The following is a 72,089-nucleotide window of genomic DNA, read 5'->3' as shown; positions in this document are numbered from 1 at the left end:
TGTAATTATATTAGATTTATATTTATATATATCTGAAGTATATACAATTATTCTTAAGTAATTATTAATTTGATTCATTTTTATATATATCTGAAAAAGTAGTCTTTTAATGTTTGTTTTGTTGTTGTTGTAAAAGATAGAGTACAGGAACTCTTGGATGTATGGTTCGTTAAGGTTCAAAGCAGATTTCCGTGAAGAGGTGGATAAATTTATTGAAGCCACAAAGAAGCATGCAACGACATTAAAAGAGGATAAGGATACAATTATTTGTCTCTATAAAGATTGCAAGAACCGTATGGCATGGACAGATGTGACTATCATCAGATCACATTTGATTATACGAGGATTTGTTGAGGACTACACAGTGTGGATTCATCATAGTGAAACGGTTATTGTTAACGACAAGGATGAGAAGGAATACGACGACGAAACCATAGAATTCTTGTCCCAATATTCAGCAGAGCTTGATGCACGAATGAATTTCGAGTTTGGCAATGAATAAGGTGGTGATATTGGTGGTTGGGATGGTAATGACGAAGGTGATGCCAATAATGATGGTGGAGCACGTGTCGGGGATGAAGATAATTTAGAGGACATGATTCGAGCCCTTAGACCAGAGATTTTACTAAATAGCCCGAAAAATCTAGAAAATTTGAAAAGGGTGACAAAAACATCAAAGGAGACTATATATGGTGTTGAAAATGGTTGTCCGACACATTAGACATTGCTATGTTTTGTGCTTGAGCTGCTCATCCTAAAGGCTAAGTACGGCTGGTCAGACTGCAGTTTTAATGATCTATTGCATCTCCTATCATGGGTGCTGCCACAACCAAACTCAATTCCCGTCAACACATACCAAGCGAAGAAGGTCATAAATCCATTGACAATGGGGGTTAAAAAAATCCATGCATGCCCCAACCATTATATACTTTTTCGTGGCGAAACGTTCAAGTCACTGGATAAATGTCCATGGTGTGGGGCCAGCCGGTATAAGAATAATGACCTTTATGGTGGGGACGAAGCCTCCACAGGAAAAAAGGAATAAAAAAGGTACAAAAAAGGTGGTACAAGAATCTTAGCCCCCAAAGGACCCCCTCCGGAGAGATGTCATAACGCAGAACACATATACAGAATGGTGAAAAACATACGTGTCGTCTATGGAAAGAAGAATCCGGATGGGACGAACAGAGATAGAAGCACACCTATCGAAGGCGTACCTTTCAAGAAACAATCGATCTTCTTTCAGTATCTGCCTTATTGGCCAGACTTAGAGGTCTTCCATGCCATTGATGCTATGCATGTGCAGAAGAATGTCTTTGAGAGTCTCATTGCTACCTTGATGGACACAGGTAAGTCAAAGGATGGTCTGAAAGCACGGAAAGACATGGTGCAGCTAAATGTGAAGCCACAGCTTCACCTGGTACCTGAGGTTAATAGAAAATACACTCTACCCGCGGCGTGCTTCAACCTAACACCAGACGAGAAGAGAGCTATATGCACTTTCCTGAGGGGGATCAAAGTCTCGACTGGGTTTTCAGCAAATGTGAAGAAGCTAGTGTCGATGAAGAACTTATCAATAACACACTACAAGGCTCACGATTACCATGTGATGCTGACAGTGTTTTCTACCTATTGCAATCAGGGCTATAAAGCCAGAGTTCTTAAAAATGACCATCACCCGCATGTGCTACTTCCTTTTGAAGATCTCACAGAAGACGATTGACAAGCAAGAGCTGAGTGACCTACATGAATTTGTGGTGGAGACACAAAATCAACTGGAGATATGTTTACCTCCTACTTTTTTTGATATAATGCCACATCTCATGATTCACATGGTTCATCAGATACAGGCGCCGGACCCTTGCTACTTACATGAAATGTGGTCCTACGAGCGGTTCATGTCGGTTCTAAGTCGATACATGCATAATCGAGCATACCCAGTGGGCTCCATGATAGAGGGTTACAGTACTGAAGAAGTCATTGAGTGTTGTCAAGAGTACCTAAAAGTACAGAAAGGGATTGATAAACCTAATTCTCGTCACAAGGGTAGGCTGGCTAGGAAGGGCACTAGTGGTAGAATAGTGTTCATCGACCATGATTATAAAGAGGTGAGTCGGGCGCATTACAGTGTCTTGCAGAGTACACAACTGATGCAACCGTACATTGATGAACACTTGGCTATCATTATGGCGGAGAGAAATAACCGTTCGGATGATTGGGTCATGAAACAACATAAGCAATGACTAACTACATAGTTGAAGGACCAAAACATACCGCCTGGAGAAACCATAGACTCTATTACCATCAGTAGGTTAGCGGAGGGGCCATCGAGACAAGTGACATCTTAGAATGCTTATGACATCAATGGGTATATGTACTATACCCACACAAAGGATAGTAAATATGTAAACCAAAACAATGGCATTTGAATAGAGGCTCTCGATGGATTGGGGCGAAAGATCTAATACTTTGGCATCATTGAACAGATATGAGAACTTGACTATGGAAGGGATATAACGATGGCCCTATTTCGATGCCACTAGATCAAACAACACCAACTGAACGAGATCGGATTAAGAGTCCTGGACCTCGAGAATCTAGGCTACCAAGATGACCCTTGGGTGCTCACTTCACGTGTCGCACAAGTTTTCTATATGTCTGACCCACAAAGTAACCTCCCCCCAAAGAAGAAGACAAAGCACGTGGTTGCCTCCGGGAAACAGCACATTATTGGAGTTGATGGTGTGGACGATGTTGAAGCATACAATAACTATGATGAGATGCCGCTATTCATAGACTTTCCTAAGAAGATCAGTGTTGTGGAAAAGAACCTCCCCAAAGACATATTGCCATGGAAACGAAAAGGTGTCAAGGGGAAAGTCATTACAACGGGCTAGCTAGTTGTTGAACGTGGAGTGTTTATGTAAATGTGTGTTTGTAAGACTTCATTTATAGATGCATGTGAGACTATATATTTATGTATGTGTGTAAGACTATATATTTTTGTATGTGTGTGAGACTACATTTATGCATATGTGTGAGACTACCCTTTGCAACATCCAGATTACTCTATTTGAACATCCACTATATTACTACTAAAACTTTATGAAATCACTTAACACTCTATGAAATGAAGAAATGACCAAAATAAAAATAGGAGATCTTGACGAGTTATAGATAGTGACGAGTTCAACAACTTTTATGTTCATGACTTTTATTGTTGAAATCATTTACTCTTTCAAAATATTGTTTCAAGTTGAAATTGTTTGAATTTCAAAATTTGAATCGTTCAAACAAAGTCACATGACAAGATGACCAAAATAAAAGTTGTACATGTTGATGAGTTATATAACTTTTATGTTTACAACATTTTCATTTTATTTCATTTAATGTCATAAAATTGTAGTCGAAGTTTTAAAATTCAAATTTTTAATTTTTGTTTTTTTTTTGTTTTCTATATTGTTTTAAGTATAATTGTTTATATATATATATATATATTTCTTCATATATAGAATAATACAAAATATTATATTTGTGCATATACACAATTGTTTTTATAATACAGAATTAACAATTTAAAAAAATAAAAATATATTTCTAGGGGCGGTTGGATCAGGAACTGCCCCTACAAATGCATTTGTAGAGGCGGCTGGATCAGGAACCACCCCTACAAATCATCCCGTCTATAAAACTAAGGGCGTACGGGTGTTGTCTTCATTTGGGCGCTCTCTTCTCCTCCGACACTGTCAGGCTACCCCGCCGACGCCGGCCTGCGCCCCTTCCCCGTACCCACGCGCCCTATCTTTGTGCCACCTCCCCGCACCTACGCCCCCTCCCGCGCACCCGCCCTAGGGTTTCTAGAGGAGCGACGACGCCGTCGGTGAGCGAGGAGCCTTCAGCCTCCAGCGGTCCCACACCCGGCCCCCGGCGCCCACCCTCGCGCGCCGACGACGCAGGCTCCCGACGCCCCACGCCCGGCCCCTGGCGTCCTGCCCCCGCACGCCGACGACGCATCGGTGGTTGACGGCCGTCTTCAACCTGTGCGCGTCGCCTGCACCTCGTCTCCAGCCTCCACTAGTCCCCGCCACATCTCGATCTACTATAAGTGTTTCATGAGAAACTAGATATGATAATCATTTCTTGCATACTTGTATACATAGTACGAATGGTAACACACATGATGCATACCTTGAGTTATTTTTTTCATATTAACAGTGGCTGAAAGAAAAACTCTTAGTGTCTGCCTATCAAAATTGCTAGATGTTTCGCTCCTGCCATAATCCACATCCTGCTTTCATCTTTTATTTTCTGAAGTATCTGATTATGAGGTAACTCTTAGTGATTGAATATTCGTGCATTTCTTTCATTCCAAATTTCCCATGAAACTAAGATGATCATAGAACGCATTCCTTTCCTAGAGTGGCAAGGTACGGCTGAGTTTGCAGATTATAAGGACAGTTTCTGGCTCTCTATGACAGAGGGGGTAAACAACGTTGTTGGGCCAACCTCTCGCCTAGAGCTTATCTACCGTCCAAACTCTATTTTGGATGGTGAGCCATCCAAATAATTTGCATTTAGGTGGTGCCCAAACCTTCCAAATGAGTGTGCCAAAATTGGTTGTTGTTGACCCTAAGAATTGGGCTCTATAAGCTGAGTTTGCAGAATATTCACCATCAGTAGTGCTGCAATATTGCCACATGTCATATTGCCACGTACTCGATAAAGTGTTGTGCATTGAAGCCACGGTGCTGCAAGTTAAGATCCTTGATCCAGTTTTGATTTTGTGTGGCAACATAAAGGGATCTATTTTTTCTTTTAGAAATTTTGAAGAGGTTTGGCGCAATATCTTTTAGCCTTTGTACTTGACTCCAGGCCCCATACCAAAAGGAAGTTTTCTTGCCATCCCCAATGGTAATCTTTGTTGCAGCTGCAAACAAGAGGCAGTCAGTTCTGTTGTAGGGGATTTCTGACCCCCACCCAGGGCTTATCGCTTGACTTCCATTCATGCCACAGCCATCGAAGCCTAAGCACCATAGTGAACCTTCCGAAGTGTAGGATCCCCAGGCCTCCAGAACACATTGGCCTTCTTGCACGACTCCAATTAACTTTGCATTTAGAGCCGGCCCACATAAATTGTTTCCTCTTAATGTCAATTTCATCTAGCACCTCCTTGGGTGCCTGCAGGGCTATGAGCAAATGGTAGGTAGTTTAGATGTATATTTAGGTTGTTACTTTAGGTTATTTTCCATAACAGTGGAGGTGTGTAATTTATATGCAATTTTTGGGGTATAAGTGGAGATTACTTTGAGTTATTTTAAATAATGGTGCAGATGATGCAAAAATAATGATGGGATGACTAATTTAGAAGCAAATGGTTGTTAACTTAGATTATTTTATAATAACATAGGTGGGGTCTGAGCCCTCTCCAGGCCATCTATCTCTTTCTCTTTCGGCAAATTAAAGCCACACACCGTGCATGCATGCATGAGCCTGAGCCCTCTCCAGGCCCTTTCTTTTTCCCTCTCTTTTTGTTAATATATGTATATATGCACTTGCTGCTAAAATGCTATGGCTGTGGGCTTGTGATCGCCAGCCTTTTAAGTTTAAAGGGCATACACATACACATATGGAGAGCTAGCGTGACCTTTCCCCCCTGTTCATGACCGTTGCTGTTCCAACTCCAACCGGGTTCATATATAAGTATATAGCAGACTGCTCAAAGTTCAAAGTACCTACTATAGTTCAAAGTATATAGCAGGCTGCTCAAAGTTCAAAGTATATAGCAGGCCTGTCTGTGCCTAGTAGATATCACCTTTCGCTTTGTGTCATCTCCTTCCATTCTCTTGGGGGAAGAGAAGACATCCTAGAACAAAGGAAAGCACAAAGTGTGGCCATGGACTATTTCCTTGTTCTTTTCTGATATAATCAATCATACTTCTTCACATACTGTATGTGGTATAATATAGTACATCTAAAGAAGCTTTCTTTCAGCTCCAACCTCCTAGCCTTCTATATATGATGAAATAATCTTTGATTAGTTTCTACTATTACTATATCTCTCTTCTCTCTTCTCCCTTCTACTCACCTCTCTTCTCTATTCTCCTCACCTCTCTTACTACTCCGACTCCTCCTCCTCTTACTACTCCTACTACTACTCCTCTTACCACTCTACTGCTACACTTCCTCTACTCTGCTACTTTCTACTTACTACTACTACTTGCTACTTCTAGCTACTAATTGTTGGGTGTTGTTGCTTTTTTTGCCAAATCTCCTAGGACTCGCCCAGGACTTGTTGTCCTGTCTTTTGCCATCAGCTGCTGCACTATATTTGTTAAGCAACTGTTGCTTTTTTACCAAATCTCCCCTCTCCTCTCCTCTCCTCTCCTTTGTTTTGCCGATGATGAAATTGTCCAAGTCCATACATTATATGGAATATGAGCTAATGATCAAGAACTTATGAGGAACTTGGCATCATTAGCAGCCGCCCCTACATTACCTTCTCCTCTCTTCTCTATTATGATGCATTGATGCTCCAAGTTCAAGATCAGATGATGATTGACATGTTTCTAAGGCCTCTACTACTGCTACTTCTCATTTTTTAACATATTGTTGTTTTATAGGACTACTTTGTTTTATAGACCTTTTTTATTTCTTATACCTTCTCGCATACCTGAAGCACACTTTCTTGCATCTATTAGAATAAAGCGCAAAATAATGTCGCGGACACCAGACAGTGCAGTCCGATGCCCCGAGCATGATGAGCAGCCAACCCTTGAGGAGCAAGCACTAGAGGACCATCTTACTCAGGAATAGTTTGATAACGAGGTAGAAAAGAATCTAGAAGTGATGCTTACTCAGGAGCAGTGTGATGAGGAGGAAGGCCCCGAAGGAGAGGCTGCTGAAGGCGAAGAAGAAGAGGATGATGATGATGACGACTCAGAAGAGGGATATAAAAGTCCCAAGAATCCTTTCCCACGTGAAGCCAGAAGGAGGCCAACGGAGGAAGATTTGGACAAGGATTTTCACCTGAACGAGGAGGTAGGGAAAAAGCCTTAGCTTGTAAATTTTGCTAATGCTTTGGCTGTGTTACCTCTGCTAACACTTTGACCTATTGTATATATAGGTCCCTCCTAAAACTCAGAAAAGACAACGTCGACGTCCACGACATCTCGCTGGACAAGACGGAGTAGAGGAAAGGAGAGCAGAGGCAACAGCCACAGGGACGGATCACGATGCCTCTGCTCCACAACCTCAAGACACAACCTTGACTACCAAGCCTAAGAGGAAACAGGGGGATAGAAAAAGAAATCTATATCTAGATAAGGTATGCTATATGATAATGGAGGTCGGGCCAGCAGGGGAGATCCTTGAGCCAAAGGAATTAAGAGGATGATTCCGTAATGCGATCGGGGCCCTAGTAAGAGATAAATTGAACCCAGCAATCCCTAACTGGAAAGAGGTATCAGAGAACAAAAAAATGAACTATGGGATAGGTAGCTGAAGCTCAATTTTAGATTTCCAGAGGATAAGCATGAATTGGTAAAAAAATGCTATCAGGATGATGGGAGAGTCATTCCGACATTGGAGGTCGAAGCTCAACATGAAGTATATCCAAAAGAGGTTAACTCCCTTCAACGAGTTCAGCAAAATAACTCCTAGTTAATAGGAGGAGCTCGTGGCTCAGAAGACTTCACCGGAGGCATTAGAGCTCAGTGCTCGTAACACCGAGCTGGCGAAGAGGAACAAACACCACCATCATCTAGGCCCCGGTGGCTACTATGCCAAGGAAGAACAGTTTAGAAAGATGGATGAAGAGGCCGCAGCTACTAGGAATATCGATGTGACGAATTTAAAGGTACACTCAAGGAACTGGATATATGCGAGGAGTATAGAATCATCTGGCAGTAATCTTATGTTTGATAAGCCGGAGACCCAAGAGGCGGTATCAAGGATACTGAAATATGCTGAAGACAAGGAGAAGGGCTCATTCAATCCTTCCAGAGAGAGGGACGAGCTTAGCCTTGGCTTGGGAAACAAGGAGCACACAGGCCGCACCAGGGGGCTAGGGAAAAGGACGACCTAGAAGTAAGGATTCAAAGAGGATAGGCACATGTACAAGAAACATGGCTGAGACCGAGAGACTAGTCTTGAGCTCTAAGTGAAGGCTCTAGTTGCGAAGGCGCTGGAGGAGCAAGGACTGTCTATGGAGCCACGGATATTAGTGATGCCGCCAGGAGAACTGGCATTAGTTGGCAGCCCTCCAAAAGTTCCTAGCAGCCAAGGTTCCACTACAATCACAACCCTAGTTGATCGCATACAGAAACCAACTAGTTGCACCTTGGTGTTTCTCAGTAGCCAGTAGAACACTGTGATGGAGGTAGCAACGGGTGTGGCACATCCTCCCGATGGCTTACACCACAATAATAAGATACCACCGGACTACACTAGGGTCGAGGTGCATACAGTGAAGCCCGAGTTCATGTAGTGGAGGATAGACTATGCAACTCCCGAGGGGCTAGTGTTACTCGGAGATGTTATGGGGCAGTTCATCCTCTAGCACAAATGGGACATTATATTGACTACTTCTTCGTCGCCTCCCCCTCTCTCAAATTTGGAATGAGTTGTTGAGGTCGGGGAGACATTTTCACTGTCTCATGACCCCCACATTCCTGAGATGCCACATTCTTCCCCACCTCCTAGCGAGCATGTGCCTGATGAGATGCCACAACCTTCTCTAGCTCATACCGAGCAAGTACATCATGAGATACAACAGTCTTCTCAACAAGCATAGCTGATACATGAACAACGAGTGCCTCCTTAAGAAGCTACAGCACAAGAAGATGAGGACATGCCTGAATGAGAACTTCAAAAGAAGCATCCAAGCACCATAAGGCCAGTTTATATTTCGATCAAAGACGTCTCATCGGTGTCCAAGTGGTATTCCCATGACCAGTTGAAGCCTGAGAACCAAGTTAAAAAAGTCCCATCATGGGGTTCTGAGGAGGCCGTCACTAGCAAACTCCACCAAATTGCAAAGCAGTATCCAAATATTGATGCCATCAAATGGTCAAAGGATTACCCAAAAACATATGAAAGAGGCAAGCCCTTCCTACCAAACTGGGACATCCAGCGCCTACCACTTGGAATGAGAAGGTTCCATGATTGGTACTTGCATGTTCTCCCAACGAGCATAGATATCATACAAGCATGCTTCCCCACTGGCATATTTGGAAGCCCAGTCAGGAAAATTGTCTTTGACTTCAATGACATGCAAACATGCTTTCACCTAGGAGAAATGGAGATGAATCTAATTCACACATGGTGCTTGTAAGTCCTTGTCCTCCCAATATGATATGAATGTAATCTTTGAATTTTGTTGTAACTAACCCACGCCGTGATTTGTAGAATGCAAGTGCACATTGTCAAACAAATGCCAAGTGTGAAAGCCAGGTATGTAGACCCTCAAGCTATAGCCCAAACAAATTTTAATTACCCTAAATGGTGGACACTGGATGCCAAAGAGCTAGCTGCTGCAAAGACTTTTTGGGAGAAAGAGCACATCCGTACGGCAAAACTAAGGGAAGAGTCCCTTAAAGTTGCGGCATACATTGCCCTGGCTTTCAAAAATCTCCAACAACACTCTACTATATGGCTACCATACAACTTTGAGTAAGTTCAAGCTTTGTTTGATATATTTTATTTGATGCAAAAGAGCTTATCTAGTTCTATGATTAAATCCATGCAGCAACCACTAGATTTGTATAGCCATCGATGTTGGGAGGAGCATGGCATGGGTCTTTGATTCATTAGATAAGGACATGGTGACATACAAAGACTTCATATCGATTCTCAAGACGTATACATATCAACAATCCTCATTAGCTTATATATTTGTATACATACTTGTAACTTTCACTTTTGGATACTAACAAGTTGTATTTGCTAAAATAATTTGAATAGAGCATTTAGGTTCTATGTCACTAATCATCATGGAAGGCATGATCCAGCAAGGAAGGAAAAGTTGGCTATAAAAACACTATGTGCGGTAAGTGTAACTTACTTCTTCGGTACTCCGTTACATGGCTGTCAAAAGCATTACTTAACATTTTCATATGCAAAACACACAGTGCCCTAAGCAGAAGCCTAGGAGTGTACATTGTGGATACTATATATGTTCTATGATGAGTAACACTGGTGCCTACAGGAGACACCCCTTAAGGGTAAGTTTGAACCTCTTCACCTGTAGTATAAAAACTTCGTACATGGTATGAAATACTAAATCAAAACTTGTTCTCTTGTAGTGGAGAGAAGAGAAAGGAATGAAAAGAGACCCATACAAGGATGACCAACTCTTAGAGCTCATCAGCGACCTTTGTAACTTCATATTAGACCAGATTGTACACGTCAGAGGCGCCTACCATGATCGAGAGTCTGAGTTAGGTACAAATCCTCAGTACCAACACCTTCGGGAGACTAAAAGGCTAGTTCTAGGACGTTGATAATAATGTGTATAGAATTTGTATATTTAATGATGGATTGTATATATTCTTGTGAATTGGACTTGTAATTGTAGTTTATAGAATACTCTTGTGCTTGTAGTCGCGGTCGCGGTCGCGGGGCGTTCGGCAACATGAACGTGGTTCGAAACATTGGTCGCGGGGCATTCGGCAACGCAAACATGGTTCGGAATGTTGGTCGCGGGCCGTTCGGTAACGCGAACGCGGTTCGGAACGTTGGTCACCAAGCATTCGGCAACGCGATTTTGAATTGTAAATTTGAACTTTTTTTGTGGGAAAATGTACTGTAGGGGCGGTTCTAGATTGAACCGCCCCTACAAATACCTGTTTGTAGGGGCAGCTAGAAACACCAGCTGCCCCTACAAATCAATTTATAGGGGTGGCTTGGGAACCACCCCTACAAATGCATGATTTGTAGAGACCCTTGCGTAGGGGTGGCTAGGCAAACCGCCCCTACAAATGGTTACGAGCTGCCCCTAAAAATCGATTCTATAGTAGTGTTCTCATTGAGCAACTCATAAGGTGTCTTGCCAAGGAACTTTTGAAAGAATAGGCGGTTTGATGCATAGCATGCGGTGTTGATAGCTTCCGCCTATAGAGCTTCGGGGGTGTTGTACTCATCTAGCATTATTCTTGTAAGAGTGATCAATGTTTAGTTCTTTCTCTCAACTACACCATTTTATTGAGCAGTATATGTTGCGGAGACCTTATGCTTGATCCCAACTTCATCACAATAGACTTCTATGTTTGTGTTGTCAAATTTTTTCCCATTGTCTCTTCTAATCTTCTTGAGCTTCACTTCAAATTCATTTTGTGCTCTCTTGACAAACTTCTTGAAGCAAGATGCAACTTCAGATTTGTCATGAAGAAAGAATACCCATGCGTATCTTGAATAGTCATCAACCATCACAAGATAATAAAGATTTTCTTTCAAACTCTTGTATGTTGTTGGTCCAAATAAGTCCATGTGAAGGAGTTCTAGCACTCTTGTGGTTGACATGAAAGCTTTTGTTGGATGAGTATTTGTAACTTGCTTGCCGACTTGACATGCACTACAAAGCTTGTCCTTCTCAAACTTCACATCCTTCAACCCTCTCACCAAATAATTCTTCATTAGCTTCTTGAGTGAGCTCATCCCAACATGAGTAAGTCTTCTATGCCATAGCCACCCAAGTGTTGTTTTGGTGAATAAACATATTTTCAAGTTAGCATCTTCGGAGGTGAAATGCACTAAGTATAGGTTGTTGTATCTAAATTCTTTGAATATCACTTGATCATCATCCTTCTTAGATACAACAACTTCCTTCTCGGTGAACAAGCATTAGAAGCCAAGATCACACAATTATGCAACGGATAGCAAGTTGAAGCTCAATGAAGCAATATAGAGCACATTTGAGATAGAATGATCATTTGATATTGCCACTTTGCCTAATCCTTTAACCTTGCCCTTAGAATTGTCTCCAAATGTGATTCTTTCTTGTTCATCTACTTCTTCATCTAGTGAGGTGAACATACGAGGATCACCAGTCATATATTGTGTGCAACCACTATCAATAACCCAATGACTTCCACCGGTCTTATAGTTCACCTACACACAAGAGATCAAGCTTTAGGAACCCAAACTTGTTGAGGGCCCTTCACCTTCTCAACAAGTGACTTTGCAACCAAAATTTTCTTAGGCCTATTCTTGTTTGGAGGTCCTAAGAACATGACATTCATCTTTCCACTAGAATCCTTTCTAAGCATGTAATAAGCATTAAAGGCAAAAGGTCTAGCATGCTTGGGCAAGGGTTGTGGTGATGGAGTCTGGCACTCATGGGCAAAATGATCTTCTTGTCCACACTCAAAACACTTTTTTGGCTTTGGCTTTTGTTGTTGTTGAGGTTGAGCCTTCTTCTCTTTGTTTGCCATGTACCCAATGCCACTTCTATCCATCTTCATGACAGTGTTCATTAGTAGCTCACTTTGAAGATGCTTGCCTCTTGTGAACTTGCTCAATTCAATCTTGAGGTGCTCTTTCTCCAACTTGAGCTTCTTGTTCTCTTCCTTAAGAGCATCATTATTTTTCTCTTGCTTGAGCTTCTTGTTCTCTTCTTTGAGCTTTTCATTCTCAAGAATCAAGTCACCATCGTGATCACTAGTCTCAAATACTATGGTATTGGTGGTCTTGAGCTCTTCAAGATCTTTCTTGAGCTTTTTATTGTCATTCTTGAGCTTGACAAACTCATCATAATCATTGGCCTCAACCACTTGCTTGCCCTTGCTACTAGAACTTTGCTCAATGCTCTCAATGATCAAATCATCACATGATGTAGCTATATTAATTTTAACAACATTGTTAGTAGCATCATGTGGCTCATTGGATAGAAATTCTTGAGCAATGACAAAATTATCATGATTAATCTTAAGAGTAGTATATTCTTCTTTTAGCTTGTTATGGCTAGTGAGGAGCTCTTTGTGCATCCCCTCAAGTTTATTATGTTTATCTTTAAGCTCTTTCTTAGAAGATTTGAGCTTCTTGAGTTTGGATGATATAGCATCATTTGCTTCTCTAAGCTCAACACTAGCCTTTTCGGCTATATCACATTTTGCTAAAAGTGAATCATTCTTAGCCTCTAGTTTTTCATTCTTAGCTCTACTCTTTCTAATAATCTTAGTGTATTGATTTAGCAATTTAACAAGATCATCATAAGAAGGTGATTCATATTCATCATTATCACTATCGCTATCATCATTGCTAGCATGTTTATCACCACTACTATCATCATTTGATACCTTGCGATCACCCTTGGCCATAAGGCATAGGTGTGTAGGGGATGATGGCGGTGATGGTGGTGAAGATGATGAAGAGTCAATAACAATGGCGGCCACCTTCTTACTGTCACTATCATCATCGGATGAGCCACTAGATGAATTAATGTCCGTGAGCCAATCACCGATGATGTATGCCTTTCCACTTTTCTTCTTCTTGTGGAAGTCCTTCTTGCCATCTCTCTTCTTGTATGACTTGTTTTTCTTCTTCTCATCTTCTTCTTTATTGCTTGAGTCATCTTTCTTGCCCTTGTACTTGTTCTTGTACTTATCTTTCTTAGGCTTTGTGCATTGATGTGCTAGATGACTAAGTTCTCCACAATTGTAGCAATCCATCTTAGAGATTGACTTCCTTCTAGAGCTTGTGAAGAACTTTTACTTCTTGCCATCAAACTTGATGCCACTGTTGTTGAGCTTCTTTAGCATCTTGGCGGTTCTTTTCACCATGAGAGCAAGACTTGCATCATCAATTTCATCATCACTTGAGCTCTCATACTTAAGTCTTGCTTTGCCCTTCTCTTGGCTAGCCTTGAATGCCAAGTCTTTGTCTTTTTTCTTGTTAGAGGATGAGCCATCTTGAGATGTGATGTGTATGTACATCTCATGAGCATTGATCTTTCCCAAGATTTGTGTCAGTGTAGTGGTGGAAAGATTACCTTGATGAAGCACGGTCACAATATACCCATATTTGTCAATGGGGAGGACACTCAAGATCTTTCTTACAACATCGGATGGTTGTATTTGAGTGAGTCCAAGCACATTGACGTCCTCTACAAGAACATTCAAGCGTGAATACATTTCATTAGCTCATTCTTTAGGAAGCATCTCAAAATAGTTAAGCTTTTCATGACAAGATGATAGCGTTCCTCACGCTCATTCTTTGTTCCCTCATGGAGTGCACAAACGTCCAACCATAGTGCATGGGCGTCTTTGTGGTTCCCCACCCGGTTGAACACATCTTTGCAAAGGCCTCTAAAGAAGATGTTTTGAGCCTTTGCATTTCATTTTTTGTAATTCACCTCATCGCCTTGTAGGTGTGTAGCATCCCGAGGTTTTGGGAAGCCTTGTGAGGTGGCTCTAAGTATTCCAGCATCTAGAGCTTCTAGATACGCCTCCATGCAGATTTTCCAATATGGAAAATCACCCCCTCAAAGATAGGAGGAGGTACATCCCCATGAGACATCTTTCTCTAGGCGGTTAAGCCTAAATACATGAGCATGAGGCTTTGATACCAATTGAAAGGATCAAGATGCCCAAGAGTAGGGTGAATTAGGCTAATTCTAAATTTCTTTGTAATAATTAAGTCCTATGGTTAGCCCAATTAACCCCTTGTGCCTAGAAAGTGTATCTATTGATCTACCGCACAAAAGTTTAGCAATCTATGTTTCAATCCTACTCTAGCATGGCAATTCTATGAATGTAAATGACAAGAATTGAATTGCTCAAAGTAAATAGAGAAGGAGAAATGCGGCGATATTTTGCCGAGGTATCAAAGAGTCGCCACTCCCCACTAGTCCTCGTTGGAGCACCCACGCAAGGGTGTAGCTCCCTCTTGATCCGCGCAAGGATCAAGTGCTCTCTACGGGTTAATTCTTCGACACTCCATCACGGTGAATCACCCACAACCGCTCACAACTTGAGTTGGGTCATCCACAAGCTCCGCCGGATGATCATCAAACTCCCAATCACCACCAAACCGTCTAGGTGATGGCGATCACCAAGAGTAACAAGCACGAACTCTCACTTGACCACGACAAGCCTAATGAGAAGGGTGGATGCACACTTTGCTACTCTTGATCTCACTAATGAGGGCTCTCTTTGGATTCTCAAATCTCAATGACCTCACTAGGACCTTGCTCTTCTTGGCACTCTCAATGGTGTTTCTCAGCTGTTGAAATGAGCAAAAGTACCTCCACACACGAATGGAGGAAGTATTTATAAGCATGGCTAAAAAATGAACCGTTATGTGCCTCTGCGGGGTGACCGGACGCTCTGGTTAGTTAACCCCGAACTCCAGTGTTTAAGTGGTGACCGGATGCTGGACATCGTCCGATCATGATTTTCCCTCTCTGGAACCTTACTATAGTCGACCGGACACGTCCGGTCATGATTTTCCCTCTCTGGAACCTTACTGTAGTTGACCGGACGCTGGGACTCAGCGTCTGGTCACTTCACCTTTCAGCGTCCGGTCACTTCCAGATGACTTCACCATGATCAAATGAACTGACCGGACTCTGCGCCAGCGTATAATCAAACCGAAGCCAGCGTCCGGTCAGCATTTGACCCTCCATTCACTTCCAACTTTCGATCATATGTGAATGAAGTTTGCTCCAATGGATCTAAGAGCTTTTTAGGACCTACCTAGTGCTAGATTTAGCAAGTGTGCACCACACCTAACCCACTAGACTTACCTAGGTCAAGCTACCCGTCCATACCTCCCTTAATAGTACGGCCAAAGGAAAAACAAAGTCCTAAACTACTCTAAGTGTCTCTTCAACTCCAATCGATACTTAGAACTAGTACATCCTTAACCTTGTCGTCCATCCTTTGAAAACCGAAATGATTTCCATCGTAGGGGTATGACCACCATGATAGCCCAATCGATCTCCATTACCATGACCTAACTTAATTGCCTCTGCAAAATACACGTTAGTCATAGTAATCACGTATTGTCATTAATCACCGAAACCCAACTAGGGGCCTAGATGCTTTTAGACATTTGTCAACAACATGGTCTGCCTGGCTACAGATGAAGCAACACTTTGCCTTCTTGCAAGCTGTACTGTAACGACCTACTTCTCCATAGTTGTAGCATACAACATCAAATGATTTATCCTTTGGAGCAAAGATTACCTCATCTTTCTCCTCAACCTCCATGGCCACCTTTTGTGTGTCTTCAAAGATTTGCTGAGACTTTCCCTTTCTCTGCTCCTGATCAGGCCTAATATGTTGCCTGCCTGCTGGTGCATGACCCCTCCCTGCTCCCTGTCTGCCACCCCCCGAGGTCTAGGCCCATTGAACTGCTGACCGAAGAACTGGGGCGGTGGGTGTTGCAGATGGGGCTGCTGTACCTGATTTGGGTAGAACCCATACAACTGTGGTGGTGGAGGGTTGAAGAACGGCGGTGGCGGCGCCTGGTGAGGAGGGTACGGGTGGATGGGGAATTGGTTCCACCCCCCTCCACCCCAATCTGCCCAGTCCTCCTCCGGGTTCCTAGGGCGTGGTCCGTTCCCCCTGCCTCTGTTTGCCATCTCTCCTTCACTGCTTGCACAAAGCTTTTCCTTCTCCCCTCGCCCCAAATTGATTCCGCGAACTTCAGCTTCTGAGGTTGAACATCTCATACATCTCTGATTCCCACCTTGTAGCAGTCCCCGACTCTGAATTGCTTCTGCTCCCAGAGGTCCTTCCTCACCCACACCAGGCTGGCTCACGCCTCCTCTGAAACCCTAGGTGGTTGGATACGGGACTCTGATTGGGGAATGAACCAGAGCTGCCCCCAAAATTCTTCGATCCCATCTTCAACCTCTGGGTATTGGATTTTGGGTAAGGGAGGATCCGACACCTGCCCGCTCCAGAAAATCCTTGGCCGAGAAGAAGCCACTTGTCCTCTTACCAGCGCACCGCGTCGCTCACGGAAGCAGCCGCTGACATCGCGACCCTTCTCTAGGAAAATGACTCCTCTATTGGTCCCCTTCGTCGCGGCGGAGTCCCTCTCCCCCTCACCGGACTAGAGGCCTGCCTTCGTCGCAGACTCACCGGCGAACCTCGGTTGTGGGCTCTGACAACTCCTCTTCCCCGAGGAGCCTCGCCTCCTTGCGCACCAAATCTCTAAGCAGGGGAAGCCTCCCTTTGCCCGTTGATCGGCGAAGGGACCAGGTCGCTGGCCGGAACCGGGATCGACGGTGGTCTCTCCACGCGCTCACTGCCCGTCGTTGGCAGGGCACGATGCCGCGTTTTCGCGAAACTATAGTTTTTTTTTTTTTTGCTACGTTTGAAAAGTCACCGGGAAAAAAACACCCTATCCTGACACGTTACACGTAAGAAGGATGACCTCCAGCTGGCTACATGCATATAAACAGTTCCATTATCCATGAGCTCTTACAATTAAATGAATTAATCTACACGTATCATCGACCAGCAGTTGCCCATTAATATTTCCTGCCAGAGCAGTCAGAGAAGCGGGGAAATAGCAGTTGATCAGTTACTGGCCTGATGGACTGTGGCACTTTGATCACCGGAGCCGCCAGGGTTGGGAGCTGCGGCCACCTCCTCTGCCTCGCCGGGGCCAGCCAGCTCGATCTCACCTGCAGCTGCAGGCGCCGGGCTCGGCGCACCTGACGACCAGTCACTCATGTCGTACGTGTGGTTGGACACGCTGAGCGGGCTGCCGGCTGCAATGTGCGCGACGGCCGGGGGAGGGGAGGCGCCCGCGTCGTTAGCGCTCCGATCGGCCACCGACCCGCCGCCATCCTTGTTGGTCCTGAACGTGTGCGACGAGAGGTCCCTGTCGTCGAGGAGCTTGAGGAAGATCCGGAGCCTGTTCCTCCAGGGCACGCGCGACGCCCAGATCCGCCGGCGGTTGGCCACGACGAAGATGAGCAGGTGCAGCACGCAGCAGAGGAAGGAGGTGGCGCCGGTGATGAGGAACAGGCCCCAGAAGCTGTCGAAGCTGAGCCTCTCCGATGTGAACTGGCTGCCCTGCACCGCGCAGCCGTCCGCGTCGCCGAACCACTTGCGCTCGATCGAGCTCATCTCGTCGCTCTCCGTGAGGTTCAAGATCGCCCGCGACAGGTCCGCCACGTACGGCGACCCCTTGGGGAACGCCTGCTCGATCGATCGTCCATGCACGACACGAGTCATTAGTTGCCGATCCAAATGCTGCACAGCATGTACATACCAAGTGATGACGATGTCTAGTGGCAGCAGGCAGGGGGCGCTTACGAAGCCGAAGCGCCGGTCTTGTTGCTCTGGGCGATCCTGGTGAAGTTGTCGCAGTAGGACTTGAGGAAGAGCCTGAGGTAGGGCGTCTCGTCGACGATGGCGCCGATGGTGCCGTTGAGCAGCGCCTCGTGGAAGCCCTGCGTGGCCTGGTACGGCTCGAGCCTGGACTGAGGGAAGCCCGACTTGTTCATGGCCGCCCTCATGAAGGAGTTGTTCAAGATACCGACCTTGTCCGTTCCCCGCCACAGCGAGGCGAAGTCCCCGATCGCCGGCTCAAGCTGCGGCACCGTCAGCATGGACGTCAGGCTCGCCGTGTAGCTGGACTGCAGGATGAGCACCACGAACGACCACACCACCACCACCAACCGCGACAGGTTGCTCTTCAGGTTCTCCCCTGCATCCACCACCGATCCAAGCACGTCGTTACCAATGGGCAATGGCGGAACACCGCATGCAGCCAAGCAACCGGGGGAGCATTACTATGTGCAAAGACGAGGGTCGAAAAGCCGAAGTAGAGGAGGGTGCCGATCTGGTAGGACGGGGGGCCACGGAACTCCTCGTTGCTGCGGTGCTCCACGGCCCAGACGACGAAGCCGGTGAAGATGAAGAAGGCGAAGCTGACGAGCCAGAGGTCCCAGCGGAGCGGCTTGTGGAAGACCCAGGCGGCGCGCTTGCTACGCTGGTCGCGCATCGGCACCACCATGGAGATCCCCGACGACATGTACGGCAGCGTGAAGTCCACGTGCTGCGACCGGTCCGCCGTGATGGTGATGTCCGCCACCGCCGCGTCGAACTCCTGTGGACACGATGCAGCTAAGGCCCCTTTAGTTGAAGCCAAAACTAAAATTTTTTGCATAGTATCCGTCACATCAAATCTTGCGGCACATGTATGGAGTACTAAATATAGACGAAAAAAAACTAATTGCACAGTTAGCCGAGAAATCGTGAGACGAATCTTTTAAGCCAAATTAGTCCATAATTGGACAATTTTTGCCAAATAAAAACAAAAGTGCTACAGTAGCCACAAGCTAAAAAATTTTGGAACTAAACGGGGCTAACTTAAGCTCAAAATGTTTCAAATCCTTGGCTCGGATACTTTGGACCTAGTACTATTTTGTATGCTCAAGCCCAACTTTTGAGTCTCTCGGTTCGTGATTCCATTCCAACTAGCCAGGTGAAAATTTAGTCTGTTCTGAAACATCAGCAAATTCGAATTAAGAAGAATGTAAATAGTGTTTGTTGGCTGGTAACAAAAACGAATCTATGCCGGTTGGAGTCAGGTGAACATTTTTTCCCGGTTGCCTTTTTGCCCAAAAATACTGTACCGAAGTTTTGGTTGGTCACAATTTTATTGGTGGCGTGACCACGGGCCTGTTCGGCACGACTGAAAAATACTGTTCCGGCTGATTGTTATGAGAGAAAAATACTGTTCTGGCAGAACGTGAACAGTGCTTTTGTGAATGTCAGAATAAGCCAGCCGGCCGGCTTAAAGCCAGCCGAACAAGCTGCACATTTGAGGTTGACCAAGTGAAATTGCAAACAAAACAAAAAAAGGATTTTTTCTTGCGCCAAGTGCTCAAGTAGACGTGTGTTGTTTTTCTTTACGTTTGACCCTTTTACAATTCTTAAGAAAGAATCTTTTGCCATGGTTCGGTAGTTCTACTGTTGACAACCCACGTATACTGGAGTTGTTCGATAAATACCCCCTCCGTCCCAAAATAAGTGTCACTAAGGTCATTATAGTTTTTTTGCCTTAAGTTGCATTTCTTACTTTTAAGTCTTTGACCAAGTTTATATAAAAATATATTAATGTTTAATTAGGTTTATGAAATTAATTTGATGTTATAGATGTTGTTACTTTTTTTCTACAAATTTGATCAAAGTTAAATAATTAAGCTTAATATAGGACAAAACCAAAATGATTTTTGAAACAAAGGGTAACATAAGTTGAAACAAAAGGGTACTACCTCAGTTCAGAAAAGTGTGCAACCCTACTTCTGCCCTTAGCCAATATCTAAAGTTTGACCAGATTTATAGAAAAAAAAATCAATATTTCATGATAACATATTTCATGATAAATCTAATGATACTTATTTTATATCATAAATAGCAATATTTTTAGAAACTTGGTCAAATATAAAATGGTTTAATTCGATACTATAGTAAAATTGTATTCTTTTTTGACAGAGTGAGTAATTATTATATTAACCATACGCCAATTACCAAGCGAAGCAGTCCTAGCTAAACTCCAAAATAAAATATTGTAAGAGAAACCCTAAAATAATTGCACTTGTGTGGTAATAAAGTATGCTCACTTATACATCAGTGATAAGTACTCATATACTATAAGCTGAAACAAGTAAAGTGTCTGCATCTCATTAGGTGTCACTAAGCAGTACAGTTAACTGAACTATTATTATTATTAGGTGTCACTAAGCAGTACAGTGTCTGCATCTCATTGACCACACAGGACCCGGTAACGATTTGATTCCCACCAGCGTCTATTTTACGACAAAATTAGGCAAATGCCATCTGGGCATGGATTCACACTTCAGCCAACCGGCGTCACAGAAACTACTTACGCCGGTGCGTCATATACAGGCGTAGGTGCTGCACGAATTTACTTCAATTCGTCTCTGCACACTACAAACATTTAAATTTAAATACATGTAACCCTGATTGTTTACTTTCTACACAGTACTTTAATTTCCAAACATTTTCAATATATAGTACTTTCTTTGTTTCAAACTGTAAGTCCTTTTTGGTCTTTTTAGATATACTCCCTCTGTTCCAATTTATAATATTTTTTGGCTTGACATTCAGATAAAAAATAGCATTGCATGAAGTTTGATTGTGCATGGTACTTGCATTTGAAGCTAATGATCCCTTTAGTGCTAGATGATGTGTTTGTATCTACAACGATATGACTTGATTAATCTCAAATGTTTTTTAAACAAAACTTATAATGGAATCGGTCAACTTCTTATATATGCAAGATGGTTTGGTCCATGGACCATGGATTACCACAGGAGCCAACTTTGTGTTACAAGTATGTCTTGGAAACGGTCAACTGGTCAATGCATTCCGAGTCAAAATATACGGTCGGCGACAGAGAAGTTTTAACTGACAGCACCGTATAAAGAGAAGTTCAGAAATATGTCCTGGTGTCCAATTAGTACGTTGTACATCAAGCACTCTTTACTAGTATGGTGTTTATTTGTGACTTATGCTCGACTTTTGTAAATGCAATCCATTTTGAGTATACTGATGAAAGCACCCCAGAAAGCATAAGGAAACTCTATGCATGGCCTAGTGTTGTATAAAAATAGCTAATTACGTATGTCATGTGACAAGACTTGACTAGAAGACAAATGACAAGAACGTGTTTGGACAAAGCCTATGCTAACGAATAGTCTGAAGTCAACGAACCCTCGTGCTCTTTACAGAAGACCAAAAAAAAAGAAGAATCTCTCTCTGTGGACGTAAATTGCAGGTTAGATTCCTTTCGAGAATACTAACACAGACCATGAGAATGCCCCGTGTAAGTCATTAAATCCATACACTAGTTCAACTCGCGACCGGTTAAAGCCGACCAATCATTGTGTAAATTAAGCTTATGTTCTACGCTATAGCTGTCCGGCCAAAATGTTTGTAGTTAATATGAATAATGTTACTACCTCTAGGCTCCAATACTTGGGAGTTGGGAAGCATGTAATTGGGTATTACTACAATCATATATGCTTTGTTTGTTGTGTTGATCTCATTTTCCAATTGACAAAACTAATGGTGGTTATTTTATCCTTAGTAAAGGTTGAAATTTAATGTATGATGGAGTATATCTGAGCCAAAATTTCGAATTGTACCATATTCCACTTCTCAGATTGATCCTTACGTTCCAACATATAACCACATGCTGTCCTCACATTTAGAAGAACCAAAAAAGAAAAGAAAAGAAAGTTATGCCTGTGCAAATAGGCAATTAGCTAGCTTGTGCAATACTACTCCCTCTGTTTTAAATTGTAAGTGGTTTTAGCTTTCCTAAGATTCATAGATTTTACTATCCATCTAGATATAACGTACATTTAGATGTATAACAAAAGTTATGCACCTAAAGAACCTAAAACGACTTACCATTTGGAATGGAGGGAATAGTCGTCAATCAATGGCGCTGCTAGATCTGACATATATATAATCAAATCTAAAACCTTTGTTGTGAAGGAAACGAACTCCTATGTCATTTAATGTAGATTTTTCAACACGAATGTTTGGTTGACGTTGTTATAGAAACCATAAAATGCCAATCTTGCAATAAAACATGTACCAACAGAATGAGAGTGCACTTACCCCTTTGCCGACCCTCTCGACTAGAGTGTCGTAGCGCATGGAGCCCACTAGCACGTACTCGAACGGCAGCGCGTAGGGCAGCAGACGCACCGCCGCCTCGAACACCTCGATCACGAACCCGCCGGCTACCGTCCGGTTCGTTGCTGGGTCGACGTCGAGGTGCATGATCGGGCGGTAGCCAGGGTCGACGGGCCCCGGCATCGCCACCTGCAGCTTCCGGCCGCTCGTCGCCTGGACCCAACCAATGGGCACGACGGTCGAGTCCGCCGGCCAGATCACCGGCGCGAGCCGGCTGTTCGACGCGATCCCGCCGCGGCCTCGCCCAAGCTGCCTATGCAGTCCGTCCTTCTGCGTCCAGAACCCGATGCCCCGCTCCTTGGCGTTGTCCACGATGTTGACGATCCGGAACGCCGGCACTGCCAACTCGCCGTTGATGAGCTCGAACCTGCCGCCGAGGCCCTCGAATGTAGTGTTTGTGATTGCCGCGAGGAACTTCTCACCGGACATTGACTTCCCGAGCCCGGAGAAGTCGGTGGAGCCTCTCCTGCCGCCGACAAGCCCCGGTTGCGATGACAGGTCACCGGGGCTAAGTCGCTCGGCCGCGGAGGCGATGGCCCATGCGGCGTCGTACGCCCACAGCGCGTAGCATCCCATCTCGGCTTGAGCCAGATCGGCGTCCCGGTGTTGGCGCATGAACCTGTGCGCCCACCGCTTCCGGACGTCGCGCAGGCGCGCGGTGGGCGGCACGTGGGGCGCGAGCCCGATGACGCCCTGCGGCGGGTGGATGGAGCCAAGGAGGCCCGTGAGCCCGTCGGTGATGACCCACGCGTAGCCCTCCGCCATCATCCCGGCCTCCACGGCGGCGGCGAAGACGAGCTCCGCGAGCGCCCGGCGCGCGTGCACCACGAAGACGCGCGTCTGCTCGGACTCGAGGCGGTACATCGCGGCGGCGACGGCGTCCCTGGTCGCCCCGGCGGGCAACGCGCAGCGGTAGGGGACCTCCGCGCGCGCCGCCGTGACCGCGTCCACGAGGAACGGCACGAAGGCGGCGCCGTAGTCGTCGTCCTGGTAGATGGGCACGACGCGGCGCCAGCCGAAGTAGGTGGCGAGCGCGGCGATGGCCTCCGCCTGCCCGGCGTCGCTGAGCGCGGCGCGCACGAAGAAGCGCGCCTCGGAGTGGGACACCGAGGGGCTGGTCGCCGAGAAGGACACGACGGGGACCTCGGCGCGCGTGGCGAGGTCCGCGACGAAGGCGGACTCGACGGAGGACTGCGGCCCCAGGATGGCGCGCGCGCCCTGGGCCGTCATCAGCTGCAGCGCTACACGCACGCACGCGCAAGCGACGAGCGAGACGACGTCAGGGAACGGAGGCGACGGAGTGGTGGGGGCGGTTGGGGGGACACGTGTCCATACCGGCGGACGCGGCGGCGACGACGTCCCCGCCGGAGTCGTGCTGCAGAAGGCGGACCCGCGCGGAGGCGTTGGGGAAGGCGGCGTAGAAGTCATCGAGCGCCATCGGGACGGTGGTGCTGGCGATCCTGCCGACGGGCGAGTCGGCGTCGATGATGAGCCCCACCGTGACCGTCTCCGGTGGCTGCGCCCGCGACGTGGCCGGGATGAGCGAGGCCAGGAGGCCGATGAGGAAGAACACACGGCGGAAGGGAGGGTGCCGGGCGCGGCCGGCCATGGGTGGAGACAGCTCGGTCGAGATGAGACGAGACAAGCGCACAAGGCACAAGGTGGAGCACCGAAGCAGCTTGGCGAGCCTTTGACGACGAGACGGGAATTACCGCGCAGGCGCAGTCGTGGGCGACATGAATGAAGGTATCTCTGGGTTGTGGGTTCCGTTCCGTACACGCGGCGATGAGGTATCTCTGGGTTGTGGGCCACACCACGACGGACATCCAAACCAGGCCTTACCCGTCAGTACTACCGGCCTACAGACGGACACGAGGCTCGCCAGCCCAGGATGACAACATGCATGTTTTATGGCCCAGGACGACGAGATCACCGCTGCTTCGGCTGGTATATATACTACGTTTTTATTATCTTGTGCTGTAAATTTCCTTTTGCTAGCGATGACCGCGCGATGCAGACATTGATAAAACGCTGTCAGAACGACTATCGACTACTCTAGTGCGTGATCACAAGCCGTTATGCCAAGGATCGAGACCACTGTGTTTTATATAGTTTCAACGTATGAATTTTTTTTTGTACCATAGAATTAAAATCCTACAACCTCCATCCTCCTTCTACCTCCAGCCTTCTTCTACCTCCAAACAATCACAAATCACAAGATCATAGATCCACAGATCACAAGAAACAATTTTTTTCTATGCAAAGACAAAAGGACAAATCGGTTTTCTCAAACTTGCAGCTCATATATATACAGTCAATATCGATCGGTTTTCTCATGCAGATCGTGGACGATATGAACGAAGTGAAGACATGCAAGAGCTAGCATGTACGCCCCGGGTGGCCGTCCGGCCGCAGGTTGGCTAGCACCGTCACGTCGACCACCGCAAACCGCATGGTACTGGACGAGGACGACGACGACGCTTCCTCCACCTGTGAAAAGACGGGGAGAGAGGGACAAAAAATTCATGTGTTTTTTTTTGCTAAAACACATGTGTGTTATATAGCATTTCTGAAAGTGTATAGCTTCTTCTCAAAATCGCCATCATTTAAAAAAATATTTTAAAACTATTAAATTCATCTAATTTATTTTAAAAATAAACTAATTGGCCATGCTATGGGCCTTGCCTCTTTTTTTTAGAAAAAAAAAAACTTTGGTCTTGCCATCTTGGTGTGACTAGGGGATGTTTATTGTGTTCCCAGCCACCATACGCCACTTTGAAGGCTGCCATAGGTATTGTTTCTAAAGTTTGGTTAGTACTTCAGTGTTACCGTAACTTTTTCCATGGTTGTGGTGCCAGAAATCTCCGCCATGGTTGTGGCGCCGCGGCTGGGTGAGTTCGAGAACCAAACATCCTCTAAATCCTTAATGTCACTCGGTCATTATCTTTGAAAAGAAAAAAAACATCCAGACAAATGCTCAAGAGGCCAAATTGTTGTGGGCCCAATCTGATCCAAACAGAGCCCAATGCCCATTTGAGTCGCCAGCTCGTACACGGCTAGCTCGCAAGCAGGGACTGCAAAGGGGTGTGTCACCGACGGCACGGCAACCACTACTGTTGGGGACGACTCTGTTGATTCAGGCGGTGGCAAGGGAAAAGAGGTGAACGCTGATGGAGAGCTGGCGGGAAGAACGTGTGGGCTACTATGTACAAAGAAGCCCAGCAGTCGGATCTATGGGCCAGACTGGATCAACTAAGGGACCCTGCCTGGCCCAAGAATGAGGCAACCCATTGTGGTACCATCTTGTAAGCAAATAGAGAGCCGGTGAGAGACTTGAACTCGGACTTGTATCTAGACCGTGCCTGAGGGCGACGACGGTGGCAACGAACGGCGATCTTGTTGATCGACCGACGTTCGGCCAAGTTTCGTCGATCTATCATAGTTCGATTACATCTGGTATCGGAGCCACCCGATCCTTGACCGCTCGCATTTCCGCATTCCATCAATCGTCTTGCAAACGCTTCGGGTTCGATCGAGATCTCTGGAGAGCAGTGAGTTGTTGCCACCAGAGATTTCTCTATAATTCCCAAGCACGCAAGTCAATTTGTGCGGAAATCACGGTCCTGGCATCGCATCGATACCTAACCTGGCGGCAGATGGCCATGGCGACCCTAGAAGAGCAGCTGGGGGAGATTTTGGCATTGTTGAGCAAAAATTCCAAGGGAATCAATGAGCTCAAGAGTTCGATGTCGGAGATGCGAACTCTGAGGACGGAGATACTCACTTGGAAGCTGGAAGGCGACAACTGTGTCCACGAGCTAGAGCACGTGGTGTTGGATCTCGGCGAACGTGTCGAGCGAACACTGGGGTCTCTGCCTCCACAGCGGCAATCTCAGGAGTCATCAGAAGGGGAGCAGTCAGGGGCGATCACCTTCCCTCAACCACCGCCCACCACTACGATTCGGGAGAATCACTTCGCCTCTCCAAGTATCAAGGTTGCGAGCTCCGCTCACCTAGAGCTTCTCCCGCTACGGGCGGCATCTGGGTCGTTAGACCATGGCAAGGGATCAACTCACTAGGGTGCTAATTTCGGGGCGGTGTACACCATCGCCCCAGAAATGGCCCTAGTCATAGGTGCGACACCCCCTCCAAAATCTACTCCTGTTTTGTCTCATACTGATGGTTTGGGGTACTGTGATCGGTGTTACTACCCTCCTTATCCACCCTACCCACTCACTACACCATTTCCTAAGGTCGAATTTCTTAAGTTTGATGGCTTGAATCCTCACTTATGGATCAAACGTTGTGAAACTTTTTTTGATGTTTACCAAACTGATCCTAGATTATGGGTCGTTTAGCTACCATGCGACTTGTTGGTTCTACAGCGCTCTGATTTTAGACGATGCAGACAACCATCAGTAAAATGAACTAGGACTCCTTTGTTTTAGCTATCTATAATAGGTTTGATAAGGATGAACACAACCACCTGCTTCGCCTTTTTTCCATATCAAACAAACCACCTCAGTCTCTGAATATGTTGAACAATTCAGTGACCTTGTCCATCAATTATTAGCTCATGACCCATCCTTCCCACCTTCTGTTATTACCAATCGCTTCATGGATGGTTTAAAAAGGATATATGTGTCGTTGTTATGATGCACCGACCTCAAGATCTAGATACTGCTAGTTCCTTGGTGTTTTGCAGGAAGAAGCTTCTCAAGACCAACCTATCAAGAGATCTGAATTTGATCTTACTCCAAGAGAAATACTCAAGAGCCAGTGAAACTAGCTTTTCTGTCAGCTCCCAATTCTGTCAGAGCTGTTGAAGACAGAAGGATGACAGATCCTAGTAAGAACAAGCAGTCTGGGGAAGATAAATTATGTGCATTGAAAAATTATAGAAGAGCCAAGGGTTTGTGTTTCAAGTGTGGAGAAAAATGGGGACCCAATCATAAGTGTCCTACTTCTGTTTCTCTGAATGCTATAGAAGAAATCTGGAAATGCATTGCTGATTATGATGAAGTTACCAATACACTAGTGGAAGATGAATCAGATTCTAGTGATGATGTGATGGCCATTTCAGCTCAAGCTCTAAATGGCACTAAAGGCTCTAGAACTATCAAGCTCAGGGGTTATCTTCAAGGTAAAGAAGTCTTTATGCTAATCGATTTTGGAAGCTCTAATAGTTTTGTCAGTGATCTAGTGGTAGGAAATATCTCTCGCTGGCAGCTACTCTCATAATCTATCAAAGTCAGAGTTGCTAATGGAGAAGTCTTATCTTGTACTCATGAGTTATGTGACCAGATTTGGGGCACTCAAGGGTATACATTCTGTACTACTCTAAAAATAATTCTACTAAGAGGTTATGACATCATATTAGGGATGGATTGGTTGGAAACACACAACCCAATGAAAATTCGCTGGGTGGATATATGGTTACAATTCTATTATCAAGATAAGATGGTCACTCTTCAAGGCATTCCTTCTGCAGTACAAATGGGGCCTCCAATCTACAACAATCAATTGGTGGCATTTGACAAAACCGACTCAATTTTGTATCCGGTACAAGTTCAAGTATTAGCAGCTATTGACTCTCCTGAGCAGTCCATACCTCCTGATCTTCAATAGTTACTCAATCAGTTCAAACCTGTCTTTGCCCCACCGACAGCTCTACCTCCTCCACGGCCTGGAGATCACTCAATTCCACTCTTAGAAGGTGCTCAGCCATTTTGCCTGCTCCCATATAGATACAACCCTACACAAAAAGACAAAACTGGAAACTCAAATTGCAGATATGATGGAAAAGGGGTGGATACAGGCCCTCACCAGTCCTTACTCCTCTCCTGCCTTGTTGGTGCGCAAGAAAACAGGAGATTGGCGCTTATGTGTTGATTTTCGAAGACTGAATGCACTCACACAGAAAAACAAGTATCCCTGCCTATAATAGAGGAACTTCTGGAAGAACTTCAGGGCTCTTCTTAGTTCACATCTCTAGATCTATGTTCATAGTTTCATCAGATAAGAATGGCAGTTGGTGAAGAGTTTAAAACTACATTCCAAACTCACATTGGGCATTATGAGTATAGGGTAATGCCATATGGAGTCACAGGAGGACCAGCAACTTTTCAAACAGTCATGAATGTGATACTTGCTCCTTTACTTAGAAAATGTGTTGTTGTGTTTATAGATGACATTCTCATCTATAGTAAGTCTTGGGAAGATCATCTCTTACTTATCAAGGAGGTTCTCACTATACTGCAATAGAACCATTTCCATGTAAAGATGTCCAAATGCTCATTTGTCAAGCAACAATTGTCTTACCTAGGACATAATGTGAGTGGCCAAGGGGTTGCTACTGATCCTTCCAAGATTGCCTTTATCAAGGAATGGCCCCAACCATAAAATCAAAAGGACCTAAGAAGTTTTTTAGGCATGGTGGGCTATTATAGAAGATTTGTTTCATAGTTTGGGCTGCTGTGCAAACCACTCACTAATTTTCTGAAAAAGGAACACTATTTGTATGGACATGAAACAGAAGCTGCATTTCAAGCTCTCAATAAAGCACTTATTTTTGCACATGTCCTTGCCTTACCAAAATTTTCCTTACCATTTATAATTGAGATTGATGCCTCAACTAAAGGCATTGGTGCTGTTCTACAACACCAAGGACACCCCATTGCATATGTCAGCAAGGCATTAGGGATGAAGGCTCAAGGACTATCAACCTATGAAAAGGAATGCTTGGCCATTTTGATGGCAGTTGATCACTGGCGCCACTACTTGCAGTCTTCTTCTTTCACTATACTCATAGACTAGAAGAGTCTCATTCACTTAGATGACCAGAGGCTGGCAACTCCTATTCAACACAAAGCCCTAACCAAATTGATGGCTTTATCTTACCAGATTGTATACAAAAGGGGTCTGGATAATAAGGTGTCTGATGCCCTCTCCAGAGTATCTCAAGCTCCTTCTTATGATATCTCTGCCATCTCAATGGCCAGACCCCTTTGGTTATAAGAAATTCAAGACTCATATACTGTAGACCCACAGGCTACCAAGTTACTGTCTGAATTATCTATCTCCTCCCCTATTGGACTTCATTCACTGAAGGATGGTATCATTAGATACAAGGAGAGGATTTGGGTGGGTTCCCAACCAGTTCTACAGTCCAAGATTTTATCTTCATTACATGCAAGCGCCATTGGGGTCACTCTGGCTATGAAGTTACCTACAAAAGAGTCAAACAATTATTTGCATGGTTCAAGCTCAAACAGTCAGTCCAAGACTTCATAGCTTAGTGTACTATCTGTCAGCTTATCTAGGTCTGTTGGCTCCCTTGCCCATCCCTGACCATGCTTGGCATACTGTCACCCTGGACTTTATAGAGGGTCTCCCTAAATCTGCTGGTTACAATTGCATATTAGTAGTAGTTGATAAATTCTCAAAATATGCTCACTTTGTGGCTCTTTCTCACCCTTTCACTGCTCTCCAAGTGGCAGTGATCTATCTGAACCATATCTTTAAACTTCATGCATGGCCTTCCAACCATTATGGTTTCTGATAGAGAAGATTTTTACCAGCAATATTTGGCAAGAGTTGTTCAAAATGGTAGATACAGATCTAAGAATGAGTAGTGACTACCATCCACAAACTGATGGCCAAACTGAATGTGTTAATCAATGCCTTGAAACCTATCTTAGGTGCTTTGTGCATGCTTATCCTACAAAATGGTCACAGTGGCTAGCATTGGCAGAATACTGGTATAACATGTCTTTTCATTCTTCTCTTGGCCAAAGCCCATTTTTAGTCCTTTATGGCCATGAACCAAAACACTTCGGTATTGATATCTCTCAAGCTTGTAGGTCCACTGACCTCCAAGGCTGGTTAGAAGAGAGAGCTCTTATGCAATCACTGGTAAGTCAGCACCTTGTTCGAACTCAGAACAAAATGAAAGCTCATGCTGATAAGCATAGAACTCTAAGATCCTTTCAACTTGGTGATTTGGTCTATCTAAAAACTCAATCCTATGTACAGACTTCATTAGCACCAAGATCCTCTAACAAATTGGCTTTCCGCTTCTTTGGGCCATTTATTATAACTGAGAAGATTGGTCAGTCGACTTATCGTCTACAACTTCCACATGATTGTATCATACATCTAGTGTTTCATGTGTCCCAATTGAAGAAGGCAACTCCACCTGCTGCCATTGTAAGTTAAGAACTCCCTGATGTTACTAATTAGTTGCAGGTCCCTCAAGCAATCCTGGATCGTCGTCTTTGTCAGCAAAATGACTCCATGATTTCTCAAGTCATGGTGCGTTGGTCCTACCTCCCCGATGCACTCTCCACTTGGGAAGACAAAGAACATCTGCGTCAATAGTTCCTGCGCGTACCAGCTTGGGTTTCGAGGGGGAGGGATGCCACCGATGGCATGGCAACCACTACTACTAATTCAGGCGGTAGCAAGGGAAAAGAGGTGAATGCTAATGGAGAGCTAGCGGGAAGGACGTGTGGGCTACTGCGTACAAAGAAGCCCAGCAGTCGGATCTATGGGCCAGAATGGATCAACTAAGGGACCCTACGTGGCCAAGAATGAGGCTACCCATTGCGGTACCCTCTTATAAGCGAACAGAGAGCCGGTGAGAGACTTGAACTCGGACTTGTATCTAGATCGTGCCTGAGGGCGATGGCGGTGGCGACGTACGACGATCTTGTTGATCGGCCGAGACGTGGTGCCTGCCCATGGTGCCGCCGTGCGTGGGTTCAACCCTACGGACCCGAGCTCCGGCAGATTTTGGGCTTGCCAAGTAGAGCGCGCAGTTGTCGGTGGGGGCCAAAAACCCGCCACTGGCTGAGCAATAGAGCGAGCACTGGCACGTGGCCGCCAGATGCTCACCCATCACTCTAGGTGCAAGGCCGTGGCTATACCGGTGAACCTATGGTGCCTATCAGTGTTCAGCAGCGAGGTGAGTGGGTTGGGCAAAATATTAATGGGTGCAAGTGTCTTGCAGTTGCAGGTTATTCATAATGGCTAATTATATGAATTAATTCTTGCTAGTCGCTAGCCCCTTCAATCCAAACAAAAAAATGGAGAATCTCCAAAAGATTAGCTAAAAAGATTAGCCAAATTTACTGATTTAGCTACTTTGTAAATAGTGGCGGAGCCAGGATTTTTGTGAAACCGGGGCAAGACACAACGACTATAAGCCGCTTGTGCTGATTTGTATGGCTGATTTGTTGGGAGAGAAAAACACTGTACCATGGCTGATAAGCTAGGTCATTAAAGCAGCCGAACACAGCCTAAGGATCCATTTGGTAGGGTTCCAACTCATTCTAAGATGGCTTTGGCTCCTCTGGTGGAGTAACTTCTTTGATGGAGCCAATGCCGTTTTGGAAAACATTTCAAAAAATAGCTCCAGTTATAGTTTTATAATAATTTGTATTAGGTTTGTGAAGAGAAATCGGGAGAAGCCATATTTTTGTGGCTCCGGCTCCTCTATAAAAAAATGACTCTAGCTCCGTCGGGCTTCTTTTAAGGAGCCGCTTTTTAGATGTCTGTTTATCAAAGCTCATTGCAAGGAGCCATGAGAAGCCGGAGCCAGAGCCCTGTTAATCAGGACCTAACACATAATATAGAGCATCGTATATGAAAGCAAAATTATATAACCAAATTATTAAGCTAATCCATCTGCCACTAACTACCACCTACAGAGTACAGAGCTCTAGTAGAAGAAAGTTTGTACCGCGCTTATTCTGCCTCTACAGAGCTCCTCCGACTATGCTTGATGTGCGTGTTCCGCAGGTGAGCCCGGGCACCGGCTCAGGATGGCCGGGCCTTGGCTCGGCCACTGTTTGTAAAATACATCTCACAAAAAATAAAGACTAGCCTACTCCAACATACTCTCTAAAATTTAGCGTCTCCATATTCAAAAGTGCCACATGGACAGGCTTGAGAGACATCCTAGCCAGTTCATGTTGTTGCCTTCTAGTTCATTGTACATGCAGTGTGCGGGAAGAGGATGGATGGCGAGTGGCAGAGGCTATCCAAGAATAGAGAGCGAACTATGTGGAATACATGGCTACCAAATTTAGAGTCATTTACCTAATCTCTTGGAGATGATTTTTTCCCCTAAGAGCAACTACAACAAAAGAGCTATCCATGTTGTGTAATCTATATTTGAGTATTTTGGGGAAAAAAGAGAGAGCCCAATAGTTATTGTATCTAGCTTTCTAAAATAGCAAGTCATGTATCCCGGAGTTCTCGCTTGCTAGATATAGCTTGCATGTGCCGCTAGTCATTCACCTCATCTTATTGAAAAGGCTATTGGAGTTTTCTATTTTTTTTCTAGGGTTTCTATTTTAGAGATTGGCTAAATCATGAGTTTAGCCATCTATTTTTAACAACTCTGTTGGAGTTGCTCTAATACTAGCTATATTTTGCTTTACAAAATGATTTGACTAATCTCTTGGGGATGCTGACTTGGCATTAACTGCCTTAATTTTGGATTGTGAATGGTGCTAGACAGTGCAACCATGAACCATTAGAGCAATTGCACCCTGTTTTATAGTTTTATTAGCATCATGGAATGTCTACCATCTTTGCAGGCGAGGTTCATTATTGGCATCGACAACATGACAAATGTACCCATACTGTCTTATTCGGCCACCAGTCCTTCCTTGTCAGCTAAGCAGTCCAAGTACTTTATTCGGACTGCCCTGGATGATGCCTCGTAGGTCCTTGCAATGGTTTCTCTGATTGAATACTTCAGTTGGCGCCAAGCCGTACTTATCTATGAGGATTCTGAATTTGGTAGAGGCATTATACCATATCTTGTGGATGCTCTCCAAGACATTGACACACACATTCCATACCGAAGCATCATACCTTCTGTTCCTACTGATGACCAGATAAACTTGGAGCTTAACAAGCTGAAGACTATGCAATCTCGAGTCTTTGTCATGCATGTCATCCGATGTTGCAGCACGCCTCTTTGTCCTTGCACATGATGCTGAGATGCTGGTTGATGGTTATGCATGGATTGTGACCGACAGTGTAGGCAACATGTTTAGCACCCTTGATGGGAACACGATCCATTCAATGCAGGGTGTTCTTGGTGTGAGGCCTTACATTCCACGATTGGACAAGCTGCTAAACTTCCGCGCTCGATTTCTTTCACGGTACAAACAACAGAACCCAGGTGCACCTGAACCAGCAAATCCAAATGTTTTCCACCTGTGGGCATATGACACAGCATGGGCCATTGCTCCGGCCCTAACAAAGGTTGGACCCCTTACACTGGGCTTCAAATCACCATCATCACAGAACAGCAATAACTTCAATGATCTGCGTGTGCTTGGCGTGTCACAAGATGCGCCAAGACTTGTTGATGCCATCCAGGCCACCAAGTTCCAAGGCATATCAGGTGAATTTATTCTAGTTGATGGCCAGAGGCAGGCATTAGTATTTGAGATATTTAATGTGATTGTTAATTCATATCAAAGTGCTGGGTTCTAGACACCCAAGGTTGGCCTAAGCAAGAAACTTGTTACCTCCTCAGGTCCAAGTGATACCGTTGGATTGAATACACTTATTTGGCCCCGTGGTTCAGCACAGGCTCCTAGGGGTTGAGAGTGGCCAGTGTCTAGAAAGAATTTGAAGATTGTTGTGCCAGTAAAACCTGCTCCTAACGCATTTGTGAATGTTAAGAAGAATCTAGCTACTAGAAAATTCGATGTGACCGGATACTGTATAGATGTCTTTGAAGCTATCATGCAGGAGATGCCGTATGCTGTCCCCTTTGAGTATGTTCCTGTTGCGGACCCTAACATGGCCACCAACTTGACCATATCGTACACTGAGATATGTCACCAGGTTTCCTTGAAGGTAAGCATGAAAATATTTCACATGTCGTATGCCGCACTTGTGCTATTGACTTGATCTGATCTGTAAGATTCAGTATGAATCAGAGAAATAATAATAGGATAAAAAAGATGGACAAGGAAGCAAACAGACGAGCGATAGTAACTCCAACATATTAACTCAAACAAGTATGTGATCTAATTACTCTTACTCATTTGTGTTGAACAGAAATATGATGCAATGGTTGGGGACACCACAATAATAATTAATCGCTCCTTGTACGTGGACTTTACATTACCTTACACTGAATCGGGAGTGCAGATGGTTGTTCCCATGAACAAGAACTGGAGCACGAGCTTGTGGGTTTTTCTTAAGCCTATCGAACAAATGCTGTGGGTAGCCTTCTTGGTTGTTTTTGTATTCATGGGTTTTGTCATATGGCTTGTTGCGCACAAGGAAAGCAGGGATTTTGGTGGCAGCGCTTGGAGGCAGCTTGTCAACATTGCTTATTTCAGCTTTCAAGCACTTCTTGCTGTTCCAAAGGGTGAGCTACAAAAGCTTCTCACTATCGCACTGGCAAACTTGCAGCTTTTTACTACCATTTTTACTTAGCTTCTTACACTAAATAACCTTTGTATAGATGTTGAAATGTAATTAATGAACTATGGAACTATCTATAAAAGGATCATCAGAATCGTACAGTGCTGGCTAGTTTAAAACAAAAATATTAGCATAACAGTTTTTGTATATATTATGAGGACTAATTTATAGTTTTATACAATTGTTGTTTTTGCATTAGACATTGATACCAAAATTAACTTAAATAAAAAATTGGCAACTTTGATCGTTTGTGTTGCTAACATTTTAGTGAGGCTCTTATTCTCCTTTCATTGCCTTCAAAGTTTATTTTGTTACCAAATTATGCCAAATTTTTAGGGAACCAATTTGATGACCAATTTTTCTTTGGTAATACAGAATTTTTTGGTATGGCATTTTGCTTGCTAACAAAATGTACATAACCCTGATAAGTTTGTCCTATATATTCTTGCAGACCCAAAACCGAAGAATAAAAAGGGCGTACCCAGTGCAGAGAGCTTCCGCTCTGTTCGGGGTCTGGGGAAGGGTGTTAGTGACAAGCCTTACCCTCGCCTGTGCAATACAAGGAGACCGCGACACGAACCCGAGACCTTCCGGTCACAGGCGGTAAGACTCTACCGCTTGCACCAGACCCAAAACTGAAGAAATGGCTATCAAAATTTGCACTAATAAACTTGGTGTTATTGGTTTGGTTGTTGGAGAAACTCTATAGTGCAAGCTTGACCTCCATGATGACCGTACACCAACTCTAGCCAACGGTTGTTGACTTGAATCAACTTATTAGTAATGGAGATTATATTGGTTACCAGGGTGGGTCTTTTGTTAAGGATTTCCTGAAGAGCCAAAAAGTAGAGGAGCACAAAATTAGAAAGTATAGCTCTACATATCAGTATGCTGAGGCACTGATGAAAGGGAGCTAGAATGGCGGTGTTGCAGTAGTATTCGATGAGATACCATACCTCAAATTGTTTATGTCGGAGCACTGCAGGAACCACAGTATTGTTGGTCGTGTTCACAAGACCGGTGGATTTGGCTTTGTAAGTGTTTCTTTTCTTTTTGTCCATTTCATCCATTTGCTTTCTGACTACTTCCTCAAGCCATAGATATATGTCGTTTTGGAAGTAGAAACTTAAACCTCATGCCACTGTTTAACCAGGCACTCTTGTAGCTTTGACGTGGTTAAACTTTTGAAACTATCAATATCCAAAAGGGCATGCGATTTGTGACTGGTCGAGAGTATATATAAATTGGTGGCTTTGGGTTGTAGTTAGGCAGGTGGACTTATGACTTGTCACTAACATTTCAATTTTCCTGTGCATCAAGTTTTGCATGGTTTACGTTTCAAAATTATTCATCTTATTCTGGTTGCTTTGCAACTGACAGGTTTTCCCGAAGGGCTCTCCACTCGTCGCCGATGTGTCAAGAGCCATACTGACAGTGACAGAAGGAGACAGGTTTGCAGGCATTGAGCAGAGATGGTTCGGAGACGAGGTGACCTGCAATAACTAGGCAAATGCTGTTGAGTCAGGCTCTGTTATTACCTTGAGCAGTTTAAGAGGAGTGTTCTTCATAACCATTGGTCTTTGGGCTATTGTGGGGATAATCTATGCAGTCATATGGTTCCGACCAAGGCAAGAAGAAGAGCCAGTCCAGGAAGCAGTTGCTGAACTTGCTGTTGAGCATGTCTATGGCAACAGAGATGAGAGTATTATTTGGCGCATTGGCAGAGTTAGTCATCTGCTCATTTAGTTGCGTGGTAATCCACCGCGGCCTGCTGATGCAGGAGCTGAAGGAGTGGCATAGCCAGAAGCTGGTCTTGATGGTGTAGAACCACCACCGGATGCTATAAATTTGGAAGGACCGGATGAGTAGGTGCGCTTGGTGGAGCTCCCATTCACTATCAGAGACAGATTCTTTGCTGAGTGTCCCAGACTTTGCTGAGTGCTTTTTATCGGGCGCTCAGCAAAGAGGCTATTTGCCGAGTGCCAGAGAGAAAGCACTCAGCAAACAACTGGCACTCGGCAAAGAGGTGGTTTGCCGAGTGCCGAGCACTCGGCAAACAATTTGCCGAGTGCCAGATCGTGGGCACTTGGTAAAGAATTTTTTAAAAAAAACCCTCTTTGCCGAGCGTCAGGCCAGGTGCACTCGGCAGAGAATTAAAAAAATTAAAAAAAACTTTGCCGAGTGCTAGCTCGGGGGCACTCAGCAAAGGGGGGGGGTTTAACCCTGATGGCCTAGCTGGCCCACACACACCGCATGCACGCACGCACGCATGTTGACCGCGCCAGCGCCGCCGCCGCCCCTACCCATGTTCGCGCCACCCCCCGTGCCCACGCCCGTGCCCGCTCCGCCACCGCCCCACCCGCACCCGCACTGCCAGAGGAGGAGGAGAAAGAGAGGAGGAGGAGGAGAGGAGGAGGAAGGAGGAAGAGAAGGAGGAGGAAGAAGGAGGAAGGAGGAAGGAGGAGGAGGAGGAGGCACCCCGGTCGTAGTTGCCACATCACCGACCCTTCCCCAGCTGTTGCCTTGTCCACCGGCGCGCTGGTCCCTTCACCACAGCCGCCCTATGGCGCCCACTAGGTATGCTCTACCATCATCGTCATTGTAGTATTACTAGTAGTTGCGGTAGTAGTAGTGGTAGAGTAGCAGTGGTGGTAGTCGTAGGAGTCGTAGGAGTGGTTGTGACATTGTTATATATATGTGGTTGGATATAATCTTGTGCATGTCGGCCATCATGCCGTTCATATATATGTGCATGTCGGTCATCGTGCCATTGGTTTTCTTGCAGGTTTTGGAAACCTCACCGTACAGGGGAGGTGCTGCCGAAATTTTGTATTAACAGTTTTATATTTCTTTTTTGGCAGAGAAGAGCCCGTCGGAGCAGAGCCAGAGTACCTCAGTGACCCTGATCGCCTTCCTCGCCGCTGCGGGTCTACCTACACCGCATCGCCTCGCCACTGCACCGACCCTCCACGCTCCGCTAGCCTGACTCTACCGTCACCCTAGGTATAACCCATCTTTCCATATCATGGTTGTAGATCATGTAACCCAGTTAGGCATCTCCCGTTCGAAAGAGATACAGTTGAAAATATGCAGATATTTCCATATCTAAAACCGTATCTGTTTCGAATTGTCCACATTTTTTGGATAGCCCGCGGATGCGTAGGTGGAGTTAGTTTCTATGGTCTGCTCCAATCCGAGACAGGGTTTCGGTATCATCTCCCTGTTGTTCTCTAGATACACACTCTCCCTAATAGGACATGTACTTGGAGAATAGTGGGGAGGTGCTGCCAAAATTCTATCTTGGATAGGAGTAGAGCATGGAAACTAACCTCATCTATGGATCCTCGCGTGGGATTAGGACCTATCCTCACCTATTAGATAGTAGGAATGTCGTGTAGATGCAATTGATGTTTATATTACTCGCCGCTATAAATGTTAGAGGATGGAGGACCATGAGTGGATGTACATGGGCCGCGCAAGTCAGGGTCAGGTCACCAATGAATGGATCGACAAGACCGATGCTTTCTTGGAATGGACATTTGGCGTGGCTGCTAAAGGAGCGAGTAAAATTTGTTGTCCCTACAGCAAATGTGCAAACAGGAAAAGACAAATGAAGAAGGTTATGGGGGAACATCTTTGGAAGAATGGATTTATGGTAGACTATACTCGGTGGGTCTACCATGGTGAAGCCGGTCGTATGAGAGAGGAGGTGGTGAGACCACGCATCAAAGATTATGATGCTGATGCCGGGGTAGTAGACATGTTAAATGACTATCATGAGGCACAGTTCGTTGAAGGACATATGGAGGAGGAGCCAGAGGCAACCGCAAAGGTGTTCTTCGACATGTTTGCCGTGGCACAGAAACCTCTTCATGGCTAGACAAAGGTTTCTCAACTGGATGCCATTGGACGCATAATGGTGTTAAAGTCCTAGTATAGCCTGAGTCGAGACACCTTTGATGGTATATTGACAGTTATTGGCAGCCTACTTCTGGAGGGTCACCTTCTACCAAAGAGCATGCATGAGTCATAGAAACTCCTTCATGCACTTAAGATGTCGTATGAGCATATACATACTTGCCCGAAGGGGTGCGTCCTATTTAGGAAAGAATACATGGAAGCAAAGTACTATCCAAAGTGTAAATCCTCTAGGTTCCTGGAAGTAGATTCTGGTGATGGCCAGAAGAGGCAGCTTCACATTCTTGTGACAATCCTATGGCACCTTTCGTTCATACTGAGGATCCAACAGCTATACATGATCGAGGAATCCATAAAACAGATGACATGACACAAAAATGGCAAATGATACAATCCTAACAGGATGGTACATGCATCCGATGGTGAAGCATGGACCCACTTTGATGGCATTCATCATGAGAAAGCTGAAGAGGCTCGTAATGTATGTGTTGCGCTGGCAACAGATGGGTTCAATCCTTATGGAATGATGGCTTCCCCATACACATGTTGGCCCATGTTCGTTATCCCCCTCAATCCCCGCCCCCCCCCCCCCCCGTGTATGCTTTCAACAATAGAACATATTCTTATCGTCGATAATTCATGGACACCCGGGGAATAATATGGGTGTGTTCATGGAGCCTATGATTGATGAATTGGTCCATGTTTGGGAGGAAGGGGTATGGACATACGACTGAGCTACAAAGAAAAACTTCAAAATGCATGTTTGGTACCACTACTCTCTGCATGACTTCCTGGCGTATGGGATATTCTGTGCCTAGTGTGTTCACGAGAAGTTCCCATGCCCAGTATGTAAGGAAGGTTTGAGGTTCATTTGGTTGCAGAAGGGTGGCAAGTATTCATCGTTCGACAAACATCAGCAATTCCTCCCTCTTGACCATGCATTTAGACGAGACATCAAGAACTTTATGAAAGGTGTCATAGTGACAGACCCTGCACCACTGATAATGACTAGTGCTGTGGTTCATGAACAGATAGATGGTCTCGTGGTCAATCTAGAAGGTGGTTTTGTGGGATATGTTGAGCAACATATGTGGACTCATAAGTTGGGCTTGACTCGGCTCCCCTATTTTGATGACCTTCTCCTTCCACACAGCATTGATGTAATGCACACTAAAAAGAATGTCGTCGAGGCACTTTGGGCAACAATCATGGACATTCCTAACAAGTCAAATGACAACGTTAAGGCTAGAGTGGATCTGGCAACATTATGCGATAGACCAAACCAACATAAGAAGCCTCCTAGTCGTGGCAAGACGATAGACCAAACCAACATAAGAAGCCTCCTAGTCGTGGCAAGACATGGAGAAGGCCTAAGGCCGATTTTGTCTTGAGCAAACCCCAACAGAGGGAAGTACTAGAATGGATCTAGACATTAATGTTCCCTGATGGGTATGCAACTAATCTGAGGAGGGGAGTGAATTTATCTACTATGCGAGTCTTAGGGATGAAGAGTCATGACTACCACATATGGATTGAGCGGCTTCTTCCGGCGATGGTTCGAGGCTATGTCCTTGAGCATGTCTGGCTAGTGCTGGCAGAGTTGAGCTATTTCTTTCGTCAACTTTATGCCAAGGAGTTATCTCGGACCATGATTGTTGACTTGGAAAGAATGGCACCTATGTTGCTCTGTAAGTTGGAGAAGATCTTTTCACCTAGCTTCTTTAATCCGATGCAGCATTTGATTTTGCACCTCCCGTATGAGGCACAAATGGGGGGCCCATGTAGGGTCGTTGGTGCTATCCAATCGAGAGATGTCTAAAGGTTCTTAGAAAGAAATATAGAAATAAATGCAAAATCGAGGCTTCCATTGTAGAGGCATACATTCTAGAGGAGGTGGCGAACTTCACAACAACATACTATGGTGACAACCTCCCTAGCGTGCATAATCCACCCCCTCGTTACAATGCTGGCGAAAATGAATCAAACCTCAGCCTTTTCTGAGGGCAACTGTGATAGAACCGCCCAATTTATACTAGATCAAGTATGGCTGTCCCCGCTAACACGTTGACATGCGCATACTTTCACTTATATAAACCCGGTAGTCCGCTGAGTGTCTCGAAAGACCTTGGTAAATCAACATCACAACCAAGATCGCGTGATTAAGCAAATACACATCACATACGCAGAGTTGCAGCAGAAATAATATTACAAATGGGTTCACAAATAATAGTACAAGTTTGGGTTTCAAAACCAATTATTGAAAACAACATAGCTTTCAAATGATTACATTAATATAAGTTCCAAATACATTGCTAGCATAAGTGACATCATCCGACAAAAGCATATAGATGAGAAGTAAGTATAGAATCACCGGGCCCACCGGTGGTTAGCCACCATCATCGACAGGTCGAGAACATCACCTGCAACAAGGTGGGATAAACCCTGAGTACTCGAATGTACTCAGCCAGACTTACCCGTCTTAAACCAAAATAAAGCGACACCAAGGATTATGCAAGGCTTTCTTTACTGGGCTAGCTGACTTGTTTGTGAAAAGCATAAGCTATCATGAAGAAACCATTTTAAGTACTTTGCATCATCTTTATTATGACCTATCCATCTAGGTAAGCACCTGTACTATAGCAATCACTTGATTAACCAATAACATCCAGTTACCAATTTAGATTTAGCATATCCCATACCATCCAGATAACCATCATTGTTCCATAATAATTACTACGATGTCGTAACTCGAGTCAAGTGCTCACTATTTAGGAGCGATGGCGATTCAAATCGATTCCTAACCAGCTGGTGATTTATTCCTTACACAAACCTCACTCACCCGCTAAAGTGAGGTATCGGTCACTGAGTCAACTATCTAGGAATCTCAAGTTTGCCAGGAACCACATGTACCCAGGGGCCAACCGACTACCCTTTGGTCTTATCATCGCGCCCCCGTGTCCTACCACACCTGCTCTGGTACAGTGTGCTGTGGGCAATCTACTCGGCCCAAATAATCTCCCAGCTTCGCGGTCGAAAGGTGCTTTATTCGGCCAGCTAAATGTAAGGCATGTGTTCAACATGACTCGAGGGCCAACAACGATCGGTCCTTAATCGACACAGACGGAAACTAACAGCACCCCAGAACCCTGTCTGGTTGCCTCCAACTTTTCCGTCCGGTCTCCAATTATCCATCACATATGGTTACTTCCAGGATATCATTCTTTCCATAGCTAAATTCTTCCAGTAACCACCTATAATGTAGGTGACCGGATATCATCGATCGCTACTGGTCTAAGCAAGGCTAAGCAGTTATTCGATCCTGACCTAACAGGGTAAAAGGTAATAAGGTAGGCAAGGATAGTAATAAATGCATCAACGGTTTCAATCAACTCCTACAACTTAATGCAACAATATATAAACTCATATATATATAAAGAATTGCTTTTATAAATTAGGAAACTTATAATGCTCCGGGGCTTGCCTAGGATCCGACACAAGTCAGTTCAGTTAGCTTGCACCGTCCTGGTGATGTCTCAGGTCCTAGCACTCGCTTAGTCCTTCCATCTTCAGGATAGATCCTCCATACACCATCTTCGGGTTTGGCTCCAACATCACGTTCTTCATGTGGTTCATCTAGCGCACCTAGATGAGATGCAAGATGCATGTGTATGAATGTGATGAATGGTAACACAAGATGCATCACATAAGCATTCAAGATAAACCAGTTATTCAAGGCAATCACAGAGTCAAGGCTGCAACAGCAGCAGCTAATTTTACTCATAACAGGAGTTGTACTAATCCAAAAGACATGCAACAAGACAATCTGAAAAGCTTATGGAATTTTCTACAATTCATCTTTAATCATCTTAGCATGATTCTTACGTTAACTAAGTCAAATATACCCATTTACAGAAACTGGTCCACAATTGACAGAAAGCAGCCATTTCTGAAACCCAACTTTAAACATGCATAACTCACAAACCAGAAGGCCAAATACCACCAACTTTTAACAAAAGCTAGATACATGAATTATCTATAACTTTGTTATTCTCATATTAAGATGATTTTATAGTTAGAAGGGTCAACTAATCCAATAATTGCATCTCTGTCCAAAACATAGACAGAAACTAACATGCCACTTTAAACAGCTATAAATGGAGTTATACATGTACTATAAATGTGATTCTAGACTTTTTAGAAATCTTAGCAAATTCTAAACAACTTTTTTGTAAACACCTAAAGCTAATTATACTATTAAGAAGGCCCCACAGTAAGAACAAGGAAACCCTCTCTGGTTTTGGGCAGAAACAGCCACAGAGATTTAAGCAAGTATAACTCAAGATCTACTTAGACAAAAATCATGATATTTAACTTTTTGGAAAGCTTAAGAAAAGTACCACAGCTCATGTATTTTCACCAAGTCATGATTCATAACTTAACTGAGCCAATTAATTCAAACATGCAGAACTATTCAGAGTAGAAGCAAAGCAATACAGGCCATTTGTTATTTTTATAACTCTTAAACTATAAATCCTAAACTCCTGAAATTTTTACCAGACAACAACAATCACCTTAGTAGCACTCCACAAAAATTTCACATTTATTTGAGCATAAAAACTGCAGTTATGAAAAAGACAAGACATGACAAGTAACAGGAACCTAGCTGCATAGATCTATTTTTACAGCAAAATATTTAAACTAAAACATGCCCTATTATAGATCTAGTGCATAGAGAATTTCACAAGGATTCCAAAAAGTCCTCATTTACTATTTTACGGTTTTTCTACAAATTACTACGAATTTTCAAAGTGGAGCATTCAAATCTGCCAAAATCAAAAGAAAAGGAATCTAAATCTTGCACTGGGGTCCCTGAAGTTTCCACAAATAAAACCTGAACAAACAGATCCTTTACTGCACTATTCATATGAGTCTATAACATTGTAGATAGGACCCTCCCTTTCTCCTAATTGTTGCGCGAAGCCCTCCACGTGAATCAAAGCAGAGGAGGCACTAGAGCTTGTCGATGTCGGCCGGAGGAGACTCGTCGGTGGCGGGGGAGTGGAGGAGGAGCACCAGGGTGTCCTCCTGCACCCGTGTGTGCCCTCAAACTTGCCGAAGGTGGCCCACGATGGCCTGGCCACGCACGTGCATGGACCATCCACAGCGGCCATGCGGGTGACGGTGCTCTGGTGGGTTGCGCAGCTAGGGAGGGGCGCAGAAAGGGGCGGCGGAAGGAGGAGAAGGTGATGCCACGCTTGGTTCAAATGGAGGAGGGACGGAGTGGAGGCAGTAGCAGCGGTGAGGAGCTTCGCTCGGCTTGTCCATGGCGGACGCGCTCTGGCGCGCGCGTGTGGCGCAGAGGGCGAGGGAGGAGGAGAGCAGGGCGAGCAGAGAGGCGAGTGAGGGTGCTCTGGTGCTCTGGTGCTCCCCATTTACGCAGGCAGGGGCAGGCGGCTTAGGTGGGGTGCCCTCGATGCATGGAGCAGAGGCGAGGAGCATGGCAACCGCGTGTCCCATGTTGGGGCCCACCGTAGAACACCTAGTGCGCGAGAGAGTTCCTAACTTTGCAGTCCAAAATGGCATATTCGGCTTGGATTTAGACCTGGGCGCCTGTAGCAAAGTTGTTGTGCACAAGCTGCTCTCCAACTTTTATTAAGGGTGCCTAGACATTAAACTCTCAAATTAGTAGCTAATCAAGCCTCAAGTTGATAGTGTCAATGCGTTGACAACGATTAACAAACTCCAAAATTGAGGGTCATAACAAGGTCAAACGAGTGCCATCCCTTTACATGATCTTCTCCATGAACTTAGCTCCAACTTTTATTTTGGGGTCAACTTGAGATGCTTAACAAATTTTGGAGAACGCGAGACGTCAATGCCGAGGTCGATGAATTTCTAGACTTAGAATATTTCTAAGTGCTGAAATCAGCAGCAGATTTCAACTTTGAGCCACTGCTAGACTTAGTTCTAAGCTGATCCATGGTATACTCCAAAAACAAAGTTTCTTCTACATAACATGAGCTTCAACTTTTATTTAATGTCCAACCTTAAAACAGGTGCAGAAGCTATAGTTCTACTTTGACCAAAGTAGGATCACGATAAAGCTTAAATTATCCTTCGTGATCCATTGAAGCATTTTCTTGGCATTTGCTCAACATGAACCTTTCATGACTTTTGTTGTAGAGTTCATCTAGAGTCATTTGGGCATGGTTGCAAGATTTGGTTGACGATCGAGAATTCCATTCACTTTATAAAATAATTCAAGCAAGGACATAACTCGTCATTTCATGTGACTTCTTGATTCCAAACTTCATGAAACTTTTCCATGGATTAATATAGATGGGTATTGATGTGAGACACATGAAGATATCCCAATAACACCAGCCAAGCATATATCTTGAAAAGGGCCTATATGTAAAGCAAGGGTGCCATATCCAAGTTTAGGTTGGGGCTCATTTCCATAGGTTTGACCTTGACATCTTCATCATTACTTAATATGCCATGTTTGAGCTCAAACCCATTGCTTAACTGGTGGCAAATACCTAGGGTGTTACAGCAACTCGGAAGCGCAAGTGCATCGACCCCCAAGACCTTGAATCATGAAGAGTAGCGCCATGTCATGCTATACGTGTTGACCAACCTTGACGAAGTGGCGCCGTACATACAGTAAGTTCTCAACAAACTTGTTAAATACGCTGTCACTATTCTGTATCCAACCCCCTTGTTTCTCGTTGGTATAGGGAATTTCTTCATGAATTCTGGCATCAATCAAGAGATCCTACCCCGCAGCAGCTAGATACCCTTCTTAGACAGGGTGCGGGAAATGGAATGCCCAATTTCATTTCTTAGTTCAAACGGAAGGTACCGTCCAATTTAGCTTGTACTTAGTTTGATATTCCAAGTTACTCGTACGTGCGAATAATATAACGATGTATCATGCTTGAGCTTGCAGGGCCAGAGGGATGCGTCTATGCGTGCCGAGTTGAGATAGGTTGCCGATGGCTCTGCCTATAGGGTCAGGTCATTTTTCGGTTATGACATGAATGGATATTGCTTTCGCACAACAAGCTACGGGCAGAGTCGGCCCAATCGAAGAACCATAAGTTCCAGAGTTTTTACGCCCGGTGTTGATGAGGTCGAGTATTATGGAAGAATTGAAGAAATATATAAACTCAAGTTTCATGGTTCCAAACCTTTTAATCCCGTCATATTCAAATGCCATTGGTTTGATCCTGAAGTAACGAGACGGACATATTCTAATCTTGGGCTAGTCGAAATTCGATAGGATTCTGTCTTACCAGGAGACGATGTCTATATTGTGGCCCAATAGGCCACGCAAGTTTATTATCTCCCATATGTGTGTCAAACCAAAAGGCATCTTAAGGGTTGGGATATTGTGCACAGGGTATCGCCACACGGTAAAGTACCTGTCCCAAACGATGAAGATTACAACTTAGACCCAAACACATATGACGGAGAGTTATTTCAAAAAGAGGGACTAGAAGGGAGGTTTGAGATAGACTTAACCGAAGCGATCGGAATGGAAGTAGACAATGAAACGATTATTGAAGAGGACGCTGGAGATGAGGTGTAAAATGTGAAGGACTTACAAATGCTTGAGCGATTACATTTAGACAATGACAATGGCAACATTGCTCATTCGGATAGTGTTGATTATTTCGACATGATTGATAGTGATGATGAGACTTATGATCTAGCTAATCTCGATCATGAAGATTATTTCTAATACATGTAATAATATGTTATTTTGTAATTATATTTTGTTTATTTTGCATCTCTTTCTAAGTACTTCTTGTTTATCTGTGCTTATTGGTTTACTCTTTTTAATTGCAGGTGATTGAACAAAGATGGTGGGCGGTGGGATGAGGAAGCTAGCGTCCTTGTACCGAAGGACAAGGACCGCTGCACCGGAGGAGAGTAGGAGGAGGAGGAGCCGCAGGAGGGAGCCGTCGCATGCCGCCCTGTCATGTGAGGAGGAGGAGGAGGAGCAGGTGCCCCAAGAGGACACCGAGGAGGCGTAGGAGGACGAGGAGGAGGAGGCAACAGCAGGGGGTTCCGCTTCCTCTAGTTTGTCGAGCGTCTACTTGCGAGGTCCCATGAGCCTCCCTCAGCGACCAATACCTCGTGAGAGACGCCCGCTGATTCGACCCGGGGGGAAAAGTAAGTAACTTTAGATGTAGGCCCAGCTAGAACAAGAGAGGAGGATACGGGAGCAGATGCAGGCGAAGATGGAGAGGGTGGAGGCCGAGCGGGAGACCGAGCAGCAGAGGATGGCGAAGATTCTTCAGTACATGCAAAGTCTTGGCGTCTCTACGGGTGTAGTTCCACCACCTTCGCTATTCGCTCCACCTCCACCTCCACCTCCTCACTATTCTACTCCTATGAGTATAAATATTTTAGTTTGTATGTTCATGCTTATGGTCAAACCTAGTGGAGTATGAAAGTTTTATTTATGTATGGTATATATTTATCTTGTCTCACACATGCAATCTCTTCCCCTTTGTGCAGAATCAATCGGCGGCATCGAACGATCCTCATGCTTCAGCGAATCCTTCACCAAATCAGTATCATTGACCATCTGGTTAAGATTCTTGTGGTTGTTAATGGTACTTCTATTTGCAATTGTGGTTGTAGATGATGGAGCACTTGGATTACTTGTGAACTTATTTGTGATATATTGTGAGACATGTGACGTTTGTGATATATATGTGACGTTTGTGATATATATGTGGTGTTGGTGATATATATGTGCTGTTGATGATATATATGTGATGTTGATGATGTTTGTTATAAATATCTTCTGTTTGTTTGGATGGGATGTAAAAAACAAATAAAAATGTTGTTTTCAGTCACTTTGCCAAGTGCAATGGCCATGACACTCGACAAAGTGACTACCTGGGAACATGCTTTGCTGAGTGCAAAGGCCATTGCACTCGGCAAACATCACAGATTTGCCGAGTGCCATGGGCCAGGCACTCGACAAAGGTCTTCTGTTTGTCGAGTGTCCTGTCAAGACACTCGGCAAATAGGCTACCCTTGCCGAGTGTCTTGCCGGTGGCACTCGGCACAGTGGCCACCTTTGCCGAGTGTCTGAGTCAACGGTGCTCGGCAAAGCAGCGACCTTTGCCGAGGGCTTAACCTTGACACTCGGCAAAGCCGCCGTCATGGTGGCGCTCGCCGTCACGGCGACTTTTCTTTGCCGAGTGTCAGATTAGCACTCGGCAAAGGCTTTGCCGAGTGCCCGATAAAGTGCACTCGGCAAAGAGGTCTTTACCGATAAACTGTTTACCGAGCGCTCTTTGCTGAGTGTAAGGCTTTGCCGAGTGTATATCGGCCTTTGCCGAGTGCCTGAGGCACTTGGTAAAGAAGCTAAATCCGGTAACGATTGCTAACAGCTGCAGCAGAAAACGACAAGCATAATGAACAATGAAACTAAAGCTGTACAGTATACTTCGTTTTCTGCCAAAATGAATACGAGCACGCATAATTTCTATTCCCTTCCCTTATATGCCTCATCGTAGTGCGGTCTCTGAACTAGCTGTGGACAATGCAAACAAGGGTCTACACTGTGCTCATGCCAACCTTGATTTACCTATGTTCTCGGTCACCCATGGGCCATGGCAATTGAGAATAGTTGGGAATTAGGACTCTCTCTGTTTAAAATTATAAGACATTTTGACTTTTTAAATATATTACAAAAGCTATCTATCTAAAAAAGCTTAAATGTCTTATAATTTAGAATGAAGGGAGTAACTTTTTTTTGAAAGTTTAAGTTTCATTGCTTATGAGCATATTATAGGAATGAGGCAAAGCATTACCCAATCAAAGTTCTGGAGTGCCCTTTGCTATCTTGTTTGTTTACTCTTGCGAGCTTTATACCTATCAAAGATTAGGAGTGCTGTGTGAAGAAGTATATGTATAAAGCAAATGAAGGAATGAAAAAGAAATATAAATATCAAATTTCCCCTAATGCTCTCATCTCCCTCCAAGCCGACTCCGTCCTTCGGTGTTTACACCTATGATCACATATTTCACTTCCATCCTATCATGTGAAATGTTAAAATTTGAGCATGTGCACATGTATTTCCATGTAAGATGGGAAAATTGAAATCAAATGTAAGGTTGCTTCTATTGACTATGATTATTCTTTTGGAACTTTTTCCCTTGCTCTGCAATCTGTCCATCCTAATTGAAGCCCTCGATTTGACACGGGCACTTGTATTTTTCTTGATTTATTTTAAGACTTAACTTTAACGGTGTTGCTTTTCCAATAGTAAGTGATGTGGTCGTTGACAACGAGATGCTCATGGTGACTTCGTCTATTTCGAGCTTAGACTTTTGAAAGTATTCATAAAGGTAGGGTATATGTGCATATTCATATGGGTGAATGCACGTACATGTATGAGTGACTGTGTCTATAGTGTGATTAAAAAAATATCTCTCAAAGGGATATAACCTGAACATAGATTTCGCTGCATTGAGCTAGGTGGTGTTTGCTTCTGGGCCCATGAGGCCATGAAGGGACAAGGGAGAGATGCATTGAGGTAGAGATGGAGTTCAGGGAGGACTCGCTGAACTTTTGCTATTGGGCATGCCCATGGGCCATGGCAGCACAACTGAGAACGTTCAGCCACTACCTCCTCTGGAAGGAGGATATGGCCTAGTAGAAGACTGAAGAGCAAACGCCGGCATCGAAGAGCCACCACCGGCGCCACAAGTATAGCTTAAGTTGCTCCCCGTCGAAAAAAATAGGAGCGCCGATGAGCCTAACGAAACCGAAGATGAACATATTTATTGGGAGGCAGTAGCACCTGAACATCCGGCCCCAGCAGCACATCCGGAAGCAGCTCCACATCCATACGATATGATCCACACTAGCCTTCCCACAGCGCGGCACGTGCCGCCCTAGCCACCCCCGTCTGTGGCCCCCGGCGCGTCGCGTGCCCCGTCCGCAGCCCCCAGCGCGCCACGCACCCCATCCCCTAGCGACTGGCTGTGCCTCCATAACTCTCTGAACGTATCTCTGAAATATAAAACACTTGCGATATGAAAACACTTGAATGCAAATACTTAGGAAAAAGTCTACTTAACCCCCCACCTATCATACTTGGTCTACTTCACCCCTCCAATTATGAAACCGTCTGTTTTACCCCCTGAACTATCTAAAACCGTCTGTTTTACCTCCTGGGTGGTTTTCAGTGGCGGTTTTGCTACAGTAACAGCGGGTTGCTACAGTTCCTGTGTGCTGCTACAGTACCCGTGAATTCGGATTTTTTTATTTATTTTCGGTGAATTTTTTAAAAATCATAGAAAAATCATAAAATGAAAAATCTAATTTTATTGAACTCCACATGAGTAGATCTACACAGTGAATATATAATACGGTATGCTTTAGTACAAATTTTTTTTGTAGCTTTAGATTAATTGGAAAATCCAATTTTGTCTGTAATTAATTAGAATTTATCTATAACTAAGTTATACATAGTCCAATGAGTACGAAATTTTTACTATAGTTCAAGCATACAATAATTAGTGTACCATAAAAATTTCACCATAATTGGACAATAGAAGCTGCAGCTATGAATTATTCCAATTAATTTGAATACAAAATTAGATTTTTCAATTAATCTAAGGCTACAGTAAAAAATTTTATACTAAAGTATACCGTATTATATATTCACTATATAGATCTACTCATGTGGAGTCCAATAAAATTAGATTTTTCATTTTATGATTTTTCTATGATTTACTATGATTTTTCAAAAATTCACCAAAAATAAATAAAAAAATTCAAAACCACGGGTACTGTAGCAAACACAATGTTACTGTAGCAAACCCGCTGGTACTGTAGCAAACCGCCGCTGAAAAACCGCCCAGGGGGTGAACAGACGGTTTTAGATAGTTCAGGGGGTAAAACAGACGGTTTCATAGTTAGGAGGTGAAGTAGACCAAGTATGATAGGTGGGGGGTTAAGTAGACTTTTTCCCAAATACTTATGAAGAAGATGAAATATTTGGAATATACAAATGCAATATATGTGTGAAACATATGCAACATCCAGATTAAACACTTGCAACTTGCAACATAAAAACACTTACGATAACATAAGACTGAAACAGCTGAAATATTTAGAACATGTTATTGCAACATCTGTGTGAAACATATGCAGTATTCATCAGAATGCTTGCAACAGACGCTTGCAATATGACTCTAAAACACTTGTAACATATGCAACATGTGCAAACATCGTTGGTCTACTTTGCAACATCCATTTAAAATAATTGCAACATATATCTGAAATGTTTAAAATACTTGAAACATGCATTTGCAACATAGGGGAGGGGAGGCCCGGGCCGGTTGATTGTGACCATCGGGGTGGGAGCCAGCGGCGACCAGCGTCATGCGACCAGCACCAACATCTAGCCGCGCTCATGGGTGCCCTAGGCTCAGTCGGGGACGACTCGAGGCACCCCGGCACGTTAAAGTGACATTTAATCCAAAAGATAAAGTGCCAACGTTAAAGTGACATTTAATCTAAAAGATAAAGTTCGTGAAATTAACATAGTCACGGAGAACGCGGCGTCACATGTTATAGACTTTTCCACGATGCGGCTAAGATAATATTTTATATCATGTAAATCGTGATTATAGGGGACTGTGATTGCCTGTAGGGCATCATTTGTTGCCTGCTTGCCGCAGTTCACATAGTTTTTTTTTTAATTTATTAATATCACACATAGTTGATTAGCCATAAAGCGTTCAGGATGAACGCCATGCACAAGCGGCCATATATACAAACTTAAATATAATATTTGAGTAAATATAAACGTGTTACACAACATTGTTCTTGAAATGTAAATCTAACAAGGAATATATGACTCAAGATCACATGGAACATAAATGATCATAAATGGTTGGGGCTATCCATTCACCATCTTCCTCATCATCCCAGGTAATGAAATATGTGAAATTTAATGACCGTTGATGATCTGATCATAGGTGATGTCATACTATATGAAAAGCAAATTATTCACCTTCTTTGCATCAGGGTCAAGAATTTCCTTGGGAATATCATCATAACCTTGCAAAGAACAATCCGAGTCAGACTGTCAGACACCGACAGTGATAAAGATATTTTGGTAAAAGAGGCTGTTCATAGTATTATTTTCTGTCCATAGCAATACACGGGCACCCAACCAACAGAACGAGATGATCAACAAATACCTAGATGATACCATATATAGAAAACAAATCATTATTACATTCTTTACTCTAATAGGTTTGTGCCCGTGCATTGCTACGGGTTTAAAGTTTTTCTAGTGTGTGTTTTGAAGGGCTCGAAGCATAATACATTATAGTCACAAAAAAAAGAAGCATAATACATTATACAAATACGATAACTATTTTTTTTAACAAAGTACAAGATTGAGAAGCAAATTGTCTAGCTTGTTTGGTTAATATATGAGCATCTTGTTTGAGTATCTTGGGGGTCCTATGAAAGCCACGTGTTTAAGTTGCAAAATATAAAAGAATTACAGTTAACCTAAAAATAATACAGATAGAGCAGCTTATCTATGGTGACATATGTATTCCTTCTTATCATACTCCGATTGTAAGTTGACCCATCCTTGTAAGTTGTTCAAGAATGATCACATTGTTGCAACCACACAGGAACGGAGCAGATGATAGGCACAAGTATTCAAGAATGATTAGATTGTTGCAACCCACACAAAAATATTTGGGTGCTCTAGTCATGTATTCCATGGCCCAAGAACCATCCCTCTGAAAGCACATGACAGGCATGACTAACTCTCCACCAGCAGCAGCAACAAATAGCAATCACTTGTAAGAAAAAAAAATGAAATCTCCTTACACAAGATGTTTCAGTAGTATTACAAGGGGAAAATGTCAGACACCATAACAGACTATCAGTGAAAAAACAATCTGGTTTTAGCCTACCTGACCATATCGTTAAGTAACTGATGGATGAGCTTTCTTTCTCTGATATGCTTTTAAGTAGCTGATGTTCTTCTATTTATCTAGGACAACTCAAGACATGCACTAATTCATCAACTATAATTTAAATGTGCAAGCATGATCTATGTCCAAAAATTAGTTAATGGGTAAATGTATAGCCCCACAAACAAAAACTTCTTCTAGACAAGCCGCTGTGCAACCATGATAAATCTAAGATTGATCCAGTAACTAAATTTGCACATATATATATGACAATGTGGGAAGGGAACATTTGATACAACCTGGCCCATACAGGATATGTGCTTGTGTTTGTAAAATAGGAGCCGATTCTCTCTTTGCTTGTAAAGAGAAATCGATGCAACCATGACTCTGATCGGACATTTTAGAAAAAAAAAAACAGCTGAAGGACAACACAGAATCGATTGGCTCTGAATTATTGAATTTTGTCCCTAGTGCATGACTCACTCTGATGGCATATGTGCTCACACCCAATGAAGATATTTGGTTTGTTGGGCACTTTTAGTTTTTTTGTGTTATAGATGTATCTTTTTATATACTACTATTCAAGCTTATAAATAAATAATTTGACTCCGTATGAAACATAGATTGTGGACATTAACTTGTGTGTTACTGTATAATATTCTGGACGTTAGCTTGTGAACGTCTAATATTGTGGACGTTAGCTTGTGAACCTCACGGCAAATCGTGTTACTATACACCGATGTAATTTGGAGACCAAATGGGTACATATCATGCTTGGTTTAATTAGCAATCTAGAGTTCAGACCTGATACATACGCAAACAACAGTGGTAGATGCTGTTGTACAAATCAAAAGACACATCATCAAGTTGCGCCTAAAAAATTACAGATCACTGTGAAGTTGATCTATTATTAAAAAACTGCAGCTCTGCCTATGCTGTGCTTTTCGTGTTTGTGAAAGCCAAATCATCGTATATTAATCAGTTACCTCTTCCAATAGGAATGCTTTCTTGCAGTGGTATTAATCCTCCGAATGTACCTTATAGTTTGCGCAGTTTAAGTTCATTCAGCATATTGATGGACCAACAACCATGTAAAGCAAATTCGCTTTGATAAAAGAATGGATAGCAGTAAAGGAAGCACCATCATGTCAATGTCCAACCTACATTTTGGTAATTGATGACAACCCTTTCACAAAGATCTCATGATCAGTTTGATAAACTAGGTTAGCACTTAGGGTTTCATCAATTCACCAAAACCAAACTAGAGCTTTTAATCTCCCTCTTTTTGGTAATTGATGACAACCCTTTCACAAAGATATGAATTGAAATTCATTTGAATCCATGTTGCTTGCCCAAGTATATTTACCATGTGTAAAAGGGTATGGACAAGTTTCATGAATCCCATATGGTAGCAATTGCTCCCCCTACATATGTGCCAAGAGTTTGGATTGTAGCTTGCACATATGTTTAGATAGGAAATATAGGAGACAATGTCTACCAAATGATGCTAAGATATAAAAGATTGACCTTTGAAGTGTGATACCAATCAGAGTGCACCAATATGCCATTCTTAGCACCATTAGTAACTAGACATACAGACAAACTAGAATACCCCATGAGATCAACATTAGAAGCAAGGGTCTAGTTTTCATAAAATAAACATAAGTCTAGTTTCTTAACCTATTCATGCTCATTTTTTATTTCATCATTCAATCCTACAACTAGCATATACCACACAAGCATGGATATTAAAATTTAAAACTTGTGCCATGCAAGCAAACATATGAAATGCACATTCAAATGCATCCACCAAGTTTATGAGCTTGCTCCCTCTACTTGTGTGCTCAAAATTTTAATTGGTCACGTTCTTTGTCATATCTCTCTCCCTATGTTATCTTTTCACTATCTTTTGTCATATCTCTCCCCCTATGTTATCTTTTCACTATCTTTTCTTTACTTTGTCATATCTCTCCCTCCTATGTTATCTTTTCACTATCTTTGTACACTATTTCTCTCCCTTGTCATCAATGACCACAAAGGTTCAAAATATAGATAGGTTGAGATTATCAATGTCAATCAATGGGGTGAGGATCCCAAATTTGGTTCAATCTAGAACATTTGCCAAAGATATTTAACTCGGTTTGATCCAAGGATAAGCTTCTTCACACATTCAAATAAGGGTTATCTTGTACCATATTGAGTTAAACACTTATAGCTCATTTTCTAGATCAAACACTAGGTTTACAAGCCCACAAACATGTTATATGCTACCACTAGACCAAATTAAGCATAGAAGCAATAGTGGTACCATACAAACATCAAAATCATTTGATTTTCTTGAATGAGCCTATTAAATGTGAAAGATGACTAGATGCACTAAACATGTTCTTAGCAAGGATGTATGCCATGCTAATCAACTTTTACCTTAGATTGCTCGAATGAGAGGCATGTCATATAAGTGAGGGGTGCATCAACACATATTTGAGAAATCCAATATGTTCAACTTATTCCTTAGCTTGCAAAACCTTTTCTCATCCAATGGCTTTGTGAATATGTCGGCAAGTTAATCTTCGGTGCCTACACTCTCAATGCAAATGTCTCCTTTTCGTTGGTGATCTCTTATGAAATAATGACAGACATCAATGTGCTTTGTTCTTGCATGTGGAACCGGATTGTTGGTTAACTTGATTGCACTCTCATTATCGCATAGCAATGGCACTTTCTTGAACTTGATTCCAAAGTCACTCAAGGTGGCCTTCATTCAAAGTATTTGTGCACAACAACTATCGGCGAATATGTATTCGGCTTTGACGGTTGATAATGCAACACTATTTTTCTTTTTGATGACCATGAAATAAGTGATCTTCCCAACAATTGACATGTGCCTGAGGTGCTCTTCCTTTCAACCTTACATCCCGCATAATCCGAGTCAGAGTAACCAACTAGCTCAAACTTTGCTCCTTTGGCATACCACAAACCAATATTTTGTGTATGCTTTAAGTACCTCAATACTTTGTAGCCTTCAAATGACTTTCTCTTGGTGAGGCTTGAAATCTTGTACACATGCATACACTAAATATGATATCCGGCCTTAATGCGGTCACATAGAGTAGGCTTTCAATCATAGACCGATATATTTTTTTATCCACCATATTGCCACTTGCATCACTATCCAAGTTGTCATTTGTTCCCATTGGTATACTAATAGCTTTGCTACCACTCATGCCAAACTTCTTGAGCATGTCTTTGATGTACTTGCCTTGACTCACAAATGTATCATTCATCAATTGCTTGATTTGAAGACCAAGGAAGTAACTTAACTCTCCAATCATGGACATTTCAAACTCATTAGCCATCATCTTTCTAAACTCTTCACAAAAGTATTGATTGGTTGATCCAAATATGATGCCATCAACATAGATTTGTAACACAAATAAGTCTTTGTTAATCTTTTTTATGAAAAGAGTGGTGAACCTTGCTGAAAGCTCTAGTTTGGTTTTGGTTAATTGATGAAACCCTAAGTGCTAACCTAGTTTATCAAAGTGATTATGAGATAGGTAGCACTACTCCAAGTGATGAAGCAATGACGAAGATCATGACAATGGTGATAGCATGGTGATGATCAAATGCTTGAACTTGGAAAAGAAGAAAGAGAAAAACAAAAGGCTCAAGGCAAAGGTATAAAATATAGGAGCCATTTTGTTTTAGTGATCAAGACACTTAGTGAGTGTGATCACATTTAGGATAGATAGCCGTACTATTAAGAGGAGTGAAACTCGTATCGGAATGCGGTTATCAAAGTGCCACTAGATTCTCTAACTCATTGCATATGCATTTAGGATCTAGTGGAGTGCTAACACCCTTGTTAATATTTGTGAAAATATGCTAACATATGTGCGCAAGGTGTTTGCAGGGTTGAGATGGGTTTGGGTCCCGCTCTCCCTCCCGCCGAGCTTGCGAGGCGGGATTCGGCGCTTTTGGAAAAATGAAATGTCTATTTTCTATTGCGCCGGATGCAAAATTCTTGGTGGTTGGCACACTTGAGAAAGGGTGAAGAAGTTAGAGTTGAAATGGAGTTGGTCGAAATGATGCTGGCGTCGGTCTACTGACCGGACGCTGGGTCACTCAGCGACCGGACGCTGAAGGGCTGCGTCCGGTCGAGCTGTCAGACGGCACAGTCGCTGGGGTTGAGCACCGGACGCTGGTCTGCGTCCGGTCAAGGTGGACCGGACGCGTCCGGTCGAAAAAACATGCCTCGGGGAGCTTACTGGAAACGACCGGACGCTGGGGCTTCAGCGTCCGGTCAGTTTTGACCGGAGCGTCCGGTCAGCTTTGTAGCCGTTGAAATCTGACGAACAGCATTTGAAGCTGGTGACGCGCGGCGTCCATCGGGCGACCGGACGCTGAGGGCCAGCGTCCGGTCAGTATGACCGGAGCGTCCGGTCAGAGCGCGTATTGCCCAGTGAAGGGGTATAACGGCTCTATTTGATGGGGGCTCTATTTATAGCCCCATGGCCGGCTCAAGGGACAACCCTTGCACATTTTCATTGACATAGCAACCTTGTGAGCTTAGCCAAAGTCCTCCCACTCATCTCCATCATTGATCCATCATCATTGTGAGATTGGGAGAGAATCCAAGTGCATTGCTTGAGTGATTGCATCTAGAGGCACTTGGTATTCGTGTTGCGCTGCGGATTTCGCTTGTTTCTCTTGGTGGTTGCCACCACCTAGACGGTTGGAGCAGCGGTGGAGGATCGGCACGAGTTGGTGATTGTTCGTGGCCATCTCCGGTGATTGTAAGGGGAGTTGTACCTTCCCCGGCGGAGTGCCGAAAGGTAACTCTAGTAAATTGCTCGTGTCATTGAGTTACCTCACTTGTGGGTCGGTTCTTGCGGTGTCCAATCGTGTGGACGAGGTTTGTGAAACACCTCTTAGCCGCCGAACCACCAAGTGTTGGTCGACACAACGGGGACGTAGCGTGTTGGCAAGCACGTGAACCTCGGGAGAAAATCGATTGTCTCTCTTCTTTGACATTCTCCCGGTGATTGGCTATATATTCATCTTGTGATTGGTTCATCCCCTACACGTCGGTATAATCACTCTACTCACTCATTTACATTCTTGCAAACTAGTTGATACAAGCTCTTTAGTGTAATTAGAATTGAGAGCTTGCTTTATTATTTACATTCATCTAGTTGAGCTCTTTAGAGTAGCAAGGTTGAGAGCTCTTAGTGAGTAATTACATAGCAAGCTTGTGTGCCTAAGTATTCATTGCAACTAGAATTGTTGGATAGGTGGCTTGCAACCCTTGTAGAGCTAGAGCAAGTTTGCATTACGCTATTTGTCACACTAATCAAATTGCTCTAGTTGATTTGTAGATTTTTAAATAGGCTATTCACCCCCCCTCTAGCCATATTAGGACCTTTCAAGTGGTATCAGAGCCGTGGTCACCGTTTGATTGAAGGTTTAACAACCTCGGTGTCAAATTATGGCTCAAGTTGTGTTCAACCATGTGGGGGGCAAACCACCATTCTTTGATGGCACAAGCTATGATTATTGGAAGAGAAAGATAAGTGTGTATCTTGGTTCAATCAATGATCAAGTATGGGATGTAACCGAGAATGATTATGCTATCATTAATCCCGACAATCCCACCAACCAAGATAAGTCTAACAAGCAATGCAATACAATGGCTCTCAACACCCTATACAATGCCCTTGATTCAAAGGTGTTTGAGCAAATCAAGGATTGTGAAAGAGCAAATGAAGTGTGGAGGAGATTGGAGGAAACCTATGAGGGCACACCGGAGGTGAAGAGTGCCAAGTTATATATTCTCAAGGACAAGTTGATAGGTTTCAAGATGAAAGATGATGAGAGCATACCGGAGATGTTCCATCGCTTGCAAGTCATTGTCAATGATTTGAAGGCTTTGGGAGAAAAGATCAAGAATGATGATGTCTCTCATCGGTTCTTGATGAGTCTACCTCCAAGGTTTGAAATGTTGAGAATGCTAATCATAAGAGGAGGATTAAAGGAGATCACCCCCAACCAAGTACTAGGTGAAGTCATGACACAAGAGACATACCGTGTGGAAAGGGAGGGGGATGACAAGGAGGACAAGAAGGAAGATGAGGACAAGAAGAAGAAGAGTGTAGCATTCAAGGCTAGCTCATCATCATACAAGAACAAGGGCAAATCAAAGAAAGAGTCAAGTGATGATGAGGATCTTAGTGATATTGATGATGAAGCTATGGCTCTCTTTGTGCGCAAGATGGGCAAGTTCATGAAGAAGAAAGGCTATGGTGCAAGAAAAAGAAGAGATCATACCAAGAGCAAAGAATATGTGAGAAGATGCTATAATTGCAAGAGTCCCGATCATGTGGTAGCCAATTGTCCTTACAATAGTGACAATGATGAAGATGAGAAGAACAAACACAAGAAAGACAAGAAAGAAAAGAAGGAGAAGAGGGAGAAGAGGATGACCTTTCAAAAGAAGAAGAAGGGTGGAGGCTATGTAGTCACTTGGGATAGTGATGGCTCTTCGGATAGTGATAGCTCTAGTGATGATGACAAGAAATCTATCAAGAGAGCTCTAGCAAGCATCGCCATCAACAACAAGCCCTCTATCTTCGATACTCCATCGACGTGCCTCATGGCAAAACCTACCAAGGTAAAATATGATGTGAGTGATGATGATGAATGTGAAAGTGATGCTTGTAGGAGTGATGATGATGATGATGAGTACTCCAAGGAGGAGCTCATGGACATGTGTGAGCAAGTGCATACTTGCTTTGAGATGAAGAGAAAGGAATGTAAGGAATTGAACAAGAAAGTCAAATTTCTTGAGCAATCCTTTGATGAGCTCAATGCCACTCATGAGGGGCTAATGGATGCCCATGAGAAGCTTGGCAAAGCTCACTCAAAGCTTGAAAAAGCTCATTCCTCTCTCATTGAGCAAGTCAAGAAGGTGGAAGCCAAGGAGGAGCAAGTGATAGTTACATGTGATGTGGGACTAACATGTGATCTTATTAATGAATCTACTTATAAGCCTATTGCTATTGCTCCCACTAACACTTCTTGTAGCACTACCACTTTCACTCCACCTATGAATGATACATCACTAGCGGTGGAAAATGAGACCCTCAAGAAGGAGGTGAATGAGCTCACTCGTGCCTTAGGCAATGCCTATGGTGGAGATGCCCGCTTGCTAAAGTGCTTGGGTAGCCAAAGGTTTTCTCTCAACAAAGAGGGATTAGGCTATACCCCCAAGAAAGGTAAGGCGGCCTTTGTCACTCCCAAAGCTAGCTTTGTGAAGGGCAATGGTCGGTTTTGCAATAGATGCAAGCAAGTTGGGCATATAGAGCAAAATTGCAAGACTAACAAGAACAAGCTACCTAATGTATCCTCAATCAAATTTGATTCTTGTTACATGCTTTATAAGGGTGCCAATGGTGTGAAGGCTAAGTTCATTGGTACACCAATTGTGGGCCCAAAGAAGAAGGCCATTTGGGTACCAAAGACCTTGGTGACTAACCTACAAGGACCCAAGCAAGTTTGGGTACCTAAAAAGAATTGATCTTCTTTTGTAGGTAAATTATAAAGCCGGAGGAAGGCATTGGGTGCTTGATAGTGGGTGCACACAACACATGACCGGTGATTCAAGAATGTTCAATTCAATCAATGAAAGCAAGAGCAATGGGATTGATAGTATCACATTTGGTGACAATGGCAAAGGCAAAGTCAAAGGGCTTGGTAAGATTGCAATATCCAATGACTTGAGCATTTCCAATGTGCTACTAGTAGAGAGCTTGAACTTCAACTTATTGTCGGTAGCTCAATTGTGTGATCTTGGTTTCAAGTGCATATTTGGTGTGGATGATGTAGAGATCATAAGTGTAGATGGCTCTAACTTGATATTCAAAGGATTTAGATATGAGAATTTATACTTAGTTGATTTCAATGCTAGAGAGGCTCAATTGTCAACATGTTTGATCACTAAGTCTAGCATGGGTTGGTTATGGCATAGAAGGCTTGGTCATGTTGGAATGAAACAATTGAACAAATTGATTAAGCATGACTTAGTTAGAGGCTTGAAAGATGTCACATTTGAAAAGGATAAGCTATGTAGTGCATGTCAAGCCGGAAAACAAGTTGGTAATACACATCCTAAGAAAAGCATGATGAGTACATCCAAGGCATTTGAGTTGATGCATATGGATTTGTTTGGACCAACCACATACACTAGCATTGGTGGAAATAAATATGGATTTGTGATTGTGGATGATTTCACTAGATACACTTGGGTGTTCTTTCTTGGTGACAAGAGTGATGTGTTTGCAATATTCAAATCATTTGTCAAGGGCATTCATAATGAGTTTGAAACAACAATCAAGAAAGTGAGAAGTGACAATGGTAGTGAATTCAAGAATACAAGAATTGATGAGTTATGTGATGAATTTGGAATTAGACATCAATTCTCGGCCAAATATACTCCTCAATCAAATGGGCTAGTTGAAAGAAAGAATAGAACCTTGATTGATATGGCAAGATCAATGTTGAGTGAGTACAATGTGAGTCATTCATTTTGGGCCGAAGCAATCAACACGGCTTGCTACTATAGCAACCGACTCTATTGTCATCCTATGATGGAGAAGACACCCTATGAGCTATTGAATGGAAGAAAGCCCAACATAGCATACTTTCGGGTTTTTGGATGTAAATGCTATATATTGAAGAAAGGCACTAGATTGAGCAAGTTTGAAAAGAAATGTGATGAAGGTTTCTTGCTTGGTTACTCCACTACTAGCAAGGCTTATAGAGTTTGGAATTTGGCTAGTGGTACTCTTGAGGAGGTTCATGATGTGGAATTTGATGAAACAAATGGTTCCCAAGAGGAAGATGAGAATCTAGATGATGTAAGAGGCACTCAATTGGTCAATGCAATGAAAAACATGGACATTGGTGATATAAGGCCTAGAGAGGTGATTGATATTGAAGATGACAAGAATCAAGTGCTCTCTAACTCAAATGTGCAAGCTAGTGGTTCTCATGATCCAATCCATGCAAGCACTAGTAATGGCAATATGCAAGATCAACAAATGGCTAGTTCATCATCTCAACCAAGTGATCAATCAAATGCTAGCAATCAAGTGCAAGTGCTTCAACCAACCAATGTTGCAAGAGATCATCCATTGGACACTATCATTGGTGATATTTCAAGAGGTGTGCAAACAAGATCAAGATTGGCATCATTTTGTGAGCACTTCTCATTTGTGTCATCCATTGAGCCTAAGAAGATAGATGAAGCTTTGAATGATGTTGATTGGGTCAATGCTATGCATGAAGAGCTAAACAACTTCACAAGAAACCAAGTATGGGAGTTAGTTGAGAGGCCTAAGGGTCATAATGTGATTGGAACCAAGTGGGTCTTTCGGAACAAGCAAGATCAAGATGGGATAGTGATAAGGAACAAAGCAAGATTAGTGGCTCAAGGTTACACTCAAGTTGAAGGTCTTGACTTTGGAGAAACATATGCCCCGGTTGCAAGATTGGAAGCAATTAGGATCTTGCTAGCTTATGCATGTGCCCACAACATCAAGTTGTACCAAATGGATGTGAAAAGTGCATTTCTCAATGGGTACATCAATGAGCTTGTGTATGTTGAGCAACCTCCCGGTTTTGAAGATGAAAAGAAACCCAACCATGTTTACAAGTTGAGAAAGGCTTTGTATGGATTGAAACAAGCACCAAGAGCATGGTATGAGAGATTGAGGGATTTCCTACTCTCTAAGGGATTCAAGATGGGAAAGGTTGACACCACTCTCTTCACCAAGAAACTTGGAAATGATTTGTTTGTCATGCAAATCTATGTGGATGATATCATCTTTGGATCAACAAATCAAGAATTTTGTGAGGAGTTTGGCAAGATGATGGCAAGTGAGTTTGAGATGTCTATGATTGGAGAACTTAGTTACTTCCTTGGTCTTCAAATCAAGCAAATGAAGAATGGTACATTTGTGAGTCAAGGCAAGTATATCAAGGACATGCTCAAGAAGTTTGAAATGGATGAGAGCAAAGCTATTAGTACACCAATGGGGACAAGTGGAAGCTTAGATAGTGATGCTAGTGGCAATATGGTGGATCAAAAGATGTATCGGTCTATGATTGGAAGTCTACTCTATGTGACCGCATCAAGACCGGATGTGATGTTTAGTGTATGCATGTGTGCAAGATTTCAAGCCTCACCAAGAGAAAGTCATGTGAAGGCAACAAAGAGAATATTGAGGTACTTGAAGCATACACAACATGTTGGATTATGGTATCCCAAAGGAGCAAGATTTGAGTTGATTGGATATTCGGATTCGGATTATGCGGGATGCAAAGTTGAGAGAAAGAGCACTTCGGGCACATGTCAACTATTGGGAAGATCACTTGTATCTTGGTCATCAAAGAAGCAAAATAGTGTAGCACTTTCAACCGCCGAAGCGGAGTACATTTCGGCCGGTAGTTGTTGTGCTCAATTACTTTGGATGAAGGCTACTTTGAGTGACTTTGGAATCAAGTTCAAGCAAGTGCCGTTGCTATGTGACAATGAAAGTGCCGTAAAGCTCACCAACAATCCGGTTCAACACTCAAGAACAAAGCATATAGATGTCCGTCATCACTTCATAAGAGATCACCAACAAAAGGGGGACATTTGCATAGAGAGTGTGGGCACCGAAGATCAACTTGCCGACATATTCACCAAGCCACTTGATGAGAAGAGGTTTTGCAAGCTAAGGAATGAATTGAACATACTTGACTCCTCCAATATGTGTTGATGCACCCCCATAATATGACATGCCTCTCCTTCGAGCAAAGCAAGGTAAAGTTGATTGACATGTCATCCATTCATTACTAAGGACTTGTTTAGTGCATCTAGTCATTCCTATCATGTCCTAGGCTCATTCATGAAAATCAAATGAATTTAATGCTTATATGGTACCACTATTGCTTGTATGTTTGAAATGATCTAGTGGTAGCATATGACTTGTTTGTGGGCTTGTAAACCTAGTATTTGATTTAGAAAATGAGCTATAAGTGTTTAACTCAACATGGTACAAGATAACCCTTATTTGGAGGTGTGAAGAAGCTTGTCCTTGGATCAAACCGAGTTAAATATCTTTTGCAAGTAATCTAGATTGAACCAATTTGGGACAATGATCCTTATTTCACATGGTTTCACCCCAACCTATCCATAATTTAAGCTCACCTTTTGTGCTAATTGTTGACAAAGGGGGAGAGAAAGAGAAACAAAGATATGAGTAATAGGGGAGTATTGGACATAAGGGGAGATATATGCTAAAGGAAAGGGATCAATTAAAATTTTGAGCACACAAGTAGGGGGAGCAAGCTCATAAACTTGTATGATGCATTTGAATGAACATTTCATATATTTGCTCGATGGTACAAATTCTAAATTTCAAATATCCATGCTTGTGTGGTGTATGCTAGTTGTAGGTTTGAATATTGAAATGAAAAACTAGCATGCATAGGCTAAGTAACTAGACTTATGTTCTTTCTATAGAAACTAGACCCTTGCATGTAATGTTGATCTCATGGGGCATTCTAGTTTTTGTATATGTCTAGTCACTAATGGTGCTAAGGATGGTATATTGGTGCACTCCGATTGGTATCACGCTTCAAAGGTCCATCTCTTATACCTTAGCATCACTTGGTAGAAATTGACTCCTATATTTCCTATCTAAGCATATGTGCAAAGCTACAATCCAAACTCTTAGCACATATGTAGGGGGAGCAATTACTACCATATGGAGTTCATGAAACTTGCCTATATCCTTTACACATAGTAAATATGCTTGGGCAAGCAACATGGATTCAAATGAACTTTAATTCATATCTTTGTATAAGGGTTGTCATCAATTACCAAAAAGGGGGAGATTGAAAGCTCTAGTTTGGTTTTGGTTAATTGATGAAACCCTAAGTGCTAACCTAGTTTATCAAAGTGATTATGAGATAGGTAGCACTACTCCAAGTGATGAAGCAATGACGAAGATCATGACAATGGTGATAGCATGGTGATGATCAAATGCTTGAACTTGGAAAAGAAGAAAGAGAAAAACAAAAGGCTCAAGGCAAAGGTATAAAATATAGGAGCCATTTTGTTTTAGTGATCAAGACACTTAGTGAGTGTGATCACATTTAGGATAGATAGCCGTACTATTAAGAGGAGTGAAACTCGTATCGGAATGCGGTTATCAAAGTGCCACTAGATTCTCTAACTCATTGCATATGCATTTAGGATCTAGTGGAGTGCTAACACCCTTGTTAATATTTGTGAAAATATGCTAACATATGTGCGCAAGGTGTTTGCAGGGTTGAGATGGGTTTGGGTCCCGCTCTCCCTCCCGCCGAGCTTGCGAGGCGGGATTCGGCGCTTTTGGAAAAATGAAATGTCTATTTTCTATTGCGCCGGATGCAAAATTCTTGGTGGTTGGCACACTTGAGAAAGGGTGAAGAAGTTAGAGTTGAAATGGAGTTGGTCGAAATGATGCTGGCGTCGGTCTACTGACCGGACGCTGGGTCACTCAGCGACCGGACGCTGAAGGGCTGCGTCCGGTCGAGCTGTCAGACGGCACAGTCGCTGGGGTTGAGCACCGGACGCTGGTCTGCGTCCGGTCAAGGTGGACCGGACGCGTCCGGTCGAAAAAACATGCCTCGGGGAGCTTACTGGAAACGACCGGACGCTGGGGCTTCAGCGTCCGGTCAGTTTTGACCGGAGCGTCCGGTCAGCTTTGTAGCCGTTGAAATCTGACGAACAGCATTTGAAGCTGGTGACGCGCGGCGTCCATCGGGCGACCGGACGCTGAGGGCCAGCGTCCGGTCAGTATGACCGGAGCGTCCGGTCAGAGCGCGTATTGCCCAGTGAAGGGGTATAACGGCTCTATTTGATGGGGGCTCTATTTATAGCCCCATGGCCGGCTCAAGGGACAACCCTTGCACATTTTCATTGACATAGCAACCTTGTGAGCTTAGCCAAAGTCCTCCCACTCATCTCCATCATTGATCCATCATCATTGTGAGATTGGGAGAGAATCCAAGTGCATTGCTTGAGTGATTGCATCTAGAGGCACTTGGTATTCGTGTTGCGCTGCGGATTTCGCTTGTTTCTCTTGGTGGTTGCCACCACCTAGACGGTTGGAGCAGCGGTGGAGGATCGGCACGAGTTGGTGATTGTTCGTGGCCATCTCCGGTGATTGTAAGGGGAGTTGTACCTTCCCCGGCGGAGTGCCGAAAGGTAACTCTAGTAAATTGCTCGTGTCATTGAGTTACCTCACTTGTGGGTCGGTTCTTGCGGTGTCCAATCGTGTGGACGAGGTTTGTGAAACACCTCTTAGCCGCCGAACCACCAAGTGTTGGTCGACACAACGGGGACGTAGCGTGTTGGCAAGCACGTGAACCTCGGGAGAAAATCGATTGTCTCTCTTCTTTGACATTCTCCCGGTGATTGGCTATATATTCATCTTGTGATTGGTTCATCCCCTACACGTCGGTATAATCACTCTACTCACTCATTTACATTCTTGCAAACTAGTTGATACAAGCTCTTTAGTGTAATTAGAATTGAGAGCTTGCTTTATTATTTACATTCATCTAGTTGAGCTCTTTAGAGTAGCAAGGTTGAGAGCTCTTAGTGAGTAATTACATAGCAAGCTTGTGTGCCTAAGTATTCATTGCAACTAGAATTGTTGGATAGGTGGCTTGCAACCCTTGTAGAGCTAGAGCAAGTTTGCATTACGCTATTTGTCACACTAATCAAATTGCTCTAGTTGATTTGTAGATTTTTAAATAGGCTATTCACCCCCCCTCTAGCCATATTAGGACCTTTCACTTGCCCATCATGAACCCTTTAGAGAGTAGAAAGTCCCTCAATCTCTCATACCATGCTCTAGGTGCTTGCTTCAAGCCATACAATGCCTTCTTCAACTTGTACACATGGTCGGGCTTCTTGTCATCTTCAAAACCGAGAGGTTGTTCAACTGATACTTCTTCATTGATGTAACCATTGAGAAATGCACTCTTAACATCCATTTGATATATTTAAACGGACGTTTAATTTAATATATTTAAACGGCGTTTAATATATTTAAACAACATTTAACATAGTAAACGAATGTAACATGTTTTATTTAGACCTTAAATGGTGAATTAAACAGTTGAAGTTTAAACCGTTAAAAGTTAAATGTGATTAAATAAGGAGGATTACAACTACTGCATTGCACTAGCTAATTAACATCGTAAGTATATAAGATGGAGTGAGATTTGGTTTTATTCCAAAAAATATTTGATAGAATACTTATTTTGTAGCTTTTTTTTTGGCTACACAAATATGTAAATCTTAGTATTAATATACAAAATTGTTTAGATCATTTAACTCTGTTAGAACACCGTTCTAAATGACCTAAACGCTAAATTCGACTTTTTAGCGTTTTAGGACAACACTGGTTGAAATCGAATAAATTTGGTCCTCGTGTTGATTTCAAATGTGTTCTACTTTCTAAAATGATTAAATTTTTTTGTTTAATATCTAAAAATTCATAACTAATTCATTTTAAATTGGAAAATTACGAAACTAGTACCAGTTTCTTTCTAAAAGTGTTTGATGCTCTGTTTAGAGTTATTTGGGTCTTATGAAGTTATGTTCCTATTGTTTATTGCTTATAGTCATGCATACTATTTATTTAAATTATCGTTTTGCATCTACTTTATGTTGATTACTTGTTTGGGGCACTGCCTATTTTTAAACCTATAACCTAATCAGGAAATCAACATAAAGTAAATTACTACTCATGCAATGCCTAAATATGATCTATACATATGGTGAAGCATGATATCTATGAGGTTGGTATCACCTTTTCTCATCTTTTTTCTATGTATAACTTATAGCCTGCCAGATCATCCTGCACGAGTGGAACATCAAGAAATCAGAGCACGTTTGTTTACGACTCCTGTGCAAAACTGGGGGAAAACATTCTACGTTCCAAATCCAATTCAGATACCAGACACCACCACATTCAAATTCATCGGCATCACTAGTGACATCCTACACCACACTGCACTCCTGCAAACGATAACAAAGAGCAGCGAGATCGAGTGGCCATGGCCGTGCTACAAAACGCTGCTGCCAAGTTTGTCCCTCCATGCCAAATAACCATGCTGTTTCTGGACGACGTCCGGAAGAAGGGCGGCGTTCTCGACGACAATGTTGGAGCCTTGATCAATTCTGTACGATACATCGATGCCTTCAAGATGTAGGTGGTAAACCACACCGCAGTGACCTGTGTCCCTGTGGTCATCATCAGTGTCTTCGCCACAGTGGTCATTGGCATCAGCTTCCATACTCACTTGATGGGGACGGGTCCGCTGTGAGATAGATCTGATGTCCCAGGAAAGGACCTGCTTGATAAGATCCTGAAACTCGTCTGCTGAAGCATAGAGCGACTGCTGCTGCTGAAACAAATAAACAGATTTTGAATTGTAAGCCCAAATTCTTATTTACAGTTGGCCTAGTGTGATCCCTTCTCATATGAAAAAAAAGAACTGAAATTTAATTGCTATTCAGCATATAAGATTTCTTTTTTACAGACAAAACATCAATACCACTTACTATATGCGTCCAGCAAGTGGGAAGCGCAAAAATGAAATGTTCAGAAAAATGGACAGACTCCACGGCTAATGCACCATCAACCTGCTTCAACAAAATTCTCCAGGTGATGAACAATGAAGGTACTCAATTGTAGCATTGGCATAAAATATAGCAATATGAGATCTTGCACACGAGCTGTGAATCAACAATTCCTGAATGGAACATAAACTTTTCTTTCAATACCCAAATCTTACTCTCAAGTATCATTCAATAACCCCCATATTACAGAAGAAAAGATTTACCAAAATTCTGAACTGTCTAAAAATAAAATTAAAGCACGAGCTACACATCTTTTCAATTAGATAAGGCCAGTGCACTTGTATGAAGATAACTAATTAGCATGTATATGCAGACATCATCAAGCATCAAATGCTGTCCAGCGTTCACTACTCGGCAGAACGATGATTCATCCAGAAAAATAAACACACTTATTTCGAATTGATGAGAGAGATGAATTTTCAAGTTTGGAGAAATGCATGAACTGAGATGCAATATTGTACATACCTCTAACCAATTGGGAACAGCTGCACCTTTAACACTGTCAGAATATGGCAGGTATGGTTTAATATCAAGCACAGGCTGTTGATAGGTGATCAATGTATTAGGAAGAGTTCACAGCTGACAGAGCTTAATTATATCAATCCTTTGCATAATACTGGACCATATAAACGCTTAAATTGGTACCGTGCCATCAACCAAATCTACTCCAGAAAGCAAAAGAGTATGCCCATCCACCGCCTCCACCTGTAAAACGTTGAAATGAAGGGAAGAAAACGTCAAACCACTATAGCATGCTTAACAAGATTAACCAAAGCAGGCAACAGCTCAAAGCGCATAAGAAATGTTCACATCCAAGCATACACAGTAGCCCTAGCATCTAGCATGCTTAACAAGGTCAATCAAACTAGGCAATAGCCCAAAGCAAATAAGAAATGTTCACACCCTAGAATCAATCGGAATCAATATATTAGTTGCCTTTCTTATAATTTAAGTGACACAGTAGGATGTTTTGGTCACAAGAAAACCTTTCTGAAGAGAATCCCTGTGGTGAAATCTGTGTGAAAAAAACATCCTTCAGACATTAGATAGCAAGCAGCATTATAGATAGCAATGATCGTTATGATTATTGTCCTAGAAATTTACAATTCTTCAATCCTAATATTGATTTCCTCACTGTGTTCCAGAAAACAATAATTGAAGACAAACACTGGACCATTTCAGGTGATACTTCAACCATTGCACTGCAGAGATCATAGAGGACAATAAGAGGAAGGCTAGTTGAGTTGTATAATTAGTACCTTTGCTACGCTGAGTCCGATTGGATTAGGCCGATGTGGCGATCTAGTTGCCAAAACCCCCATCTTGCCCCCTTTCAATCTCGGTACCCTTACCTTCGATGAGAAAGCAGAAAATTCCATTAGTTCAACCCAATATCCACTGCAACATTCAGAAGAATATTCATTTATATCAGAAAAAGGAACCACCAAAGGGCTAAGAACAAAACCATACCTTTGCTTTTAGCTTAGACCTAGCAGGATCTTTCCATAGTTTATCAAGATCAGTGTTAAGGTGAAAAACATAAAGAATCCAGCAATGTGAGTAACTAGCTAGTCCCTCCAGGGCTGCTGCGGGGACTCGGGCTGGATCAAGCGCCACAGTTGCCCTAGCCAACGTAACTACCAAAGGCTGCCTTGGTGTACCATTCCTGCGTTTGTAGGGTCAGCAAGGCATATACGTTTAGGTCCATAGCTCGGATTAATTGATAATTTGCCCCCCTTTAAGAGTGGACCATAGCTCGGTTTCCAGACCTGAACATTTACATACATCCACACCAAGCATTCACTCTGGCAACTATTCAAGAAATTGATTGAATACTACAAAGCGTGAGAAATGGGAACAAAATCGATGGCAATCAGCACCTAGTGGAGAAGCAGGACTGGACAGTGCCAATCGGCGCCAGCGGGTAAGATGCTGGGGCGGCGGCCTTGGCCGGCCTCGCCTCGTCGGAGCGAGACTCCTGCTGACTCAGTGCCCTCCTCAGCGACTGCAAGCAAGGAAACGAAATAGAGATTCGGCAGCACGAGCCTGGTGATATGGCCCAACTCCTCGAAGAGAAGTGCACGTTGGAACACGAGAAAACTTGCAGCGCCGGACGGCGGCGACCTCACCTGCTGGGCCCGCACTCTGCCGCGGCGCTCGGCAGCGACCTTTTCTGCAGCGACCGCAAGTGAGGCCTCCACCTCGCGGACCCGCGCGGCCAGACGAGCGCATTTGCGCCTGTAGAGCAAGCCTGTGGGATGGGCACGTCGGTGAGGGAGGAGAGGTTGATGTTGGGAACTTGGAGCTAGAAACGATGAGGTGAGGGAAGAGCGAAAGATTACATGAGAGGACGATGGCTGCGGCAGTGGCAGCTATGGCGGCGCCGGCGAGGCTTCGCGGCGGCGCCATGGTGGAGGGGCGTCGAGTCGACGGCACCGAGGCCGCGCTAAGACATGGGCTTCGGTGAAACTGGGCCGCGCTTCGGGTTGGAGAACGTGGGCCGACGAACTAACAGAAAAGTTTTTGGGCATACTTTTTTTTTTGTCCCAACTTTCTTTGGATATACTGGGAACTTTGCTGATCTTGTTTGCCTCACCTGGCCCCTCGTTCAGCAAAGCATTGCTCATGCGAGCGAGCTGATTTAGCTCTGCTCTCTAGCACTGGCAAGGAAATCTTTATGAATTTTTAAAATTAAACCAGATTTTAGAATTTGTAATTGCATTATTTTTCCATATAAAAATATTTGACAGTTTTTGAAAAATATTTTTATGATATTTTTTGTATTTTAAAATGTATATCTTTTACCTTTCGAAACCTGAGTTCAAGCTCATGCATCTCATTGGGCCACGTCATACTTAAATTCTCTGCCGTCTGATCGAGCAGTAACTATATCCTATGGCTAACATGGCTCTGTCGTTAGTGGCTTCTGGTCACCTGCAGCGAGTTCCAGACAAATCATCAGCCTGTTCGTTTAACCGTGGCTCGTCGTAAACGATCGTAAATTTTCAACCGAAACAGTATTTTTCTTTCACATAAACCAGCCAACAGTACTTTTTCATGAACCAGCAACGATAGCTCACGACCCTACCTCCCCTGCCTTTTTTTTTAATCCGTGATGTCACTTGAGGTCTCGTACCCTTTTTGGCCTTTTATCTTCCGAGTTAACCATGCAAAAGAATAGGCAGCAGCAAGAAGTCGATTCCATAGAAGAAAGCGACATGAGCAACAGTACTCCCAACTGTTAATCCACTTTGTTTCAATCGAAAGGGAGACAGATATATGTTATTTGTATAAAT

At 43.5% G+C, this 72,089-nt stretch overlaps 2 protein-coding genes and 1 pseudogene across 5 annotated transcripts; 1 reads left to right on the top strand and 2 right to left on the bottom strand.

The window, feature by feature from the left end:
• Positions 1-17,488: 17,488 nt before the first annotated feature.
• On the bottom strand, positions 17,489-24,505 carry LOC136551821 (glutamate receptor 2.8-like; annotated as a pseudogene).
• Positions 24,506-26,353: 1,848 nt separating this feature from the next.
• On the top strand, positions 26,354-38,136 carry LOC136548689 (glutamate receptor 2.8-like). Its single transcript, XM_066540125.1, has 9 exons — positions 26,354-26,678; positions 27,679-27,834; positions 33,673-34,169; positions 34,467-34,574; positions 34,779-35,094; positions 35,602-35,753; positions 36,531-36,601; positions 36,698-36,852; positions 38,012-38,136. Exons 1-9 carry the CDS (start codon positions 26,354-26,356, stop codon positions 38,134-38,136), a joined length of 1,905 nt encoding a protein of 634 aa, XP_066396222.1.
• A 29,866-nt stretch (positions 38,137-68,002) lies between these two features.
• LOC136551820 (uncharacterized) lies at positions 68,003-71,272 on the bottom strand. 4 transcript variants are annotated; one of them, XM_066543362.1, is made up of 9 exons: positions 71,136-71,272; positions 70,923-71,044; positions 70,674-70,798; positions 70,264-70,459; positions 70,053-70,145; positions 69,439-69,498; positions 69,259-69,333; positions 68,716-68,799; positions 68,003-68,558 (listed from the first exon to the last, which is right to left on the bottom strand). In XM_066543362.1, exons 1-9 carry the CDS (start codon positions 71,200-71,202, stop codon positions 68,217-68,219), a joined length of 1,164 nt encoding a protein of 387 aa, XP_066399459.1. In that variant the 5' UTR covers positions 71,203-71,272; the 3' UTR covers positions 68,003-68,216. The 4 variants fall into 4 exon arrangements, with proteins under 4 accessions (XP_066399459.1, XP_066399461.1, XP_066399462.1 ...); XM_066543364.1 differs by having other exon boundaries at positions 68,003-68,555; XM_066543365.1 differs by having other exon boundaries at positions 68,003-68,555; positions 68,716-68,796.
• Between the last annotated feature and the right edge of the window lie 817 nt (positions 71,273-72,089).

Source organism: Miscanthus floridulus, chromosome 4, assembly GCF_019320115.1.
Source record: "Miscanthus floridulus cultivar M001 chromosome 4, ASM1932011v1, whole genome shotgun sequence".
Lineage (NCBI taxonomy): Eukaryota > Viridiplantae > Streptophyta > Magnoliopsida > Poales > Poaceae > Miscanthus > Miscanthus floridulus.
This window is presented reverse-complemented; position numbering and strand designations above follow the sequence as displayed.

Excerpts from the sequence above, each read along its gene's own strand:
- LOC136551820 (XM_066543362.1), bottom strand. The coding sequence starts at position 71,202 with ATGGCGCCGCCGCGAAGCCTCGCCGGCGCCGCCATAGCTGCCACTGCC. Across the intron at positions 70,460-70,673 it reads CAGTCCTGCTTCTCCACTAG|GAATGGTACACCAAGGCAGC; the intron begins GTGCTGATTGCC and ends CTACAAACGCAG. Across the intron at positions 70,146-70,263 it reads GGTCTAAGCTAAAAGCAAAG|GTAAGGGTACCGAGATTGAA; the intron begins GTATGGTTTTGT and ends TTCTCATCGAAG.
- LOC136548689 (XM_066540125.1), top strand. The coding sequence starts at position 26,354 with ATGGCGACCCTAGAAGAGCAGCTGGGGGAGATTTTGGCATTGTTGAGC. Across the intron at positions 27,835-33,672 it reads GCTCAGGGGTTATCTTCAAG|CACGCCTCTTTGTCCTTGCA; the intron begins GTAAAGAAGTCT and ends CCGATGTTGCAG. Across the intron at positions 35,754-36,530 it reads AGACCTTCCGGTCACAGGCG|GTTTTCCCGAAGGGCTCTCC; the intron begins GTAAGACTCTAC and ends TGCAACTGACAG.